Here is a 72,089-nt window from a genome sequence, read left to right as displayed (position 1 = left end):
AAACTCTCATTTAACACAGTGTTAATGATGGGTTCAAATGCTACTAGCGCCATTTGTTCGCAGGCCGCAGCGAGCTTCACTAATACGGCGATGAGACACGCCAAGGCAAAGGATAGGAAGTTGCCAGATATATCTATATGACAGTGGTCGATGCAGGTTTTACCTGGGGGAAGCCTAATGCTGGGTTCACAATTAAAAAAATTAAGCGAGTGCATAGCAAGCCATGCACACGACCTGTGCACACGACCTGTGCGAACTGCGAAATCGGTTCACAGTTTAATTCTTACTGTTAATTTCAGCCAATGAAATTTCGCGAACTATGCGACATCTGTTAGCAGTGTTAGTATATAAACATATTAACTTTCAAAATAACGATAATACTATTATTATCTCGAAATTTTCTTACCACAATATGGTTAATAAATATAAACATATTTCTAGTCCCGCCAAAAAAGCACCCTGCTCTTCTCCCATTGGCTGTTGTGCCATGCGTACGCGACCGAAATAAAATATATTCATTTCACTCCTATGCGCACGACCTCGCTCCCATGCACACGACCAACTTTCTGCTATTGTGAATCGTAAGGTTAGGAAACATGGCGTTCATATCCTATGTACACGACATACTGTTACTGTTACTGTTATTTTTTCAATTGTGAACCCAGCCTAAGATGTACATCAAGTTCTGTCCCTGCCCGAACACGCCATCTCTGTTTATTTTAATGTAGCTATACTAACCTAACTAACCGTAACCTAACCGACCACTTTTAATATTTGAATTAATTTTTCCTGCGGAAAAATAAAACAAATCCCGAGGTTGGCCGAAGGTGAATATTCGGGCAGGGACAGAGCTTGATGTACATCTTAGGTTTCCCTTTACCTGGGCCCAACTAAGCGTAGTATAAGATAGGGGAGCTAGACACGGTGCCAATCGCTGCCATGGCTGGCCTATCTATGTGACCGTGGCATAGACAACCGGAAAACCCTGGGCACAGACATGCTGGTGAAATGGCGCAGGAGTACACAGGATACAGAGGATGGTGTGGAGCAAGAATTGGAAGAAAAGAGTCTGCCATGCGTGGGAGAGTTGGGAGCTCGGACACGTGGTTCGGTTTTATAATTTTATCAATTGCCGTATTATTGACCAGGGGCGCTCGCATCCCTGTTGGTGAGTGGCTACACCGGCCTCTCACTCCGCTGCCAATCAGCACACGTCAATTTTTTTTTTTTTCGTGATGCTCACACGAAGAGTTCCGAAGTCTCCCGACCCGGCGGAGCAGCTAAGCCACCGTGTTGTCACGACAGCACGATAAGGAATGTTATCCCCCTCGAAGCTAACGTGAGTGCTCGGCACACCTAATATAGCGGCGCCCTCCGTCATCGTCGCCGGGAGGTGACTGTTCATCAACACTGTCTCCCCCCAACCGCCCTCCAGCGGGTCCTACCCGGAAATTAATGCTTTGTGTTGTACCAGTACCTCCAATGTTTAAAGTTATTTGTAAACCGTTCCTGAATAGCTTATCAGCATTAACTGCGCACATTATAATATTTTCCATTATTTTTTTATTTATTTATGCTATTTGTATATGAAAGTCGGACCCGCGCCAGGCTTCAGGCTGTGGTGAGTAGTGCCGACCGAGCTCTGATGTCACGTTCATCTCTGACGTCACGGCAGCCATATTGGACTCAAAAATTCGTCAAAATTCCTCAAAAATGATTCAAAATGACTAAAATCCCCGTTTTGAGGGAAAAATCCTCGTTTTCTTCCACAAAAATTAAAAAAATTAGGATTTAAAAACACCTCAAAAGTCTTTTGCCTTAGAAAGAACACATATTCCTAAAAGCGGCTTAAAAGTCCTAAGAGCTAGCCGCTGTAAGCCGCTGACGTAATCTAGAATTATGACGTCACCGTTGCAATTTCCGTTACGAGTCGGCAGTATTTGGTTCTGCGGGATCACGCCCACTGTCTTACTGACGGTCTGAACCGATACAACTCCACTACACAAAACCCTCCATTCGAGAAACACCCTTAATGACACCTTCGGACCTCGACAGGACAGAAAGAGCTTGGTTTAACGGGAGCGGGTGGCATTTTGTGATCATCTGTCCCGGTCTACGTCCGGTGGAAAATTTTGGAAGGGTGGACCTTTGCTAGGTTAACACTGGGAGATAACTGTTCGAGGGGCGGAAAGATAAAACGACTGTGACGCGATTGTTTTCCCGCTGTATCGATAAATAAATACGTGCGTCCTGTTTTACGCAATGGCGGCTTCAGAGTTGATCAAACACGCCGGCCTTTTTATTTTCATTTTCCTTTTTTGTTGTATGTTTTTATGTAAAACATTTGTGGACATTGATGGTAAAAAGAAGAATTTAATTGTTAATAGTATATAATATAGAGTACTGGCCAATACCTTTCGATTTCAATTGAGTATTAATGATTTTCAAATTACAAAAAAATTCAAAATTTATTTTAGTTTATATAGACGTATTTTTGCAGGAATTTAATCGTTTTAATTTATTAAATTAACCCGAGTGTAATTTATCAGGTAAAGAATTCTTAACATAAATTAGAACATATTCTCCGAAAACTAAGTTATTAGGTTGGCTTTAATTTTTTTATATTATTATTATTTTTTTGGATCTTACTTTTCAGATTTTCCTAGGAAGGCCCCCCGAACTTCCACCCCCTTTATCAAGGTTTTTTTTTCATGTATTTCCTCTTCCCAGTAGGGCCTTTCTCTAAAATATTATATTCCCGCGTATATATGCAATGTGGGGCTATAAGGTAATGGGGCTTTTTGGATTAAAATAAAAAGAAAGAATAAAACCTCTTTTATTTAAAGCTAAGACTCGATATCCCGTATGAGAAAGCCAATAGTGATATAAAAAATTTAACTTTTCTGTTGCTTTAAAACCAAATAAATAAAATATTTTAACTAAACACTTTTAATATTTAACAGTTATTTTAAAATAACTTTACCATCGACATTGCAAGCTCTTAAATATTTTTTTACTAGTCTATATTTCTATATAATTATTTTTCAGCGGGACTGTAAGTTTATTTGCAGGAAATTAACTAAACATTTGCCAGATAAGTTAAAACATTTGATTTCACTGTTATGAAATAACATAATTCATGCTGAACGAACAACATAAGAACACATAAATGTGTTCGTTACCGAGGATAGATGTTACCTACTGCACGTGTTAATGACACAGTAAACTACGGTAAACTCGTGGAATAACATCATGTCAGTGTTAAGAATACTGCAAGTATCCGCTCTACCACTCTGGTTCTGGGGTAGAGCGCCTGCCTTGTGACTTGTAGGACCCGGGTTCGCGCCCCGGCTCCTCCAAGGCGGATTGCCCAGACAAAATGGCGGCATTTTCTCTGGTAGGAATACAATCCCTTGTAACAAGTCAGGCTACCAAAGAAACGGTGGGTGGAACAGAAAAAAACCTTCCAGGTGGCTTCCAAATGGGGAGCCCGTTTCTTTTCTTGGGCTCCCCATGCGGTGGCCATTCCGGGGGTTTCTCCGGGGGAACGGAGTTTTGCAAAAACATATTTTGTAGTTTTGTAGCGTTTTAGTTTTTAGTAACTGTAGCATTATCATTCCACCATATTATAAATAAATCTCAAATCAACATATATATTTTTTTGCTTTTGTACATAAAATATCTGAATTAAGTGTGTATCAGTTAGTGAGTGGTTGTATACTGATGTTTTGTGTTATACCATTTATCGGTATATATTTTCTTGAAGTATTATTGACAGTTCAATTTTGGTCAAACTATTGACCAATACCTTTGTTATGTAGTATTTTATAAGTTTTCGGCGAAAAAATATTTATAGGCACATGAATTTAATACCTCAAAATATTATTTTTGACGTGACAACGTTTAATAAATCGATGAACGCCGGCTGCACGCACGAAAAAGTGTCCCGTTACGCTCATTGTACGCTTGCGCCGCATTTATCTCTCTTCCACTCGATTGGAACAACCATCGATTTGACTTTTTCGAGGCACATTAAACTTGAAACACTCCCATTCGTTTCCTACTTTTCCTATCATCGTCCTATCCTTAACAGAATAACACAGATTGGAAGAAATTAAATAGCAAACATGTATAAAAGTAATAAACATATTAGAATTAATGAGTGCAAATAAAAGTAAATTTATCAATTAAATTGTAGATTTCATTTCACTCCTTCTATAAATCCATACAAAATAGTGATAATTCAATAAAAATGATTCAATTTTATTTATAAAAGTATGCAATCATTTCATTAATGTTTTGTTATGATGTTGTCACGTTAAACAATCGTCCGTAAACCGAATTTACAGACAACCAATTGTTTTTCAAGATAATTACGGAAACTGGCGCATAGCTTTATATTTTAATTTATGTTTCATTCAAGCATATTTTTTTATAAACCACGGAAAAGATAATCGAATATTCGATAATTTGACTTATTTTTTGTGTTAGCATGCTTGTTAATGTGTGCGATTAAAACCGGATAGTTATTCAGGGAATGGTTTACAAATAATTTGACTCATGTGAGTAATGGGACAACACAAAGCATAAAAGCTCGGGTGAGAATCCGAACCCAGGAACTATTTTGTTGTTATACATTTGTTTTCGTGTAAGTGTACAAATTTACAAATATATGCAATTTCACATGAATATTTCTGTTCCGTTTACAAAAAAAAAATTTACAGCGTATTGTTTTTTCACTGTTATTAAATGACCCAATCACATGCAAAACCGACCGGAATGTAAAATGCGGCAGCATGCAATGAACAATAGACACCAGACTTATTTCTATAAAAGTGTGTGAATGTCTCCCTGGTACCAGAAAAAAAGGCGAATTTTTCAGGTCCCCAGTTTCAAAACCTTCTCAGGTGTTATTATGGACAGCGCTCAACACAAAGATTCTCACACTACTCATCTACTCATCTGCACGATAAGATAAAGAGCCTAGTGCAATTAAATGACCACAAACGGCAATCGATCTACAGCAACCTTACAAGTGGTCGGCCTTAAGAAGTTAATTGAGATTGATAAATATTGATGATCATACGTAATTAATTGCGTAATTAGTTGCTAACTGAAGTAATGAACTTCCATGAACTGTAACCGAGTTCTGTAATTTTACAAAGAAAGTCCCTGGGAACCAGTTATCTACAAAATGTTTTCTTGTATAGCATATATGTATAAATACATTCCTCTGAAAACATATGTATAAAAATGCATCGTAAAGTTTACACTAGTTTTCGTGTATATTAAAAGACTTTACAGTAGAGATTACAGTTGAGTTTACAGAAAATTTACGGATTTTTCAACGAAGAATTAATCTGAAATAAAAGATGTGTTCTTCGTAATGTCAGATAACTATATCTTCGTAGAAACAACGACTTCGAATTGAGTGTTTCTTTGTAAACAGGGTAGACACAAACTGGAAGGAAAACATAAGGTTTTGCTGTATATTCAACAAGACTGAACTTTTTTTAAAAATATAATAATATTGTTATTGTTAATTAATGTTCAAAATACTTACGTTAACTCAGTTTTCGAAGATAGACAGTAAATTTACGTAGATCTATGGATAATTTGTAATTAGAGTTCTTCGTAAAGTATGTAAGACGCTGAGAACAGCTCGTTTGGCTCTATCTATGACTTTGCAGATGACCTTATTGAATAAACGACTGTTCAGTGATAACTTTTATGTAATGACCATACTTAATGGCAATAAATAAATTATTATATGGCTGCTAACACATCCGATACCTGCAACTCTATAACAAAAACAAGTGCAACAAAATTAAGAGAAATTCCCAGCTAAGAAATTTAAAGGAATGTGAGAGTTTTGTTTTATTCTCTTTCTGTTTCTGCGGAATGATCATGTATTTCAACGACCTTGGCCAAAATCTTAAAAAAAAAAAAAAAACTGCTTTAAGATGTTCACAGTGTTATCAACGGTTTATTGGCATCGTAAACAATAATTATCTGTCCAAATTCACAGCCTATAGCGGCTTCGTTATCGAAGGCGCAATAAAAGATATATATTTCGATAACATAAAATTGCGATAACAGCCGTTAATGGCCTTTTTAGGGCCTTCTTCACTGCACTGGCGCAAGCCTATAGAGATATTTTGTGGACGCAACAAGCCAGTCTATAAAGTAATAATCTACGGTGTAGTGAATTGTGGCTGGCCATATCCACTTGAAATTCACAGGAAATCTTAATAGTTTTTTTTTTAAATTATAATTAACTGATAATGCATGTCTGCTATTTCAAAATCGCTATACTGTTTATATATATAATACGTAAATTAAATTAACCAGTAAACACTGTTGCAAGAGTGATAAACATTTTTTTTCTTCCAATAACTGTAGGTAGAGCTTACTTACCTATACAATAATTTCGAAAAATACATATTACAACCGATAAAAAGTGCGATGGAGAATGATCCTACCAACCACCAAAATATCATAGACTCAGAAACACACGTCCCACCAACACTGCTTTTTGAGACCAACATAAAACAGCTGAGAGTGGTTTGCTGTTGGCTGTTATATGATGTCTCCATACTTGATGGGCCGGTACAGTAATCTCCTCCAATTGGCTGGCACTAGAGACAATAGGAGTAAGCATTTCGTAATCTCTGAAGGAGATATTCAACCTGACCACCTCCCAGCTCTCAGTTATTTTTCAACATTGTAGATGCATACTGCAATGCAAAGCGAAACGTCGGTACAAACTAGCACCGTGACGTGGCTCAACCTTGCCAACCAAATAGTTTATATTTGTTATATCATCACAAGGAAAATATTTAATAGGTTTTGACGACGATGTCCTCATCGCCAAGTGACGTAAACATTGAACAACCGACTATGCGATGTTTTAATTATATGGTTCAGTGTGGTCTTGCGTATTGCAGTAAAGGAATTTAATTTAAAGAAACATCACTGTAATTTCAACAGGAAGATAACTGACCAAATTTATTTCGATAACTTGGTGGGGAAAAACTTGTCTGAACCGAGTAAAGACGCGTTGGTCTCAATTTTTCTGTACCATGCTGTGAAGTAAAATCGTTTGTTGCTCCTGTCTTCAGCGACCATGGGTAGATGCCTCAAACGAACTTTATTGCGTTACGTAATCATTTTGGCATTATATTGTAAGCCATGGCATTATGTTATCTTTATTTTTTTTGGGAACGGCGCCTGACAGATGTCATTTAGATACTTGAAGCCACAGCCAATCGGAGTACATAAACCACGCCCGAACTGCTGTCCCAAGATTAGCTTGAGCTCACCAAATCAGATGGTTTTTTTCTAAGTAGCCCTTTAAAATAATTCCCGCCGTTCAGCATGCATTCATTTTTTTTTAAATAAGGCCATTCATTTTTTAAAAAAAAAATTATTACATGACAAATAATTAGTACAATGAGCTCATATTAAATACAACATGAGCGTTCATCGTGTCAAATGAAGGCTGCCAAACTTGGTTCAAAAATATATATTCAAAAACTCTAAGAAAGCAACTAAGAAGGCTTACAAAATGCCTTAAACAAACGTAATACGTAGGAAGATAAGTTCCCCTACCCCCCCAATGACGCTTTCAAAGTGTATTTTCCGAAATAGCAAACGCTACGGTAGGTGGAAATGGTACGGAAAATTACAGGAACAAGAATCACGCAGAAATCTTCATTATCACACCATGAAACCGATTACTAAGAATCTCTCCGAAAACAAATCTTTCCGTTTCTTTTGACGTGATAACGTCTTATAAATCGATGAGCGCCGGCTGAACGCACGAAAAATTGTCACGTTCCGCCCTTAGCCGAGCGTGCAAGAACCGGCCAAACACCGTGCGAGAAAATCTTCTACAATATCAAACAGGTTAAGGCGGGCTTTTTAACTAATTGTTCGTGATTATATTTAAACAAATTATATAAATTAAATTTGCAAAAAACTGTAAATAATGTTTGAAAATTAAAAAGTATGCAATTTTTCATCAATGTTTTCTTATGACGTTATCGCGTAAAATTATCATCCGTAAACCGATTTTACAGACAAACCTTCCCCCCCCCCCCCCTTTTATATTACCTTACGCATAAAGACGGTGTGGGATATGATGCGTGAGTCAATGTCGCCTTTAGCTCAACCACACCTCAGACAAATTGCGGGCCAAAATTGTTCCAACTGTCAGCTTGCGCGTGAGAAACGCGCGGTGGGGAGGCGGGGTAAAAGGAAATTAAGCGAAGAAAGTACATATCATTGTGGTGCGGCCAAGGAGATTTCTTCGTAATATGTGTACCGTGTAGTGCTTAACGAGCGTTACGCAGATACACGCACCAGCGTCATTGCGATTATCGATGTTCTTAGAACAGTAGCCATTCTTTGAATGATTCTTGTATATCAAACACGCGCCGTTCAAAGTTTGAACTGTTTGAGTAGTATAACATAGCCGGTCCAAAATCTGGGTTCTGGGTGTGGATTGAAGATTGTCGGTCCGCCATAGAGGATTGTGACGTCACGGCGGCAAAAATTCCTCAAAATTCCTAAAAATGACTCAAAATGACTCAAAATTTCCCGTTTTAAGAAAAAAATTCCCGTTTTCGAGGGAAAAATTCCCGTTTCGAGGGAAAATTTCCCGATTTAGTCCTTAAAAATCCCAACGGCTAGAAATGTCCTGATAGAGGCTTAAGCATCCTTAACTCAAGCCTCAGTTAAGCCTCTATCAGGATGTGACCTTGACCTTTGACCTTGACCCCGACGGCCATCTTGGATCCACCATCTTGGATCCACCATCTTGGATGACGTCATTTCGTTTTCTCGAACATTCCGGCATTGTGTTATCGGCCATTTTGAATTATGACGTCATCGTTGCAATTTACGTTACGGCCGCCATCTTTAAATTTATTATCCGATTTTAATGAAAAAAAATTGTAAAATTATAAAAAAATCAAATAAAATTTTTTTTAATAACATATTTAAAAAACAAACATTTACAACACGGAGCTCGGAGTCCTCGGTTCGAACCCGACGAGTGCAAAAAAAAATAAAAATGGCGACCGATCCTTCCCTCGTGGTGGGTGCTGGCAGACTGACTCCCGCCACTTTTTATCATCATCTAGTATGACGTCATGGCCGCCATCTTGTCTTCGATGCTGGAAGCCATCATCATTGTATCGTCGGCTAGAGTGCGCCGATGACATGTTAGTTTAATTCGTATCCGCTAGAGTGCAGTAATCATTTATTACTGTGACACCCGCCATCTTGTCATTTGGTCGCCATCTTGAAAATCCGTAATTATTTAGCTAGAAATTCGGGAAAAGTTCCAAAATTCATTAAATAAATCACTCATTAATTTACATATTGATTCGATCGATTCCCGTCCTCGGTTCTATACCCGATCGATGCAATAATGTTTAATCTTATTTAAAAAATAATAATTTCAATATACCATGTTCAACATTCGTAAAGAGTCTCTAAATCCTCTACGACCACCATCCTATCAGACATCAAGACCACCATATTGGAAATGTGTAATTTTAATGCTAGAGATCCGGGAAAAAAGTTCAGAAATCATTAAATAAATTTCCGATCAATATACTGATTAATTAGATCGACTAAGGTCCTTGGTACGATCTAGGATGATGCAAAAAAATTAAATATAACATCAATTTAACATAATAGTAACAGGTTCGAGGAATTAAACACCGCAAGTTCTTTTACAAACATAATATTTATTACATAAATTCTATTCTACTACAGGATCACTTACGAAAGCCAGCAATCTTATAATCATTTAGTTCCACAGCGGTGTGAAATGACTAATTCTTAGCTACAATCGGTTTATACTAGACAGAGTCCAGCCAGAACCTTTACAGACATAGTCCACCTCTTCTTGACAGAGTTTCTGGATACCGTTTTTAACAGTTTGCTTCACATCGTTAGAACTGTAAATTACTGCAGCCGATGTCTTGAATGCACACTTCTCCACTTTGTCATCGAACGGATATGGCTTTCCATATATACAGTCCAACCACAAGTTATATTTCAAAGGTCCGTTTGTTGCTACATCATCAGTAAGCTGATTGATTATCTTCTGTCTGATATCGTCAAGAAAATTACAAATGTCCTTCGACTCACCGAACGTATTTAGATAATAGTAGTCTTTCAACGTTCCACGAAATGCAGACTGCGCCAAGTAGAAGCCATTATCGTTCACTTGTAATGCTCCGAACACAGTCTTAGGTTTAGTTCCATGTTCAGACGTCATAACAATCGGTTGCCGGGCATCTGTTTTTTTGGTTGTACGCTTTCGTGTCTCCAATCTAAAGCGAGGAGTCTAAATGTCGGCAGGTAGTTCAGCAGTAGGAGCACAGACTCCACCTTTACATTTTTTCGCATGATGTCGCAAACTGTCAATTCGAGTAAACCATTTAAGGCACTCATCACATCGAAACTTCATGCGAGAAGGATTCTTCGTGCATTTGCTCCGCTCATGTCTTCATGCGTCATGGGAAAATGCGAACGACGTATCACAGTAGCTGCAAGGATACCGTGGTGATGAAGACGATCCTTGCATACCCGATCCAGATACAGGAGTTGCAACAGTAGTACCATTTCCAGGCATTCTCTTATGCACATCGATGCATCGTTGTTGCGCCGAAACCTTTACTTTCTGCCGCACAGCAGGACCTTTGCATGCCTTCATGTGCGTTTTCATATTATCTTTTCTGGCAAACTGCTTATGACATTTCTCACAAACAAACATTTTACGATATAGGTTCTTGGCACATTCGCTCCTCTCGTGCCGCCGAGCATTGCTGTTGTTTGAGAAAATCTTGTCGCAGTAACAGCACCGATGTTCGCTAGTTGTCAAATCAGCATCCATTGAAGTCTCCATCGAGGTCGTATCGTCGATCGTCGTGGTTTCCTGCACATCCAGCTCAGTAGTCATTAAGCTATGTTCTGCTGGTGGTATCACATCTGTTGAAATCTCCTCCAATGTTGACGTCGTCGTCGTTGCCAACGGGATCTGCTCCACCATTGTCGTCGCTGACGTCAAGGTTCCCGTAGACGATGGTACAACGTCCATCGAGTTCAGCGTTAAAGTCGGTAAAGATGCCATCGAGTTCTCAAGAACAGGTAATTACGCGACTTATGCACCAGATGAAATAATCTAGGTGATCCTTACACCGTCGACGACAGTAACAAACTGAGCGACATGCTGTCTAGGACTCGCTTATATACATGCACCGGATGGAATAATACGCAAGTCAAATCAAGAACCATTTACTATAATACTAGAGTCAAAACAACATTAAAAATAGAAGGACCATCAACGAAAAGGCAGCACATTTGGAAGCACCGACAACGAAAAGGCAGCACATTTGGAAGCACCGACAACGAAAAGGCAGCACATTTGGAAGCACCGACAACGAAAAGGCAGCACATTTGGAAGCACCGACAACGAAAAGGCAGCACATTTGGAAGCACCGACAACGAAAAGGCAGCACATTTGGAAGCACCGACAACGAAAAGGCAGCACATTTGGAAGCACCGACAACGAAAAGGCAGCACATTTGGAAGCACCGACAACGAAAAGGCAGCACATTTGGAAGCACCGACAACGAAAAGGCAGCACATTTGGAAGCACCGACAACGAAAGGCAGCACATTTGGAAGCACCGACAACGAAAAGGCAGCACATTTGGAAGCACCGACAACGAAAAGGCAGCACATTTGGAAGCACCGACAACGAAAAGGCAGCACATTTGGAAGCACCGACAACGAAAAGGCATAAACAGATTCTGCTAGCTTGTAAACTTATCATTGTTGAGCAAAGATAGAGTTCTAGTACAAGCCAGAATTTTATGTATTTTTTGTTTTTATTTTAAATTTTTTTATTAATTTATTTTTATTTTTAAATATTTTTTTCTGTAATTTTATGATATCAAAGAAACCATGTGTCGTTTTTCTCCGTGTGCTCCTGATTATTCTTGCCAATATTATGATGGTTAATCCGTGTGCTTGCGATCATTCCTGCGGTTTCGGTCAAAGGTCAAAGTCACAGCCATCCAAGATGGCAGCCGTGACGTCGCAATCCAAGATGGCGGACCGTGAGAAATCTGAGAAGCACTAGCAGGAAGGATGAACTTCCTTCTCCTTGAAGACTATCGATGCCATTCTTCTTATGCGATCGATAGTGAACAACCAGCATCCCGCATAAAATAAATATTATTTTACCTGCAAGCAAAACGTGACGTCATCTGATGTTGAAAAGCGGAACTGCTTGCAGCAAGTACCTTTGCATGAAATAAATTAACTCTCACCACTGAATAGTGCTATTGTAGTCAGTTAGAGACATAAAGTTTCGTAGCCATGCGGCTAATTAGTCATGCATTCTCGTAACCATGCGTTCTGGAAGCTTCGTAGTCCTATAGCCTCGCGATGACGTAACCTTGAAGACTTGCAATCGCATAGTCTCGTAACCTCATGGCTCGTAGTCTCGTAGTCATAATGTATTGGAGCCTCGTAGACTTGAAGCTACGTAAGCAAGTAGTTTTGTAATCTTATAACATAATGCTGATGGTGTAGATGTAGCAAAAGAGAAAATTCCATCGAAGACAGATGCGATAACTGGAGTCATGTAGACGAGTACCTTCGTAGTCAAGTACTCTTGCAGACTTGTAGTCCTGTATCCTCGCAGTCATGTAAACCTGTGTACTAGAAACTTCGTAGCTCTGTAGCCTCGCAAGCCATGTATAACTCGTAACCAGCTAGATCATTTTAGACTCGTAGCCATGTGGTCTCATAGTCTCTTAGCCTCGAAGAATTCTAGCCTAATATATTTGGAGCCAAAAGACTTTTGGGACCAAAAGACTGTAGTTGTCAATGACTGATGGAGCAAATGAATATTGGAGTCAATGAATATTGGAGCCATTGAATATTGGAGCCAATGAATATTGGAGCCAATGAATATTGGAACCAATGAATATTGCAGTCAATGATTATTGGAGCCAATGAATATTGTAGCCAATGACTATTGAAGCCAAAGACTATCGGAGCCAAAAGACTGTTGGTGCCAAAAGGCTGGTGGAACCTTTTGGAGCTATTCGAGCCAATTGATATTGGAGCTCATGGATATTTGGAGCCAATGAATATTGGAGCCAATGAATATTGGAGCCAATGAATATTGGAGCCAATGAATATTGGAGCCAATGAATATTGGAGCCAATGAATATTGGAGCCAATGAATATTGGAGTCAATGATAAATTAATGTGCTTCCTTTTCGTCGATGGTGCTGCCTTTTCGTTGTCGGTGCTTCCAAATGTGCTTCCTTTTCGTTGTCGGTGCTGCCTTTTCTTTGTCGGTGCTCTAAATATGCTTCCTTTTCGTTGGCGGTGCGGCCTTTTCGTTGATGGTGCTTCCTTTTCGTTGTCGGTGCTTCCAAATGTAATGCCTTTTCGTTGGCGGTGCTGCCTTTTCGTTGTCGGTGCTTCCAAATGTGCTGTCTTTTCTTTGCCGGTGCTGCCTTTTCGTTGTCGGTGCTTCCAAATGTGCTACCTTTTCGTTGGCGGTGCTGCCTTTTCTTTGTCGGTGCTTCCAAATGTGCTTCCTTTTCGTTGGCGGTGCTGCCTTTTCTTTGTGGGTGCTTCCAAATGTGCTTCCTTTTCGTCGATGGTGCTGCCTTTTCTTTGTCGGTGCTTCCAAATGTGCTTCCTTTTCGTTGTCAACGAAAAGGAAGCACATTTGGAAGCACCGACAAAGAAAAGGCAGCACCGACAACGAAAAAGAAGCACATTTGGAAGCACCGACAAAGAAAAGGCAGCACCGCCAACGAAAAGGAAGCACATTTGGAAGCACCGACAAAGAAAAGGCAGCACCGCCAACGAAAAGGTAGCACATTTGGAAGCACCGACAACGAAAAGGCAGCACCGGCAAAGAAAAGACAGCACATTTGGAAGCACCGACAACGAAAAGGCAGCACCGACAACGAAAAAGAAGCACATTTGGAAGCACCGACAAAGAAAAGGCAGCACCACCAACGAAAAGGAAGCACATTTGGAAGCACCGACAAAGAAAAGGCAGCACCGCCAACGAAAAGGTAGCACATTTGGAAGCACCGACAACGAAAAGGCAGCACCGGCAAAGAAAAGACAGCACATTTGGAAGCACCGACAACGAAAAGGCAGCACCGCCAACGAAAAGGCAGCACATTTGGAAGCACCGACAACGAAAAGGAAGCACCATCAACGAAAAGGCCGCACCGCCAACGAAAAGGAAGCACATTTGGAAGCACCGACAAAGAAAAGGCAGCACTGACAACGAAAAGGAAGCACATTTGGAAGCACCGACAACGAAAAGGCAGCACCATCGACGAAAAGGAAGCACATTAATTTATCATTGACTCCAATATTCATTGGCTCCAATATTCATTGGCTCCAATATTCATTGACTCCAAATATCCATGAGCTCCAATATCAATTGGCTCGAATAGCTCCAAAAGGTTCCACCAGCCTTTTGGCACCAACAGTCTTTTGGCTCCGATAGTCATTGGCTCCAATAGTCATTGGCTACAATATTCATTGGCTCCAATAATCATTGACTGCAATATTCATTGGTTCCAATATTCATTGGCTCCAATATTCATTGGCTCCAATATTCAATGGCTCCAATATTCATTGACTCCAATATTCATTTGCTCCATCAGTCATTGACAACTACAGTCTTTTGGTCCCAAAAGTCTTTTGGCTCCAAATATATTAGGCTAGAATTCTTCGAGGCTAAGAGACTATGAGACCACATGGCTACGAGTCTAAAATGATCTAGCTGGTTACGAGTTATACATGGCTTGCGAGGCTACAGAGCTACGAAGTTTCTAGTACACAGGTTTACATGTCTGCGAGGATACAGGACTACAAGTCTGCAAGAGTACTTGACTACGAAGGTACTCGTCTACATGACTCCAGTTATCGCATCTGTCTTCGATGGAATTTTCTCTTTTGCTACATCTACACCATCAGCATTATGTTATAAGATTACAAAACTACTTGCTTACGTAGCTTCAAGTCTACGAGGCTCCAATACATCATGACTACGAGACTACGAGCCATGAGGTTACGAGACTATGCGATTGCAAGTCTTCAAGGTTACGTCATCGCGAGGCTATAGGACTACGAAGCTTCCAGAACGCATGGTTACGAGAATGCATGACTAATTAGCCGCATGGCTACGAAACTTTATGTCTCTAACTGACTACAATAGCACTATTCAGTGGTGAGAGTTAATTTATTTCATGCAAAGGTACTTGCTGCAAGCAGTTCCACTTTTCAACATCAGATGACGTCACGTTTTGCTTGCAGGTAAAATAATATTTATTTTATGCGGGATGCTGGTTGTTCACTATCGATCGCATAAGAAGAATGGCATCGATAGTCTTCAAGGAGAAGGAAGTTCATCCTTCCTGCTAGTGCTTCTCAGATTTCTCACGGTCCGCCATCTTGGATTGCGACGTCACGGCTGCCATCTTGGATGGCTGTGACTTTGACCTTTGACCGAAACCGCAGGAATGATCGCAAGCACACGGATTAACCATCATAATATTGGCAAGAATAATCAGGAGCACACGGAGAAAAACGACACATGGTTTCTTTGATATCATAAAATTACAGAAAAAAATATTTAAAAATAAAAATAAATTAATAAAAAAATTTAAAATAAAAACAAAAAATACATAAAATTCTGGCTTGTACTAGAACTCTATCTTTGCTCAACAATGATAAGTTAACAAGCTAGCAGAATCTGTTTATGCCTTTTCGTTGTCGGTGCTTCCAAATGTGCTGCCTTTTCGTTGTCGGTGCTTCCAAATGTGCTGCCTTTTCGTTGTCGGTGCTTCCAAATGTGCTGCCTTTTCGTTGTCGGTGCTTCCAAATGTGCTGCCTTTCGTTGTCGGTGCTTCCAAATGTGCTGCCTTTTCGTTGTCGGTGCTTCCAAATGTGCTGCCTTTTCGTTGTCGGTGCTTCCAAATGTGCTGCCTTTTCGTTGTCGGTGCTTCCAAATGTGCTGCCTTTTCGTTGTCGGTGCTTCCAAATGTGCTGCCTTTTCGTTGTCGGTGCTTCCAAATGTGCTGCCTTTTCGTTGATGGTCCTTCTATTTTTAATGTTGTTTTGACTCTAGTATTATAGTAAATGGTTCTTGATTTGACTTGCGTATTATTCCATCCGGTGCATGTATATAAGCGAGTCCTAGACAGCATGTCGCTCAGTTTGTTACTGTCGTCGACGGTGTAAGGATCACCTAGATTATTTCATCTGGTGCATAAGTCGCGTAATTACCTGTTCTTGAGAACTCGATGGCATCTTTACCGACTTTAACGCTGAACTCGATGGACGTTGTACCATCGTCTACGGGAACCTTGACGTCAGCGACGACAATGGTGGAGCAGATCCCGTTGGCAACGACGACGACGTCAACATTGGAGGAGATTTCAACAGATGTGATACCACCAGCAGAACATAGCTTAATGACTACTGAGCTGGATGTGCAGGAAACCACGACGATCGACGATACGACCTCGATGGAGACTTCAATGGATGCTGATTTGACAACTAGCGAACATCGGTGCTGTTACTGCGACAAGATTTTCTCAAACAACAGCAATGCTCGGCGGCACGAGAGGAGCGAATGTGCCAAGAACCTATATCGTAAAATGTTTGTTTGTGAGAAATGTCATAAGCAGTTTGCCAGAAAAGATAATATGAAAACGCACATGAAGGCATGCAAAGGTCCTGCTGTGCGGCAGAAAGTAAAGGTTTCGGCGCAACAACGATGCATCGATGTGCATAAGAGAATGCCTGGAAATGGTACTACTGTTGCAACTCCTGTATCTGGATCGGGTATGCAAGGATCGTCTTCATCACCACGGTATCCTTGCAGCTACTGTGATACGTCGTTCGCATTTTCCCATGACGCAAGAAGACATGAGCGGAGCAAATGCACGAAGAATCCTTCTCGCATGAAGTTTCGATGTGATGAGTGCCTTAAATGGTTTACTCGAATTGACAGTTTGCGACATCATGCGAAAAAATGTAAAGGTGGAGTCTGTGCTCCTACTGCTGAACTACCTGCCGACATTTAGACTCCTCGCTTTAGATTGGAGACACGAAAGCGTACAACCAAAAAAACAGATGCCCGGCAACCGATTGTTATGACGTCTGAACATGGAACTAAACCTAAGACTGTGTTCGGAGCATTACAAGTGAACGATAATGGCTTCTACTTGGCGCAGTCTGCATTTCGTGGAACGTTGAAAGACTACTATTATCTAAATACGTTCGGTGAGTCGAAGGACATTTGTAATTTTCTTGACGATATCAGACAGAAGATAATCAATCAGCTTACTGATGATGTAGCAACAAACGGACCTTTGAAATATAACTTGTGGTTGGACTGTATATATGGAAAGCCATATCCGTTCGATGACAAAGTGGAGAAGTGTGCATTCAAGACATCGGCTGCAGTAATTTACAGTTCTAACGATGTGAAGCAAACTGTTAAAAACGGTATCCAGAAACTCTGTCAAGAAGAGGTGGACTATGTCTGTAAAGGTTCTGGCTGGACTCTGTCTAGTATAAACCGATTGTAGCTAAGAATTAGTCATTTCACACCGCTGTGGAACTAAATGATTATAAGATTGCTGGCTTTCGTAAGTGATCCTGTAGTAGAATAGAATTTATGTAATAAATATTATGTTTGTAAAAGAACTTGCGGTGTTTAATTCCTCGAACCTGTTACTATTATGTTAAATTGATGTTATATTTAATTTTTTTGCATCATCCTAGATCGTACCAAGGACCTTAGTCGATCTAATTAATCAGTATATTGATCGGAAATTTATTTAATGATTTCTGAACTTTTTTCCCGGATCTCTAGCATTAAAATTACACATTTCCAATATGGTGGTCTTGATGTCTGATAGGATGGTGGTCGTAGAGGATTTAGAGACTCTTTACGAATGTTGAACATGGTATATTGAAATTATTATTTTTTAAATAAGATTAAACATTATTGCATCGATCGGGTATAGAACCGAGGACGGGAATCGATCGAATCAATATGTAAATTAATGAGTGATTTATTTAATGAATTTTGGAACTTTTCCCGAATTTCTAGCTAAATAATTACGGATTTTCAAGATGGCGACCAAATGACAAGATGGCGGGTGTCACAGTAATAAATGATTACTGCACTCTAGCGGATACGAATTAAACTAACATGTCATCGGCGCACTCTAGCCGACGATACAATGATGATGGCTTCCAGCATCGAAGACAAGATGGCGGCCATGACGTCATACTAGATGATGATAAAAAGTGGCGGGAGTCAGTCTGCCAGCACCCACCACGAGGGAAGGATCGGTCGCCATTTTTATTTTTTTTGCACTCGTCGGGTTCGAACCGAGGACTCCGAGCTCCGTGTTGTAAATGTTTGTTTTTTAAATATGTTATTAAAAAAAATTTTATTTGATTTTTTATAATTTTACAATTTTTTTCATTAAAATCGGATAATAAATTTAAAGATGGCGGCCGTAACGGAAATTGCAACGATGACGTCATAATTCAAAATGGCCGATAACACAATGCCGGAATGTTCGAGAAAACGAAATGACGTCATCCAAGATGGTGGATCCAAGATGGCCGTCGGGGTCAAGGTCAAAGGTCAAGGTCACATCCTGATAGAGGCTTAACTGAGGCTTGAGTTAAGGATGCTTAAGTCTCTATCAGGACATTTCTAGCCGTTGGGATTTTTAAGGACTAAATCGGGAAATTTTCCCTCGAAACAGGAATTTTTCCCTCGAAAACGGGAAATTTTTTTCTTAAAACGGGAAATTTTGAGTCATTTTGAGTCATTTTTGAGGAATTTTGAGGAATTTTTGCCGCCGTGACGTCACAATCCAAGATGGCGGACCAACAATCTTCAATCCACACCAAGAACCCAGATCTCGGACCGGCTATGTTATACTACTTGTTTGTCATAGAGATAAACCCAAGGAACTAAAAAAAAATAAAATATATATGAATGCACAAAACACATAAGAAACAAGCCAACATCAGCCGAATTCAAATGCTAATTAATTGCAAAGCTAGCTCAAAGAATTCAGAGGAAGACATTGTCAGTCAAAGCAAAATCCCATCTCAGGTGAACACAGAGCAGACAACGATGAGAATAGTTAATCAAAACCAGTAAATGCAGAACAAAAAAGCAGCTTTGTACAGCACAGCGAAAGACAGAGGAGCCCAATGATGATACTAAACAGATAATCAACGTCGCTCATACCGAACCCAGAGATGAAATCTAACTGGTTTTCTGAAAATACAGACGAACGCATTAGCCTTCTCAAGACAAAACAGTTGGTGACGTATCGGGTGCTGAGATATGCTTGCACAAACAATAAAAACTGAATATTCTATTTTCCTGTTGGGTGTTCTTCCTTAATGAGTGGGGTGGCATTGTCCGATTGTATTTTATGACTGCTGTCCAACACTGGTTAAAAAAAAAAAAAAATGTAACAAAAATATTAATCTAAATTTGGATAAATTTTTAGATTTGTACATTTACATGAAAACAACTTCATAACAACAACAAAATAATGTTCGCAGTAATACTTGGTTCCAAATCCTACCCGGGCATTAATGCTTTGTGTTGTCCCAGTGCCTCCAATGTTTAAAGTTATTTGTAAACCGTTCCTGAATATATTATCAGTATGAACTGCGCACATGATACAACAAAATAAAGTCAAATGGTTTTTTAAAAAATATGCTTGAACGAAACCAATTAAAGTATACAGTTATATGCCAATTTTTGTAAGGAATGCTCGGCGTTATCTTAAAAAAAAAAGTACTTAACACATGCCATGTGTTGTACAAATTCACATCTTTCTTCTAGTATTAAGAACTATTTCTTGGTAACTGGTTTTCAAAGGAATTTTTCCTTAAAAGTACGAATATATATTTTTTTTATCTGTGCAGGCATGTTGGGCAGGTAAATATTTTTGAGTTGGTGTGTAACCGGGCCGTGTCGAGTCGGCAGTATTTGGTTCTGCGGGGTCCCGCCGACTGTCGGACTGGCGGTCCGATCCGATCAGACATGGCTCCAGGCTCGCAAGACATTTGCCCGCCACTATACAACATACAACTAGTGATGGGTCGTTCGTTAACGATTCGTTCAAAAAGAACGAATCTTTGAGAGAACGAAATCTTGCGATTCGTTCGCGATGTAAAGAACCGGCTCTTTGAGAGCCGGTACCTTGAAAGATTCGGAAGAACGAAAACGCGGAGAGAACGAGAGAACGAGATGAGAGAACCGGCCACGCGCCCGGTCTGATTCGTTCGTGAAATGATTCATGACGTCAGGAGTCTGAAGAATTAGTAATCACAGCGTGTGCATGTTCACAAGAGCAAACGATAACTGATCAAATAAAATAGGGTAACATGAAAATTATCTATACCTGAAAATGTCAACTGTTAAGTAGTGGTTTAAAATTGCTTTTTCACATTCACATACACAAATTTGGAAATAAAAAACTAAAAAAAAAAAAAAAACGTATGAATTAAAAAATAACAGGGAAAGTAACTACAAATGTTCACATTTACCATTTTTGGGTTAATTAATGTACTTCATTTGTTTCTCTTCATACTGAATCGCAGTAGTAGTATTAAATTTTTGTCTTTTTTCTCTAAATGTGTTGGTCTACATGTAAACACTTTACTGTCACTAGAGTGTAAATAGCCTATATATTAATATTTGTAACTTAAAAAGTAATAAAATATAAATAATCTTGTTTCATACACGCAACTGTGATTCACTGGTTACGGAAAGCAATGTTCAAATTCAAATACAAAAACACGTACGTAATACTCTAAAGGATGAACGAGTTACGACACCTGATAAAAGAGCCAGATCCCATACACAGAAAAGAACGAATTGACCGAGATGAACGAATCGTTCTGAACGAATCATTTCACGGCACTGATCCAAAAGAACCGATTCGGTCAAAAGATCCGTTCTGCCCATCACTACATACAACAACATCCCCCCCCCCCCCCCCCCCCCCCCCCCCCCCGCGGAGGACACCTTCGGCGCGCGACAGGACGGACAGAGCTTTGTTTAACGGGTCGCGTTTTCCGGTTATCTGTCTGGTGGGTCTATGTCCGGTGGAAAATTTTGGAGGGTGGACCATTTGCTAGGTTAGCACTGGGAGATAACTGTTCGAGGGGGCGGTAAGATAAAAACTACTGTGACGCGAACTGTTTTTCCCGCGCCTGTACACAGTTCACTCGAACTATCTTATCGCGGCATCGATAAAAAAATGCGTGCGCGCGCATTTCGCTAGTTCGGTCAAACTTCGGGGCCGGTCAAACTCGTGAAATTTTTAATTTTCATTTTCATTTTTCTAGTATTTTTGTTGTCTATTTTTATGTAAAACATTTGTGGATATTGGTGGGAAAAAAGGAGAATTTAATTGTTACTAGTATATAATTTAGAGTGCTGGCCAATACCATTCGATTTCAATTGAGTAATCATGATCCCTTATACAACCGTAATTTCACCGGAATTTCATTGTTTGAATTTATTAAATTAACCCGAGTGTAATTTATCAGATAAAGAATTCTTAACATAAATTAGAAAATATTCTCCGAAATCTAAGTTAATAGGTTGGCTTTAATTTTTTATTTATTACTATTATTTTTTAGGATCATACTTCTCAGATTTTCCTAGAAAGGCCCTCGAACTTCCACCCCTTTATCAAGTTTTTTCTCACTAAAATATTACATTCCCGCATATATGTATATGTAAGGTGGGGCTATTTGTGCCATGGGCCTTTTTTGGATCAAAATAAGAAGAAAAAAAAATCACCTCTTTTATTCAAAGCTAAGACTCAATTTACCGTATGAGAAAGCCAAAAGAGATAAAAATTTAACTTTTCTGTGGCTTTAAAACCAAATAAATAAAATATTTTAACTAAACACACTCTTTTAATATTTAACATTTATTTCAAAATAACTTTACCATCGACATTGCAAGCTCTTAAATAATTTTTTACTAGTCTATATTTCTATATAATTATTGTACAGCGGGACTGTAAGTTTGTTTGCAGGAACTTAACTAAAAAATTGCTAGACCTGTTTTACAAGTTATCTTTCACTGCTATGAAATTACATAATTCATGCTGAACGAACAACATAAGAATACATAAATTTGTTCGTTACCGAGGATAGATGTTACCTACCACACGTACTGCACGTGTTAATGAGACACTAAACTACAGTAAACTCGTGGAATATCATGTCAGTGTTAAGAAGACTGCAAGTATCCGCTCTACCACTCTGGTTCTGGGGTAGAGCGCCTGCCTTGTGACTTGTAGGACCCGGGTTCGCGCCCCGGCTCCTCCAAGGCGGATTGCCCAGACGAAATGGTGGCATTTTCTCTGGTAGGAATACAATCCCTTGTAACAAGTCAGGCTACCAAAGAAACGGTGGGTGGAACAGAAAAAAAACCTTCCAGGTGGCTTCCAAATGGGGAGCCCGTTTCTTTTCTTGGGCTCCCCATGCGGCGGCCATTCCGGGGGTTTCTCCGGGGGAACGGAGTTTTGCAGAAATATTTTTTGTAGTTTTGTAGCGGTTTAGTTTTTAGTAACTGTAAATAAAGCTCAAACAAACACTTAAATGTTTTGTTTTTGTACATAATATATTTTAATTAAGTGTGTATAAGTTAGTGAGTGGTTGTTTACTGATGGTTTGTGTTCTACCATTTATCGGTATATATTTTCTTGAAAAATTATTGACATTTAAATTTTGGTCAAACTATTGACTAATACCTTTGATATGTGGTATTTTAGAAGTTTTCGACGAAAAAAATATTTATAGGCATATGAATTTTATTCCTAAAAATATTATTTCTGTAAAACCGCTGTGTGTATATATACAGCAGTATAACATCCAGACAAATAAAAAATATTTATTTCAACATGAGCAAATTTAGTGTGTATCAGTTAGTGAGTGGTTGTATACCGATGTTGTGTGTTCAACCATTTATCGGTATGTGTGTGTATATATATATATATATATATATATATATATATATATATTATTTGTGGTTTTTAATTTCTTTTTTTTTAATGATAAAACTTTATTTCTTCTAATTTTGAAGCAAAACTTATGGGTTCGCGGCACCGACAGGCTAATGATATAATACCAAAATCATTTTCTTACGTACATTTGACGTAGAAATGATGTCATATTAAACATTTTAAATATAGTTTTAAGTTTTCACTTCTGTCGACAGTCCCATGGCTGCCGTTTTTAAGGTCAGCACCTTAACATTTTCCTCATTTTCTTGCTTGTAGCCCACCCCTCAAGCTAAATTACCCCCCCCCCCCCCTTCTTCAAAGACTGTGCAATATTGGCTGTAATTAGACAGACCTCCAATTAGTTCCACGTACATACAGTACACATATTCACGAGTTTCACATTCGTGGTCACAGACCATTAAAATAAATAAATAATGAACATAATTTTTCTAAGTTAAATAAGGTCTTGGATACGTATTTAAATAAAAATTTACCTATCAAAGATAAATATTAAACAATGGAGAAGTAATTTAAACCTTCAAGATCGAGACCTTACCTCATGCTTTATAAGTTTTGGAGATGTTTATTATTATGAAACCAAACTACCCTCTTTTTTTTCTCCTTGGTGGTTGAACTTCGAAAAAAAGTAAAACACTTTACTAAATCCTAATCCAAACAGCATTAACACAACCAGAAAATTAATTACAAACAAGAGGAGACTCCATTTAAGTAGAAGCTTCATTTAATTATTTTCAATATACTTAAATGTTCCCGCAACTGCTTCTTAAAAAATTTGTAAAAAAAAACAGTTTAAAAATCACATAATTTTATTTATTCAATTAAAAATGAATTACATAGTGATGCAATACAACGTTTTTAATTTAACATGACCAGAGAAAAATATTTGAAAAGCAGTAACAAATTGAAACCACAATGAAATAAATCGATGTTAAATTTTAAACATTCTGCCTACAAATTATTCCGTAAAAGTAAGCATTATTCACAATTAAAATAATGCTCCCCACATGTCACAGTGATAGTAATGACTGCTTGTATTCAGAAAAACGCACACTTGCGTTAAAAAATACAAATTTAATATTAAGATTTATAACTTAAACAACAAAGAAGGTTGCCTAGGTATTTGTAAATATCAGACATTTCTATTCTTTAAAAAAACTTTATATAATTATAAACTACTGTACTCTAGTCGTCACTATGTAGGTAAATCGACTGTTTCTCAAAGTTTTAGCTACTATATGAGAAACAGTGACTTTGCGTAGTATTGCCAAATTTACGGGGGCAAAAAATATGTTGATTGAGTATTATTTTTTAATCTCCTATATTAAATGTACTTTTTTTTTACAATTTTTTACACATATAGGTACGCTGTGATTTATTTTCATTGAAAGACACGTGAGTAGGATGGCATAAAATATATACTAATTAAAATTATTATGTACTGCTTTGGTAAAAACAAATTTGGGACCACGTGGAGATATGCATTTTCTTTGTCCAAGTAAAACAGTGCATACTGTGTTTGGTTGAGCTGGTCAGAGGATTAGTTATCATAAAAGAGCTTTTTTTCCTTGCATTTAAAGTTTTTTTTTTGTTTCATACAGGTTGCTAAACTCCTGTTTGAACTCCGGGGTTGAACTGTTCGAATCCTTGAACCTTAGAATTCTATCGAATCTCACGTATTTCAAAAAGAAAATTAAATTCGAGGAAAAAGTTTTAAAGAAAAATATTGGAGGAAATCCAGTGAATTTGAAAAATTCAATTCTGACTTCTGCTTGGTCGTTATATTACACCTTTAATATGAAATCATTTAGTAAATTTACGATGTTTATAGATTCTGGAAACATAGTTGTTGGAAAGAAAATTTAAAGGGTTGAAATTTCTAACACAATATTCAATACTTTTATTTCTTGTCTTCAGACTTAGATTCATATTTGAGGGGTATGTAGACTCGAGGTACTTTAGTAATTCAAATTCGAGATTCGGATTTGAGAAACTTGAGATTCGACTCGTCACTACAGTTTGAACCTATTATTTTAAGCGATAACTGCGCAACTTGTGTACACTACCACCGTTTCCCCAAAAACGGGCACTGTGTTGTGATAGAACCCGTACATACATGTAACCTTTAAAAATAAATTATTTAATTTTGTTAAAAAATATTTTTTTTCATAGATCATAACAATTTGAATAAAGTTAACAGTGCATGTATAAATGGGATCATATGTAATATTAAATAGGTATGAATGTTTTCAAAAACGTCATGCCTATTACATCCTTCACAATTGCTTCAAAGTAATTGATAATTTAGAAGTATCATAAATACATGATTTTACTTTCTTGTCAGGTACAAGTTTATCACATGGTGTTTTGCTGACGAACACCATAAATGCAAACAATATAAACTATTTTGCAGTGGCAGCACACAAGATCCTACACATGCAGTATTATTAAGACCGCTTACATTAACAATATTCAATAAAATCAAATCTACAAACCAAATAACTGTACAGTACTTTATACTACGTACTTAAATTTATTGTTTTGATTGTTTTTTTATGCAGAATCACGTGTACGGGGATAAATACTAACTAGTTCCAAATCACTGACTTAAGCGTTGTGACATCAATTATCAATTCATGTCATTCACAAAGGAAAGACAACTTTTTTTTTGTCGCTGACGAACAACACTGGTCAGTACTGCCAGATCACTCGCACTTTGGGCAGCGATGGAAATGCCCAGTTAACTTATCCGCAAGACGCATAAACATAGATAGTATTTTGGCAATATACAAATAACACGAAAACTCAAATGTAGAGACTTGAATTCGATAAAATGGAAAAAAGAACTTCATAAAAAATTAATTCCTTTCACATTCACAGAACGACATACATTCACACAAAAATTACAAATAATTAACTTAGAGAACAACATTCAAACATCACTTAGACATTTAACCTACTACTCAAAACTACCCGTAAGTACTAATAACAAATCACTTCGAACTGCCACTTCTTAAATGTACTAACGATGGCTAAGCAGTTGTTGAATGCTAAGTACACTTTAACTTAAAAAAAATATTAAGTTGCGTTTTCATGTGGGTTAAACGTATTCAACTAAATTCAGAGTCGAAAGACTTGGTGTGAAGTCAGTTCAGTCAAATGTCTATGAACACGACGGCAACGCGGCGAAGCGAAGAGACGCTCAGTACCTGTCGAGGTGCGGCATCTTGAGTTCTTCAGGGTCCCTCTTGCGCTTGTCGCCCCCCAGGTCCGCCTGAATCTCCTCCAGGGTCTTGCCCTTCGTCTCGGGCACCACGAAGTACACGAAGGCCGTGCCGACGGCCAGGACGGCGCCGAAGATCCAGAAGGTCCAGTCGGGCCCGATGGACGCCACCATGTCCACGAAGAACTTGGTGACGACGAAGGACAGCAGCCAGTTGACGAGGCAGGCGACGGAGCTGGCGGCGCCCTTGATGCCGGCCGGGAACAGCTCGCCCACCATCAGCCAGGGGATGGGGCCCACGCCGAACGAGAAGAGCACGATGTAGACGCACAGCGAGGCCAGCGGCAGCCAGCCGATGCCCGCCACGTCCTCCTTCACGTGGAAGTACACGCCGAGCGTGATGGCGCACGCAGACATCACGGCGTGCGAGGCCATGAGCAGCGGCCGGCGGCCGGCGCGGTCCACCACCTGCGTCGAGATGAACGTCGCGATCACCTGGATCACGCCGATCACGATGGACGCCTTGGACGGCGCCAGGGTGCTGCCGGCATCCTGCGGGAACAGCCAGACACCAGCCCCGTCAGACACCAGCCCCGTCAGACACCAAGTCTCGGATTCGCCAGAAATACGAAACTCGGACAAATAATTTAACGTAGAATTCTTAAAAATAATGCAGAGAGTGATAAATGTATGCAAATTGTGTTTTCAACTACATTTATTTAACGTGAATCACGCGTAGTTTCCGCACCCGCCGCTAGATTTCGTTGCTGGAGCAGCCACGTCTACCATCGCATCATTTTACACTATATAATGAAACGGGAAATGAAATGAAATGGGAAATGAGACAGCCCAGCCCGCACTTGTGAGTGTGGTTGAGCGCAATGGCGCCGGTTCCCGGTTCTCACCTTGAAGATGTCGGAGGAGTAGAATATGACGGCGTTGACGCCGCTCAGCTGCTGGAATATCATGAGTCCCAGGGACACCAGCAGGGCCTTCTTGGCGGCGGGGGTCGAGAAGGACTCCCTCCAGGACAGCTGCAGCGCCTTCGTCGTTTCCACGGCCGTCTCTATCTCCTGCGCACGTACAACAACCGACCCCGTGAGGCGGTCGACACACGTCCAAACAACTGACACGAGCACTCGGCTGTTACACGTTTCCAAGTGAAATTTATTGTGGGCACGATGGGAGTAAAATTTCAAGGCCGTATTAAAACGTCTTTTTTTTTTTTTTTTTTTACGTAATAACGTCTTATAAATCGACGAACGCCGGCTGCACGCACGAAAAAATTGTCACGTTCCGGCTGAGCCGAGCGTGCAAGAACCGGCAGACCACCGTGCGAGAAAATCCTCTATATAATATCAAACAGGTTAAGGCGGGCTTTTTAACTTAATTGTTCGTGATTATATTCAAACAAATTAATTTAAATTAAATTTGCAAAAATTGTAAATAATATTTGAAAATTAAAAAAAAAAGTGCAATTTTTCATGAATGTTTTCTTTTGACGTTATCACGTAAAATTATCGTCCGTAAACCGACTTTACAGACAACCCCGTTTTTTTCCTACCCTAACTAATAACTAAGTGTGTATGGGAGGGGCCCGGGTTAGGAAGAGAATCTAAGTGCGTCTCAGGCCGAAGCCTATACGCTCTACTCATGCCATGCATTAGAGGTAGCATTATGTTAAAACTAAAGTCAATCAATCCTTCGCATTCTCTCTAAAAAGAAATAGCTTTATTTTATGTATTTTTCTTTTAACAACAGATGAGCAGCTGCCTAATAAATAATTTTCTGTACTTTTACAAAATATTCTATCGGAAACCAGCTGCAGAGAAATAGTTTGTAATACTACAACAGAGATATTGTAACTTTGTAGGGTTATTTTTTTCATATATGAAATACCTTTTTTTTTAAAGTTAATACTGAGTATTTCTTAAGAAAATTTACGCATAATTTTATATTTCAAATGATGTTTATTCAAGCAGAAATCTTTTTTAAACCATGCAAAAGATAATAGAATATTTAATAATTTGACTTTCTTTATTATGCTTATAAATGTGCGCAGTTAATATTGGAAAGCTATTCGGGGAAATATTTACAAATAACTTTAACTATTGGAGATACTGGGACAACACAAAGCATATGTACCAGGTTAAGAACCCAAACACAGTATTACTGCAACCACCATTTTGTAGTGATAGTTGTTTTCGTTTAAATGTAAAACAAATTTCAAACATTTGTAATTTTACATAAATATTTATTTTTTTCCATCTACAAAACAAATCCTCAATAATTCTGATATACTGCGAACTGGTTTACGTCAACAACGGAGCCTTGAAAATGGAAGGGAAATGTGGAGGGGGGGGGGGGAGGGGGAGGAGGAAAGAGGAGATTACGATATCAAAGAATTTTGACCTGGATTTCTGCATCGATGTTGTACTCCTCCCCTCGAAACCACGTGAGTGACTGACGCGCTTCTTCCATGCGGCCTTTCTGTATGTACTGCCTCGGAGTCTCCGGCATGAAGAAGAAGATGGCGCCGAACACGAGTGGGATGAAGCTGCACGTCAAAGTCAGCGCGAACACACTCACTGGAAAAAAAAATAAAGAAAATACTTTTACCCATCTTGCCATTCATTTAATATATTAGGCTGCAGGATACCCAGTAATTCATGTACAATAAGTAGAGACCGGAAAAAATTCGCAGATTCATTTCACGACAGCCTGAAATTCAACTAGTGCTGCCTCTGCTACTGGCTCACAACTCACCTGGACGACTCTGGGCCAGTGAGAAACACTCAACCGAAGCAGTATCGAATCACAGGCTGCTACGTTGGGACACCTCCACAAGACAGCAGCCAATGAGAGGGTGACATTTGACCCAGTGGCGTAGCGTGCCATCTCGGCGCCTGGGGCGGGAAACCCATTTTGCCGCCCCCATTCTATAGGTGCTTAGTTAAAATTAAATTTCACATGCAATGAGGTACCTTTTATTGAAGTTAAAATAGGATGAGCGGTTTTACAAGCGGATTCTACGGGCCTTATGAGCAGCGAAGTCAGAAATAACTTTGTCAAAATCAATATTAGCAGCCAATTCTTGTTCAATCGACAATATAGTCAAGTTTGATAGTCTAGCGGAGTTATGTTCTTATATATTTTTAACGCCTTTTTGGTAATTATATTTAATTTTCGGAGCTCCGAAGTATATGATCAAATTATAATTTTTCGGGGGAATTGTTAAAGTATTTTTTTAGTATTATTATATAGCTATTTTTTATAAGTAGTAATAGGGTATGTATTATATGATGGATGCACCGATTTGTGATGAAACGATTTTATGATATATATATATATATATATATATTAAATGTTGTCATATAAATTTTGTGTCTTTTTAACTTGCTGCCTCCTCTCACTGTTCGCAACCTTATTAGTATTTTTTAAGCCTGCTATTAGTTTGGGTTTTAATATTTTTTTTTGGGTTTACCTGCGCTCGCGGTACGGGGCAATATATGAGTTTTACTGTGTCCCGGTTTGCGGAAGTTGTTTGGTTTGCCCTGGGTTAAGGTCAAACTTTACAGTACAATGCGTAGTACTAAATTCAATGAGTGCGAAAGAGAGGCATCGACACGGGCCAACGCGTGAAACAAAAGATTTTGTATGAGTAATTAACATAATAAGGAGTGCCGCTCAACTCGGCACGCGCGCGCCGGGCGGCGCGGCGTGATGCGATGTTGCCGTTCCTATGTAAACAAACAAACGTTATAAAGAGCTCTGTCAGTGATTTCGCAGTTTTTCTTTTAAATAAATATTAAAAAATAGTTGGTGCGCAAAATTCTAGATAAAAATGGAACATTATAGTGTGTCTGACACATGTAATGAATGAATCATAGATCAGATCTCAACCCGCTTCACCGGCGACCCGCCCCCGCGGGCTGCCGCCCGGGGCGGGCCGCCCCCTCCGCCCCACCCACGCTACGCCACTGATTTGACCGAGTGTACGTAGAACTATAAAGTTCATCCTAGAGGTCATTGAACCCGTGAATTTTTCCGGTCCCTAACAATAAGAGACCAAAATTTCCCCAACTACTCAAGTCAAAACTCTTTACATGACACCAGGCTCAGTTTTCCCATGTGTACGACATTTATCAACCACTAACACACGTGTCTCTCTTTAGTCTAGTGCATAATTGCAAAATGGCAAGACAACCTACGGTTACATTGTCACTCAACACCAACTCCTGATATCCAGACTGCAGCTGCATTCTCAAAACATAAATTGTTAATAGGATTTCAGTTTCAGCTGTGTTGAGGCCAAATGAAAAGCGTATTATGAAGTCTGTTTTTAATAAAACAGACCAAATACCTTTACGTTGTAGACTTTTAAGTACATAAAAAAGAACACCAGAAAGTAATTAAAAATAAACACAGGATAGACACCCGAACTGAGCAAAACATAGATTTTCTTTATTTGAATTTAAAGCTCATACGCTATGTGATATAATTTTTTCATTTCATCGTTCATACTATTATTTAAGGACTTTCTGAAAATGTAAAACGTTGCATTTGTTGTTCTGTCAGCTATATTATTAACAGATATTCACCAAGTGTAATAAATGGTTGTAAAAAGTCGCGCAAGTGGTGATAATAATAACGAACGCTCGTGCGACGTTGCATACACACATCATATTACCATTAACGGAACATCTTTTGAAAATAAAGGTGATATACGTGTAACAACAGTGCAAGGAAGGTAACGCGTTACAATTTCAGAACTGGCCCTTTTATATAATAGCAACGACAAGAAAATTATTTAAAAAAAAAAAAGTCTACATAAAGTTCGAGACAGAGTCCCGGTGACAGCGGGTCATTGGAGGCGGTTAACATACAACTACAACAATTCACAGATATTGGGACGAAGGCGTGGCCTACAACAGGGGGGGTAGGGGTGCGGAAATTAAAGAGACACAATTCATCTCTGGATAAGGTGCTTGTATGTTAATATACTGCCCATACGTTGGCCTATGTGCATGCATTAAGTGAAATGGAGAATTTTATAATGTACAGAAATATTTCCATGAAACACAGTTTGACTGTTTTAAAAGTGACGATTCGGCAAGCGCAGGCGAGGTCCCTCAGTGAAGTTTCTTTGGGGGGAAGAGGAGGAGGAGGAGGAAGAAAGGTTCTGCCTCCTTCCCCACGGGATCTACGCCCAAGTCCTGACTGGCGGTCCACACAAACCCCCCCCCCCCCCCCCCAGTGGCGGATCCAGGATATTGGTTTGGGAGGGGCTTGACCCAGCTGAGGCTAGGCTTTATCAAGGCAAACACTAAAACAATAGTGGATCCAGATGCTTTTGGAGGGGGCTTGAGCCCATTAGCCCCCCAACCCTTCTGGATCCGCTACTGCCCCCCCCCCCCCCCTTCACGGCACGAGCACGCACCACCGTCGATGCCGCCGACGACGTAGACGAACAGGATGCCGACGGTGAGCATGAGCTGGTAGCAGACGCCCAGCATGCCCCTGATCTCCTTCTGGGCGATCTCGCTGATGTAGACGGGCGCGGACAGGCTGAAGGCGCCGCCCATCATGCCGCACACGATCCTCCCCACGTAGTACAGCGGCACGTCCTGCAACCGGGGCGAGAAAAACCCGTGTCACGGACACGTTCCCGGGCGCGCCTTTCGCCGCGTGGGCCGGACAAGCACGTCTTCATGACGTGAGTGCAAGTCCCGCGTGCGTGTTGCCCGCGCTCAGTTTCTCACCGCTTGGAGACATCATTTTATGCCCATAAAACCAAACCTAACCCCTTAGGGGTCGTCCATTAATCACGTGATGTTTTTTTTAGCAAATTTTTAACCCCCCCCCCCCTTCCCCCCTAGTGATTTGTGGTGAGGTTTCAGACTACCCCTCCCCCCCCCCCCCCCAATAAATCACGTGTATTTTTTTGGTACAAAATATTTTTAAAAATTTCAGAATATTATGTTTAAATATAGGTATAATCTAATTTAATTCTGGTAAATTAAGCAGTGATAAAAATGTCCAGACACACATTAAGGTTGCAGGTTTATTCTCACTGGCATAGAAATAATAAAGGGCAGGCTTATATGTGATTTACGCATCTATTCGGCACCAAAATCACAGTCTTACTGGCGACTGGCAAGCCGAGCCGGGTGGTTCATGTTGCGGCGGGCGGGGATATTGTTGCCTGGCTACGGCGAGTCAAGGTCACGCGTCCCTTTTCGGTTTAGTAGAAATCGCGCGAAAAAATAAATACACGTGATATCTCTCTACACCCCCCCTCCCCCCTTGTGATATTTCGAGATTTTTCCCGACCCCCCCCCCCCCCCCCTTTTCGAGCCTCACGTGATTAATGGACGATCCCTTACCAAAATAGTAAAATAATTTTGTTTGTTTTGATAAAAAGGGGGTTGTCTGTAAAGTCGGTTTACGGACGCTTGTTTGACGTGATAACGTCATAAGAAAACATTGATGAAAAATTGCATACTTTTTAATTTTCAAAAATTATTTACAGTTTTTGCACGTTTAATTTAAATAATTTGTTTAAATATAGTCACGAATAATTAGTTAAAAAGCCCGCCTTAACTTGTTTGATGTTATAGAAGATTTTCTCGCACGGTGGTTGGCCGGATCTTGCAACCTCGGCTCAGGCGGAACGTGATAATTTTTCGTGCGTGCTGCCGGCGTTCATAAATTTATAAGACGTTATCACGTCAAAAACTGACTGACTAACCGTTCACTCTTTTAAAAGTATTTGAAATGCAGGTAATAATAACCGTCAACAATATTAAAAGTATTATTTAATGTAGCTTAAGTAACCTAACCAACCATTTTCATATCACAATTTTTTTTTTTCATATTTAAACCTAACCTAACCACTCGTTAAAATAGTAGACGACCAACTGTTTGTATATATTTTTTTTAAATTTTATTTTAAGAAGAAGTGGCATCCTTCATAATTGCTAATGTTTTAACATATCAACAAGAAACTTCTTACTAAATACAGTACATTCATGATAAATGGAATTTTAAACACAAATATTTGATGTGTTAAGTTTAGCTAAACAAAGAAAGAAAAAAACTCGAGAAAAAAAACAGAACATGCACGAATCATAGGTTTCCCTTTGGTGAGTGTCGTGGATACGATCTAACTTCCGACATGGCTCTTCTACACACCACTCAAAATAAGTTTTTAACCTCCTGGATTTCTGCGCAACCATATGACCATTGAACATAAATATTATTTATATTCAAATATATGACGAACATTTTACTGCGAACAATGAATGACAATTTACATTTTATGATAGAAAAACAAACTTTACTCTAAAAACCAGAACAAACCCCGAAATATAAAAAAAATATTACATTGTCAGGCTTATTAGACCTCACTGTGTGTTAACTCTACTCGGTAACGAACCGAAAGAGAATTTGGGATACACCACAAATATCCCTGTATAAACTCTACATATTAAACTTTTCAAACTGCAGCAAATAAGTTGAATTCCACTGAGGAACTGTCCAAACTACCTCAAACAGATTTTAAAATGTAAGAGTTTCAACATTCAACTACATTAAATTTGCTTGCCTTCTGGGTTGTAGCCGCGTTCGAGGGCGAATATATCACCGTGGTTTCGGTTCACCCTGATGATGGCGACTGCAACGTCGACCCAAACGTCGGTGTAACATTCGCCTTGGACGCGGATACAAACCGGGAACCAAACACAAAACTTCAGACAACGGCCGCGAAAGCCTGCGGTCTTTATTCATCTTCAACTTCACGAAGAAAGCTGGTTTTCCAAATTACCCAGGGACCTTCGGAAATTCACGGCTACCTTCGCAGATGCACGGACACCGAGCTGAACGTGAATACCGAAAGAATATTCTTAAGTGTATCAACAAAAATTCAAAACCTGGTTAAAGTCTACAGCAAGAGCGCGCTTCTTTTGTCCGCGTGTTAAGAACGAAACATACAACTTGTAAGTCGAAATACGGCGTGGCTTCTACGAATATTTGGTTACTTTTATGGGGGAGAAACTCTAATTACCGAGACTGAGACCTAGTTTTTTGAAGTAGTTATGGGCCCGTCCGCTAGATAGTAGTTTTCATAATATATTGCTCACATAACTACATTAATTTATTAGGAGAAGTAATGTACAAGCTATTATCAGGCAAACAAACCAGTGAAAATTCACTCTATTTAGGTAGCCACTAGTTTTGTGGTGTGTAATACAATGAGTTTTTGCACCTCCTACTCCTTTATTTATTACATGACGGTTTATTATAAAACTGCATTAAGTATTTTCGCATCGATTTAATCAGTTTTTTTTCAGGATATAACTTAATATAGCAAAAAAAAACATTTGCTGGTAGTTATGGGCCCGCCCAACAGATAGCGACACATGTCGCGTGCAACATGGTTTCAGTTTTCACTGTAGGAGTCGCACTTCTTTATTTCCCTCCTTGTTCTGTGGTTACTTTAAATTACGAAGAACTCTTAGTTTATTGTAGCTCAATTCTTCGTTGAAAAGCCCATATTTCCTGCGATTTCTGACAGTGTAGTGAAGGGACACCTGGTCAGCGACACCGTCAGTGCGGCCCAGGCGGACGCGAGGAGCTCACCTGGTCCGCCCAGGCGATCATGAACCAGCCCGCCACGAAGGGCAGCACCAGCGCCAGCATGGTGTACTTGCGGCCGATGCGGTCGATGGCGGCGCCCACCAGCACCACGGACAAGGTCGCGCCGACGTTCATCAGCGAGCTGACCCACGACCACTGCGCCTGGGTCATCAGCCGCGGGTCGTGGTTGGTGTCGGACTGCGCGAGCTGCGAGCTCGTCGGCGACGTCCACGCCAGCACCGTGCCCAGCGAGAAGGCGCCCAGCGTCGCTGCGACAAGCGCCGCCGGCCCGTCAGTGAGGAGGCGCGTGAACCCCGTGAACCCAGTGGACATGCCAAGAGCCCGTGGATGGAGATGTAAAACCAGATAAGAACCCATAAATGGAGACACGATACAGGCCAGGTACCCGTAAGTGGTGGTGCGAAACATGCCATAATCTCGTGAACGGAGAAATATAACATGCCAGAAGCTCGTGGACAAAGACACGTTACATGCCAACATCATGTGGATGGAGATGTAAAACCTGATATTAACCCATAAATGGAGACACAATACAGGTCAGGTACCCATAAGTGGTGGTGCGAAACATGTCATAATCTAGTGAACGGAGAAATATAACATACCAGAAGCTCGTGGACAATGACACGTAACATGCCAAGAGCATGTGGATGGAGATGTAAAACCTGATAATAACCCATAAATTGAGACACGATACAAGCCAGGTACCCGTAAGTGGTGGTGCGAAACATGTCATAATCTAGTGAACGGAGAAATATAACATTACAGAAGCTCGTGAACAAAGACGCACGATATGCCAAAAGAATGTGGACGGAGATGGAAAAACCTGCTGACAGCCCATAAACGGAGATTCACTACATAAGGCGCGCAAGTGAGAACAATTTCAGACACTTGCACGCCTCTTACGCCCATTATATATACGCTTAGGAAACATCTGTAAAAAATATTTGGTACATAACAACAAATGCAAACTTGGTTTAGTGTTAAACTAGCCCTTAAGTGGCCCGCCTCGTCAGGGGTTGTATGTGTGTTAGTGAGGCGGGATGATAAGCGTGACGCTCGCTGGTATTTCTAGCGCGGTGTCGCCTCTAAGCGCAAGGCTCTGAACTGGCGCGCAGTCTTCCCGTCGTCACAGGATAACTGTGAAAAAGGCCGAGAAATGAAGATAAAGGTGTAATGCAAGTCTCTTGAGTGTTTCAAGAATCTGTACCGGTTGTTTTACGCCTAAAAACTGCTCTGAAAACACGCCTTTTTTGCTATTTTAACTCTTCTACAAATACAGTTTAAAAACTTAATCTGAAATCAAAAGTACTTTTTCAGGCCTCAGCGAACTCTTAAATGCTTTTCGTAAACAGATCCGACTCTGATATCTTGAGTATTTTGGAAGTCGCGTTGTTTTTCCTGAAGCTCTGCGCACCGTGTGTGTGTGCCCGGGCAGGCGGAGCCCTTTAACTAGTAAATGAGGAGAGAGAAAAAAATGGGTGCGTGTACTTAGGTACGCACGTAATAAGTTATACTTCTTTGGCATCATTAAAAAATAGTTTTTAATTGCATGCAAAAATAGTGCGCGGAGTAATGTGGAAATGAAAATAGGAAGGGGTATAAATTGATTTTTAGTGAAATCATACTGTATCAAATCAAACTAAAAAAATAAATCATGAAATCATTTAACGATAAAAATGGTTTATTTAATTAAGCGGACGGGTTCGCCCCAAGGAGAAAATTGACGCGGCGAGACCTCGTGGACATAGAGAAATGACACACACTCACTATTTATGTGTCTATGAAACATGGATTTGTTTCTGCAATTTAAATTGTAATATACAAAAAGGGTATTGAAAATTGAAACAAATATGGCGACACTACAAACTGTCAGGATCTTTATTTTTTTCTTGCTCTCTACTTAGTTCCTTACAATAGCAAAACGCATTCACTCTCGCTCTGTCTCTCTTTCTATTCCCCCTCCCCAGGAGCGTCAAAAGTTTAACGCAACCTGGTTGGAAGTCTCATTAGAAGTATAACTTCAATAAAAATGGCGTGTGAGACCCCCACCTTAACGGTAAGGCGGTGGCGGGCGAGACTCACCCGACAGTGCAGCAATATACTGCCGGAGTCTCCTGGCAGGCTTGTCATCGCTGGGCACGAGTACGTTGGTGCTCGTCAGAATCTTGGGGTCGTCCATCTTGCTGCGCGTCGTCCGGCCGCCCTGAGCAGCCGAGCAGACCTGGAACACGCGCGCGCGGCTGGTGACGAGTCAGCTCACAGGCAAGATTAAAAAATAATTGGTTGTCTGTAAAGTCGGTTTACGGACGATAGTTTAACGTGACAACGTCATAACAAAACATTGATGAAATTATTGCATACTTTTATGAATAAAATTGAATCATTTTTTATTGAATTATCACTATTTTGTATGGATACAAAGAAGGAGTGAAATGAAATCTACAATTTAATTGATAAATTAATTTTATTTGCACTCATTAATTCAAATATGTTTATTACTTTAACGGAGAGATTATTTTAACTATAACTTTTATACATGTTTGCTATTTAACTTCTTCCAATCTGTGTTATTCTGTTAAGAATAGGACGATAATAGGAAAAGTAGGAAACGAATGGGAGTGTTTCAAGTTTAATGTGCCTCGAAAATGTCAAATCGATGGTTGTTCCAATCGAGTGGAAGAGAGATAGTTTCGGCGCAAGCGTACAATGAGCGTAACGGGACACAGCGTAACGGGAAATGTGCGTAACGGGACAACGTGCGTAACGGGACACTTTTTCATGCGTGCGGCCGGCGTTAATTTATTAGACGTTGTCACGTCAAAACATGGATTAAGGTATTCTTCAGCTCGTTGTACCGAATGAAGCCGAATGGCCAAGGCCTCTAAAGAGCTAATAAGTTGAAAACACATTTCAGGAAAACTTCTACGATGATTTGAGCTAACCATTTTTCAATCAGGAACTCTGCGTAAATTTACACCCACTTGCTAAAAAGCATTCGACGTTTCTCTTAACAAAAAAGGTAAACATATCATGTAATATATGAGAGCGTCTTGAGTGTTAGATTTCAGGGACCAAAAATTTTTTTTTTAAAAATACATCCTTAAATGACTCTTGAGCCCACACAAAATAAAATTATCTGTACTTTTATACGAAAGATTTATTTGGAAAACAGTTGCCAAGAAATAGTTTGTAATACTACAAGAAATAAATTGCAACTTTGTACAACAAATGACTATGGTTATTTTCGCCTTTATGAACAGCTGGTTCATTGAAAAAAATAGAGAAATTATAATTAAATAAATAATACTAATCGTTTTGATAATATTTAAGCGAACAAAGTTCTACGTTCTAAAGCCACAGTAAAGATATGGCTGTCATAATATGATTTCTCTAAAATGATTAAGAGAAACAACACATCACAAAAATGTATGGAAAGTATGGGTATCAACTATTCCCTACCCCCCATTTTTTTAAAATTAAAGCGACAAGTTTTACGGTGTTTTTAGAATTTTGTTCGAATAAATTTAACCTGACGGTTGGTGTTCACTCCGACTTCGAAAGCTTATAGGTACCGACCTTGGGAAGCACTTAAAATCGTATGTCGTTAATATGTTATCTGGTTAAGTAGAGTGTAGAAGGATAAACAAGGGAAGAGGGTGTCTACCTTGCCACATTCAGTACAGTGCTTGCCAAGAGAAACACAGTCAAATGAACCCGTGGCCTACGTGTTTTTTTTTTTTTTTTTTTTTTAAAACCAGATTCGACCTGCATAGACGGAGCCACAAGTATTTCGAGGATTCATTTGGTAGCCAAGTAGATGAAGCACACATACATTTAAGTATGATTATTGATAGCAAAAAATTTACCTTCAACATGGCTGATTAATTTTGATATTAGTATAGTTGTTGCGCTATTTTAACGACAATACCTGCCTATATTTCAACCAAAAATTTTATTTGCAGCAACTTTGCAACGATTTGCAGCAACTTTGCAGCTATTTGCAGCAACATAACTTTGCAGTGGTTCATGTTTAGAGACCTGAAAAGTTCGCGGATTCATTTCGTGTTATGCTAAAATTCAAATAATTATACCTTAGTGCTGCTTCTGCCATTGGTTCACTGTTATTCTGGAGGACTGAGAGCCAATTAGAGACCCTCACTCATAGAAGTGTCGAATCACAGGCCACCCAGTCGAGACGACTCACAAGTCAGTAGCCAATGAACAGTTGGCATTTTCCTGAGTGTGTAGAGGATATTGGAGTCTATCCTGAAGGTCATTGAAACCGCGAATTTTCCCAGTCTCTATTCATGTTATTCATATTATGCAGAAAAACATTCTTACGCCAAATAAATCGTTTTCACTGTGTAATGACCAACGCTGGGTTTTAAAAAATAATTTTAGACACTAATAAAGAAAGAAAAATCCCATTAAATAGGAAACGGAATGTATGAAAAACCATAGTTTTAGTTACGAAATCTTTATTGGCCTGCAGCGAGTACATACAGCTGCAAATATTTCATAGTAGGCGCTCACAAAAGAGCGATGTGCCAACTTGCAGCGTTGTTGACAGCTATCTAGCCTTGACGCATGATATCACTTGAAAGCTGCAACAGTGAACATTCCCTGTGCCGTGTCAACAACTAGCTATTGTGAGGACACACCTACAAAATCCAATCGGCTTTTTCGCAATCATTCTGCAACCGGCAGCATGCAATTTTCCTGGTCGGCTATCGACGACAGCGTTGTTCTTGGACTTTGGCCGCGACTTGATTCGACTCCGTTACAAATAACCAGTTGCGAGATATTTTTTTTAATTTACAACGCAATAAACCTTCCAATCACGAAGATATGAACTGATTGTAGCGACAGGCCTGCTTTTATTTCGTCACTGATTCTGACTTCGGAAAATGCGCTGTTCAGTTGAGCATGCTTTAATCATGGGGCCCCAGCTTGATTGTTTTCAGAGAGGCCATCTGTTAATTATACTATTAACTAATAATATACAATTTATAACAGTTCATCCTTATAATGTATACCTAATACTGTATATAAAATTAGGCATTCACAGCCATGTCAAGTTAATTAATGTCGTATTAAAATCACGCGGATATTTGGAAGCCAACATACCCTACGGCACTTATTTCACTAAAACTAAACATAGCGTTGCAAGTGAGTGGTTGTGCGTGCGGGTGTTTGTTTGAATTATGAACGACGTAAAACATTTTTTTTTGTGAAAAATGCGCAAGATTGATGTAATCAGTCTGACGATGATACAGCTCATATTAAAATCACTCCAGGTATGTTATCTTTAAAAGATTTGTGCAATGGGAGTGCATGACTTGATGTAAGTTTTTGGACATACGCCATTGCTAAGAACTTTTTCTGTTGAAGAAAAACTAATAAATAAAATAAATAAATAAAAATAAAAATAAAAAATAAAAATACTCAAAAAAAGATACAAAAAACACACAAAATTAAGCAAACAATTGCTGTTGTCAACAAGGATATGAACACCACAAAATATTCCGAAACAGGAATATGGTCAGCAAACAAAGAAAAAACAAAGAAAAATGTACTAAGAGAACGAAAAAATCCCCACAAATGACAACACAAAAATATTGAAACCCAAAATAATTCAGCACAACAGTTGAAGCGAGACAAAAAACATGACAAAACGAAAAACAAACAAATACAATAGTTTTACCTAAACAGAAACAAGCGACGTTTCGGGAACTGCTATCTGCTCCCGTCCTCAGGCAGAGACGCACATGGTACGGAAACACAGCACCTGTGTTTCCGTACCATGTGCGTCTCTGCCTGAGGACGGGAGCAGATAGCAGTTCCCGAAACGTCGCTTGTTTCTGTTTAGGTAAAACTATTGTATTTGTTTGTTTTTCGTTTTGTCATGTTTTTTGTCTCGCTTCAACTGTTGTGCTGAATTATTTTGGGTTTCAATATTTTTGTGTTGTCATCATTTGTGGGGATTTTTTCGTTCTCTTAGTACATTTTTCTTTGTTTTTTCTTTGTTTGCTGACCATATTCCTGTTTCGGAATATTTTGTGGTGTTCATATCCTTGTTGACAACAGCAATTGTTTGCTTAATTTTGTGTGTTTTTTGTATCTTTTTTTGAGTATTTTTATTTTTATTTTTATTTATTTATTTTATTTATTAGTTTTTCTTCAACAGAAAAAGTTCTTAGCAATGGCGTATGTCCAAAAACTTACATCAAGTCACTCCAGGTATGTTATATTTGTGTTTGTACCAAATTATTTACTGCGTTGCTTGTTGTCTCTAGACTTCTTAATCTTTTTATCGTTATGTTATCAGCTTTTCAAGACTGCAAAACAACTGCAGCATACATTCACTGTATATTTTTTTTGTAAAAAGAACTGGAATATCATGTAACTTACATATATTTGTAAATTTGTACATTTACATGAAAAAAACTATATGTTGGTATGTATAACGTTGATAAACTCCCACTAACTCGCCGCTAGAGCTAGATGGCGCTGCAGCGCATCAACTTCTGAACCGTTCAACCGATCGCCAAGGGTAAACAGAAAATCATAGTTCATAGACACAGAAACAGCAAATGTTTGTCACTTCCATGTCACTGCCATGTAGTGCTATCCATTTTGCTTTAACTCGCGGACAATATATCACCCTGTGTTCAGCCTGGGCAACGTCGTAGTATTCTGTAACAGTGCAGAAAATGGTAGTATTATTTATTCTTCTTACTCAAGTCTTTTTAAGTATGATACAGTAGAACAATTTCAAAATCCCTAAAAAAAAAGTTACATTTTTTTGTGATATAAAATTGTGTGCAAGTTTTAACGTTATTTGAATTTTATTTAGAAATTATTCTCGACTTTTCTCGATCCCTCCTTCCCGCACAGACAGCCAACAAGACTAGTGACGCCTGAAAATAAAAGTCGACTTTCGGAATTTTTCCATGACAAAAATTACTAGATTGCAATGGCGTATGTCCAAAAATCTGCATTAAATCAAAATTATCCAGTGCATGACTCATTTAAAGAACGTAGGGACGCCTGCCGAGTAGGAAACGGAAGCGGTGTTTCGAATGAACGGTCCTTTCTCGCAAGTCCAGAGTGAACAAACCGTAGTGCAGAAGAAGTAGGGGGGAGTAGACTTCTCAGATTTCTCCTTGCGCAGGAACGAGCCGTGATAAAGGCAGGCGGTTGCCGTGGTATTTTTTTTTCCTACTGGTCAGAACAACTGGTCAGCGAGAATGGTTCTCCTATCCACAAAACAAGCTGGTACAGTATATCGCAGAGCTACATGTGGGGGGAAAAAAGAAAACTTACAACTAATACAATCAGGTATTACAAATATTTTTCTGTCAGTAACGAGACAAAATTGTACTCAAGAATTTTTTTTTAATGCCTGGAACATATATAAATAAAAGACATGATGTCCGTTAAAGAATGTTCTAGTTTCAATGGTCAATTTTAACAGTTCAAATTTAGACTATTTACAACTTCAATTTTTAAGGTAACTAACCTAGTTTTTTCTTACAAATGTTCAATATGTAAACCTGTAGTTAAACGGCACACATCCAACCTTAAGTCCAATTCATTCCCATACTTAAAAAAAAAAAAAGAGCTGACTTTCGGAAATTCTTGAATTTCTTGAAATTCTCATTAGGTAGTGGCGGAACGTAGACACTATCTTTTATAAAGCCCATAAGGGAAAAGAAAATCGCATGGTGTTTTGCCAGGTGTACGTGGAAGCCAGTGTAAAAGAACTATGTCGTCTCGAGCATTACGACCAAACAAACGGTCAGGGACTTCGAAGTTCAACCACTCTCGTACAAAGAGATTCCAATTTGAGAAGGGGGGGGGGGGAACTCCATCCTGTTGCCAAATAAAGTTTACAAGTTCACCCTCTACTTATTAGGGAAATAACCATTCTTCCGCACTGCAAGCGGTAAAACAACAAAATGTATTCGCGCATGTGCTTATCTAAAACTGTTTGCGTTACTACTCTTTAATTGTTACCTTGAACCAACAGTATCAAATCGTATAACTGGGGCATTATTTTATGGACATACTGTTTTATTTGCACTTCCTAGACTTATTTTGGACACATTAACTATTCACGTTTCGCCTTGGTTGTTACAATCAGGCGGTGGCCACTTCTGCATGAGTACGTTGTAGCCGGGTGAAGCCGTATTTTGTCCAGTTCGTGGTTTTCGCACGTTGGTTGGGCACCCAAAACATAAGCTGCAATGTAGCTTGTGTGCGCAGTGTGGAAACAGTTTTAAATTACTGTATTTCATGGAAATAATTGTGTTTTAACGACGGAGATTCCGATTCATATTTACTAACCATCATCACGCGTGGTCTTGCACCATCTACACAATATTTTGGGCGTGACAACATAACGTTAACGAGGTTAAAAAAAGCGACCAACTCTACATCACAGCATGCCGTCACCTGACTCCGTGATTAAAATACACCAGATTTCAGGAACTAGACATTCTAACAACTGTTTTTCCCCCCTCAGTATCACCAGGAAAAGTGTTTTCTGTCACCTGACTACAACTCATAGCACGTTTCGAAGATACTATACTTCGGCTGAAACCTACGGGAACAAGTTTAGTGAGTACTTCATATGGCTTTTACAGTATTGCAGTATCGGTCTTCAGTTCACTAGTGATGGCGCCTCTCAGTATTTAAGCCCGCACCTGAGTGAATACTCACACATGTCGCGAAACGCTAGCAACATATCCAATCCACAGGCTCGCGTTAATTCCCACTAACACGAGGGATTTTCCACTTTGCGAATTAGCGAGTGACAGACGCGCGGTAAGACCAGCTTAGTCCAGAATATCATGCACGAAATTCGTGAAAACAGTCGGTTACAGGTTGCTGAAATAATAATTGCTCCTACCGAGACGTTATTGATTCGAGCTTCCAACAACGCAGTGAAATCGGCAAAGCCCACGAGTAAATTTACATTAAACATGTCATCCCTAGAGACCGGAAACATTCTCGAATTCATTTCACGGTAGACTGGAAATTCCAATTTCCATTCCTTTTGCGCCGCTTCTGCCATTGGCTCGCAGTTTTGTCTGGAGAACACAACGCCAATCAGAAACGCTCGATAAAAGAAGTGTCGAATCACAGGCTACCCTAGTTGATATGTCTCACAAGCCAGCAGCCAATCAGCAGGAGAGATCTGTCCGAGCGTGTACAGGACTGTGGAGTCTGTCACCCAGTTCGTTAACACCGCAAATTTTTTTTTCTAGCCCCTAGTCATCATTTAGGACTCGCGAAATTCGCTTCATCATTTGGCGACAGTCTACATTGTAACATTTTTTATTCAATTGACGGGTCTTTGTTATTGGATCACGGGTTGTTTGAAAGCCTGCAAGCCGATGACTAGAGACTGGAAGCCGGCTTACTTAAGCCTCTTCGTGAGCTGCTCAATTTGGCAACGCTGCAGACTTTCTCCAAGCACTGGGGAGAGTCTACACCACCGTCGGGAAGTCGTGCCGCTCAAACACAGAGCCGAGCGCACCTTGCACAACGCGTTGCGCCCCGATAAGCAGCTCGCTGATAGCCGCCGATACGCCACTTACAGGGCTCGGGGTCTACTGCTTGAAGCGCAGACCTCGCACCAAGGAATAATGAAGTTACGTCAGGGTAGCGTTTGTTGCTAATATCTAAGTCACCGGGAAAACTTGCGGATTCATTTCGCGACAAGCTGTGATTCAAGCGCATGTAGCTTTGTGCTGCATCTTCGAATATAATAAGATCTTAATATAATATACATAATTAAATCTATATATTACATTAATATACAATTAATAATAACACATTTAATAATAACATAATAATTTATATAATAAGATCTTAATATATTGAATAATAAATACAAAAAAAAATGGTCTGTCCTCTTTGTACTAATAAGTATTTATTGTATTATTTAATATTAATACATTAAATTAAAATTTTACTATATTTTTATTTTTTGGGCCAATCAGAATCCTTCAACCATAGATTGACGAAGCTACCCAGCCGATGACCGTGTGCTATCTGCGTTAGTGTGCAGAGGATTGTGTAGTCTATCCAAGAGGTCATTGAACCCGCAAATTTTTTTTTCAGTTTCTAATACTATTCTTCCGCAGATTCCCCTTCCTTCCCATGTTTTAAATTTTCATTGCATGGCTTAATTTTTTGTAGTCGCCTTATTGCAAAAAACCGTTTATCTGGTGCCGTCAACCCAGTTCATTGCTGTCCCTACACAAAAATAACTGGTGTCTACGTTCGAGGATGTGGTAGGTGAAAGCCGAGAGGTGGAGAGAGGTGAAAGCCGAGAGACAGAAGTAGATGACAAACAAAATAAACTAAAGTAGATTAAATCCTAGAGGAACAGAAGTAGATGAAAGCCTGGAGGGGCAGAAGAAGATGAAATCCCAGTGGGACGGAAGTAGAAAGCCTAGAGGGACCAGAAGCAGATGACAGACGAAAGAGACGGCAGTAGATGAAAGCCTAGAGAGACAGCATTAGAAGACATGACTTAATGTAAGTTTTTGGACATACGCCATTGCTAAGCACATGTATGTCTGTAGAAGAAAACTAAAACTTAAGTTTTCTTCTACAGACATAACATGTGCTTAGCAATGGCGTATGTCCAAAAGCTTACATCAAGTCGTGCACTCCCAATGCACAAATCTTTCAAAGATAAATAGTAGAAGACAAACGAAAGACACGGAAGTAGATTGCAGCCCAAATAGACGGAAGTATGTGACAGACGAAAGAGACGGAAGTAGAAAGTCTAGAGGGACAGAAGTAGATGACAGCCGAGAGACAGGAGTAGTGGAAGCCGAGAGATGGAAGTAGATGAAAGCCTAGAGAGACAGCAGTAGAAGACATACAAAAGAGACGGAAGTAGAACGTCTAGAGGGACATAAGAAGATGACATCCGAGAGACAGGAGCAGTGGAAGCCGAGAGACAGGAGCAGTGGAAGCGGAGAGACAGGAGCAGTGGAAGCGGAGAGACAGGAGCAGTGGAAGCGGAGAGACAGGAGCAGTGGAAGCGGAGAGACAGGAGCAGTGGAAGCCGAGAGACAGGAGCAGTGGAAGCCGAGAGACAGGAGCAGTGGAAGCCGAGAGACATGAGCAGTGGAAGCCGAGAGACAGGAGCAGTGGAAGCCGAGAGACAGGAGCAGTGGAAGCCTAGAGACATGAGCAGTGGAAGCCGAGAGACAGGAGCAGTGGAAGCCGAGAGACAGGAGCAGTGGAAGCGGAGAGACAGGAGCAGTGGAAGCCGAGAGACAGGAGCAGTGGAAGCCGAGACAGGAGCAGTGGAAGCCGAGAGACAGGAGCAGTGGAAGCCGAGAGACATGAGCAGTGGAAGCCGAGAGACAGGAGCAGTGGAAGCCGAGAGACATGAGCAGTGGAAGCCGAGAAACAGGAGCAGTGGAAGCCGAGAGACAGGAGCAGTGGAAGCCGAGAGACAGGAGCAGTGGAAGCCGAGAGACATGAGCAGTGGAAGCCGAGAGACAGGAGCAGTGGAAGCCGAGAGACATGAGCAGTGGAAGCCGAGAGACAGGAGCAGTGGAAGCCGAGAGACATGAGCAGTGGAAGCCGAGAGACAGGAGCAGTGGAAGCCGAGAGACATGAGCAGTGGAAGCCGAGAGACAGGAGCAGTGGAAGCCGAGAGACAGGAGCAGTGGAAGCCGAGAGACAGGAGCAGTGGAAGCGGAGAGACAGGAGCAGTGGAAGCCGAGAGACAGGAGCAGTGGAAGTGGAGAGACAGGAGCAGTGGAAGCCGAGATACAGGAGCAGTGGAAGCCGAGAGACAGGAGCAGTGGAAGCCGAGAGACATGAGCAGTGGAAGCCGAGAGACAGGAGCAGTGGAAGCCGAGAGACATGAGCAGTGGAAGCCGAGAGACAGGAGCAGTGGAAGCCGAGAGACAGGAGCAGTGGAAGCCAAAAGACATGAGCAGTGGAAGCCGAGAGACAGGAGCAGTGGAAGCCGAGAGACAGGAGCAGTGGAAGCCGAGAGACAGGAGCAGTGGAAGCGGAGAGACAGGAGCAGTGGAAGCCGAGAGACAGGAGCAGTGGTTGCCGAGAGACAGGAGCAGTGGAAGCCGAGAGACAGGAGCAGTGGAAGCCGAGAGACAGGAGCAGTGGAAGCCGAGAGACAGGAGCAGTGGAAGCCGAGAGACATGAGCAGTGGAAGCCGAGAGACAGGAGCAGTGGAAGCCGAGAGACAGGAGCAGTGGAAGCCGAGAGACAGGAGCAGTGGAAGCCGAGAGACAGGAGCAGTGGAAGCCTAGAGACATGAGCAGTGGAAGCGGAGAGACAGGAGCAGTGGAAGCGGAGAGACAGGAGCAGTGGAAGCGGAGAGACATGAGCAGTGGAAGCCAAGAGACAGGAGCAGTGGAAGCCGAGAGACATGAGCAGTGGAAGCCGAGAGACAGGAGCAGTGGAAGCCGAGAGACAGGAGCAATGGAAGCCGAGAGACAGGAGCAATGGAAGCCGAGAGACAGGAGCAGTGGAAGCTTAGAGACAGGAGCAGTGGAAGCCGAGAGACAGGAGCAGTGGAAGCCGAGAGACAGGAGCAGTGGAAGCGGAGAGACAGGAGCAGTGGAAGCCGAGAGACAGGAGCAGTGGAAGCCGAGAGACAGGAGCAGTGGAAGCCGAGAGACAGGAGCAGTGGAAGCCTAGAGACATGAGCAGTGGAAGCGGAGAGACAGGAGCAGTGGAAGCCGAGAGACAGGAGCAGTGGAAGCCGAGAGACAGGAGCAGTGGAAGCCTAGACATGAGCAGTGGAAGCGGAGAGACAGGAGCAGTGGAAGCCTAGAGACATGAGCAGTGGAAGCGGAGAGACAGGAGCAGTGGAAGCCTAGAGACATGAGCAGTGGAAGCCGAGAGACAGGAGCAGTGGAAGCCGAGAGACAGGAGCAGTGGAAGCCTAGAGACATGAGCAGTGGAAGCGGAGAGACAGGAGCAGTGGAAGCCTAGAGACATGAGCAGTGGAAGCCGAGAGACAGGAGCAGTGGAAGCCGAGAGACAGGAGCAGTGGAAGCCGAGAGACAGGAGCAGTGGAAGCCGAGAGACATGAGCAGTGGAAGCGGAGAGACATGAGCAGTGGAAGCCGAGAGACAGGAGCAGTGGAAGCGGAGAGACATGAGCAGTGGAAGCCGAGAGACAGGAGCAGTGGAAGCCGAGAGACAGGAGCAGTGGAAGCCTAGAGACAGGAGCAGTGGAAGCCGAGAGACAGGAGCAGTGGAAGCCGAGAGACAGGAGCAGTGGAAGCGGAGAGACAGGAGCAGTGGAAGCGGAGAGACATGAGCAGTGGAAGCCGAGAGACAGGAGCAGTGGAAGCCGAGAGACAGGAGCAGTGGAAGCCTAGAGACAGGAGCAGTGGAAGCCGAGAGACAGGAGCAGTGGAAGCCGAGAGACAGGAGCAGTGGAAGCGGAGAGACAGGAGCAGTGGAAGCGGAGAGACATGAGCAGTGGAAGCCGAGAGACAGGAGCAGTGGAAGCGGAGAGACACAGCAGCAGATGGGTGCCGAGGGACAAGTGCAGGCGGTTCAACGCACGGCGCGAGAGGGGTCGACGACTCGTGCAGTGATGGTCGACGACTGGGCTGCCGAGGAGCGGCGCGGCGTGTCGGCGCCCTCGTGTCTCGGGGTCGCCGAGGTGCTTATCCCCTCCACCCCCCCCCCCCCCCCAGGGTCCAGGGCCCATCTCCGCCGCGGCGCACGCGTGTGTCCCAGATCTGGGAGATCTACAGCCGCGGCGGCGAGGCTGAAGTCCCCCCCCCCCCCTCCACCTCCTCCAGCACCGTCCGCCAGCCGCGTCCACCAACTTTCTAGCAGCCTTCACTGGAGTGAGAAGCGTGAAGGATGGAGTGTGGGTGTGCTCGTGTTATGCGGCGACGTCATAGCTCGCGGTCAACTCCCGGCAGGGACCCGCCTATCACATAGAGCAGAACTTCATAGGCCATTAGAAACACTGCTCGGGATATCCGAGTGGCGTCTGTTTTCGAGAAGCTTTTTAAAAAAATGCGCCGAGGGTGAATGGATGGTTCGACTGTATTTTTAGAAGATTTAAAATAAAAAAAAGCTAAATCGCGTATTTTCAGAAAAAAAAATTAAACCCATAGTACAGGTTCTTGAAATCACCCAAGGGCCTTGCATTGCACATTCATGTTAATTTATCCGCCGTATAATTTTTGTGGTTACCGCTCAAATTTCATACCGGCCCTATGCACGACGAGAAACGCTCTGGTAACACCAGCGAGCATTGCGCTTATCCTCCCTGACAGATACATCCCTGACTAGGCATCGTGTTTTTGTTATTTCATATTCTCATCCTGTGTATCAGCCGAGGGCTTCGCATCAAATTTTTCGTCATACCACTCTTGCATTTCATGTTCCGATCCTAAAATTCATCTTCACCAGCCATTTCCCGATATTGTATTGCCATAACATCATTATTTTTTTTACCTTAGGCCGTTTCTGCGCATGTTTCACCCCCATTTAAGCACCGTATTTCGTGTCTTTTTTAGCAAATTTTCTCGCTAGATGTATAATAAATGGTGTCCTCTATTTGGTTGGGAAAAAAAACTTAAAAATACTAATACATATTAAGTCCCATTTTATAAATATCTTGAACCAGCAATAAATACATAAATAAATATCCATTATGCCTAGCGACCGAGCCTTAATAATAAACTGTGAAAAATACGGAAAATAATCGGAATTCGAATGAAAATCTATTAAAACTATACCCTGGTATGAGATTTGTGTGAAGTACCACTGATTGCAGTAGTTTTGACATGGAATAATTAGAGTGAATGGCAAGATGAAGGGTTTGATGGTTCAGATCCCCCTGGGTAAATGAATTACCTATAAGCCAAAGCAGTGGCGTAGCCAGGATTTGTATATGGGGGGGGGGGGGTTAAGATGCATGGTCCCCCCCTCCTATTAAAACGGGTGAGTCCAGGGGTCCACCCCCGAAAATATTTGGATTTTAGGTGTAAAATAGTGCTATTATAGCAGTTTTCGGTACTTAACTTTAAATATTGCAATGGTAAAAATATTATTAATTTTTTAATAAAAAAATTGTTTGAGTAATGAAGTAATAAATTAATTAAAGATATTTTTATCAATCCAAGTGCCTTGTTTACGTCCACTCTAAATCATAAATCACGCTCGAAGCTCGACAGTACAAAAAAAATAATAAAAAGGGTTGGGTTTCGGCAGAACTGATCTATCTATTCCTGGAAACAATTAGTTTTAGCTTGAAGAGTTACATGACAACATGTCGTCGTCTCAATTCTATACACACACAGCGATCCTTACACTTTTGGAAGCCCAGTCAACACCTGCTTATAATTACCGCGCTGGTTAAATACAATAGGTGTAAGATATTTGAAAGCTTGGGACCCGTCGCGGCGTCACAACCTTATAGCTTCTGCTCGCGACAGGGGTAGGGGAAGGGAAGGAGAATCGGTAGGGCTCGCTTACTCTTCCCCTCCAGTACAGTGACCGGTGATAGCAGTAAGACACCCAGGCTTTTAGCTAACCTGCTTTCAGATAAGAAAAAATAATTGGGGCTAAGGGAGGGGGGGTTAGAAACCCTAACACCCCCCCCCCCCCCCCCCTGGTTTCGCCCCTGATCCAAAGCCTTTATCTTTTCAACGGGCGTGGGTACTAAAGCCCACTTTTGCGACGAAAATTTTTTTCTGTACATTTACAAAAAAAATCCTTTGGAAACCATTTCCCAAGAAATAGTTTGTAATACTACATGAAAGATATCGTAACAACAAATGGCTATGGTTATTTTTACGTGTATGGAATACGTTTTTCCAGATAATACTGAGTATTCCTTACGTAAATTGGCACATAATTTTATATTTTAATTGGTGTTTCATTCAAACATAATTTAAACATTGTAAAATAGATTTGAATATTCAACAATTTGACTTTATTTTGTCTTATCATGCTTATTATGTGCGCAGTTAATACTGATGAGCTATTCAAGAACGTTTTACAAATAACTTTAACTACTGAAGGTAATGGGAATAACACAAAAATAAATTACCCGGGTAGTAATCTGAACCCAGTATTACTGCGAACACTATTGTTTTCACGTCAATGTATAAATTTACAAATATCTGTACTTTTCAATTCAATTTACAGAAGAAAAAAAAATTTTACAGTGTGCGGGATAACTACATGTATTGACAGCGCTACCGTGCCAAACGAGTTCGCGTCAATCTTCGTTTCTGTCGCGTTGCGGCTTTAAGTCGATTAGTTCCAAACGAAGAAGAAACAATCTAATCTGATCGCCGAGTTTGCCCGGCTCTCGGCGACAATGAGAGGCATTGTCACACGAGCTTACGAGTTGATAACGAGGTCGCTTAGACGCCCAAGGAGGTTTACGATTGCGTTCATGCGCCGCGCACTTTACCTTGACTATCTTGGCTTTCAAGATAGAGCCACATCGAAGTGGCAGGTCGGTTGGTTTCTCAACCCTGAAGATGCCCACTGCAATGCAGAGCGAAACTTCGGTGTAATCCACCACTTCGATTTCCGATGGCAAAGAAATTCACTCTAGGCTAGTAGCTGAGGAAGTAAATGGTTGTACGTCGGTTGTTAGACTACTAATGAAGGTGTACTCTTCCAAGAGTCCATGCCCTTAACCTCTCTACCATATGAGCTGCATTTTTTTTGTAAATGGGACTGAAAATTCCTGTAAAATTACAGATGTTTATAAATTTGTACATTTACATGGAAACAACTGTATCGCTCCAAAAAATGTTTTCGCAGTTATAGGGCCTACTGCATAAATGTTGACCACTGTTGCCATACTTATACTATCCTGCTTGTTAACACTAAAATTTTTATTTTGTATATAATTTTTAACTGTCCTAGGTTTTACTATTTCGAAAATTTACTGTTTATTGGATTTTTAAGACATAAAAATGTGGCTATTGACAGTATCATCACAGTTGTAGTCATTCTGGCGAAAAAATAAATAATTCAGTGCTAAACAAACAATGATTATTTTTCAGGAGAAACTATTTGCAGCAGTCCATCGCTATTAATAAAAGCATTCCACAAAATAATGTGCTATAGGTACTCGAAAGAGCAAAAACAAGTTAATTTTGAATGATAAAAAATATTGCAAATAGCCGTTGAAAACAATATGGCGTCTTTCAATTTCGAATCCTTAGATATAAATAATTAATATTATCAGATGACGTTCTTGATAAAAAAAAACCATGAGAAACGTATTTTCAAAATTCTCATTCCAAATTTGAATTTACAATATGCAATGTTTCAGATACATTTAAAACAAATCTCATTAGATTACAGAGTTATGACCTGAATATTTCGGGTCGTTAGCCACAACGCCGAAATACCATAACGCCGAATGTCAAAATTGACCACAACGCCGACAGCTAGAAAACTGCTGTGTACCACAACGCCGAAATAACAATTGAATGAATTTGTGTGTGTTTCTTAAATGTACTGTACCGTTACGGTGCATAGTTATCTTACAAATTGTGCATGTAATTCATTTAATTATTTTTGTTACTCCATGGTTGCGGTCAAAGACAACCATGTCTATGTGTACATTATTCTTTGGAAAGGCTTGTTTATGAAAAATAAGGTGGTTGCTAAGGACGCTAAAAAGGAAAATGTATGTAATTAATGCCGAGAAGATTGAAAATAATATTACTAATCCTATCTGTTGGGAAATACCAAAGGAATTGTCGAAGAGTTCATTCAAGAAACAATGTTCGTATTGTAAGTTCATCCTGCTGATGTGGTATGTGTACTTTATTAGGTACATGTCTTTTCGGGTTCTACAAGATTCAATAATTATATACATATAAGTAACAGTCTAAAGTGAAATCGGTGATATTTTTAACAAGAAAAGCTGACAATTAAATATAATTTAAAATGAATCAAATATTTTCTGGATAATATGTTTTTCTGTTGAAAGAAATCAAGTCATTTTCGGCCCCCAGCAGTCTCGTTAGACAGAACTCAAGAAATGCTACCCTGAGATTAAACTATAGCCGAGGAATTAAAATAAATTTTAACCTTAAAGGAAATAATAATTAAAAATTGTTTGGTGTCATAATTAAACATAGACATCTTAACTAAACATTCATTATATTTAAGAACACTTGAGTGTTATATGTCCGACCTAATCCGTGTACTTGATCAAAACTCAGTCTGGTACAGGGTAGATCCTATAAATTATATATTGTAGTGATACAATAATGGTAATTCAAATATTAGCTTTCATACCTAGTGTAAACATAAGGTACCTGTACCGAATATGGCCCACTTAAGGTTAAAAAATCAGTTATGCCCATAGCAGTAATAAAAGTACTAAAACAACACATGGATGGTGTAAAATAGATGTTTGCGCAACAAAAAAAAATATATGCAGTTTTATACCACCTCAATGGAACGAATAAAAATTCTGAAAAAATATGTGCAAATGGGACATATTAATAACATGGTGCTCCTAATATGGCCCACATTCAAATTTGTCAAACGAAAGTTGAAATAGTCTGAAACAAGCATAATATACCATATTTTTTATTATCATTATTACTTGTACATTGTAATAAGTATTATTGACATACAATACAAACGAAAAATTTATGCCAATGAATGCAATTTCAAGTGTCACAGTTAGGGCACAGGAATGACTCTCTGTCTTGTTTCGTCAGCCCGACACACTCTTCGTGAACGTATTTTTCACACCTGATGCACTTTCGCATATCAAGAACACGATCATCCTGACAAACACCGCAAAACCATGACTCATGTTTGTGTTGATCGCCAACATTCTTCGCTGTGGCTATCCGTTTAGTCTTGCCTCGAACAGCAGTATGGGATATGGGTTTTCTTTTTGGCATAGCACTATTTTTGCTGGTCTTCTTGGAGCCAGATGACCTCACAGATGCCGACTGTGATGATGTTCCAGGAATGGGATCTGCACGAAGTGCAGGGAATAGCTCTTTTCTTAAAACTACCGCCTTGCTGTTGATGGCCAGTTTTCTATTGATGTGGCGAGTTGTCTTCCTTTTAGGTGTTGGGAGTAGCTCATGAAAAGAATTATTGACATTCTGTTGCGGCTCCTCGTGTCTATCATCATCACTTGAGTCCTGGGCAAGAATTCTATGAATTATGACATCATCCTCCTCATCACTGAGAATTGCGACAGATGTGGCACCTACGGGTTCTTCCATCACTGTAGTTTGTGGAGCACTGAGAGACTTGGAAGTGATCGCTGTGCACGTACGACTAGACGTACTCGGTTCTGCTGTGTCAGGCACACAAGTGATACACTTTGATGGTCTTTCCTCCATTTGTGGTTGCAGCTCTTCAATCGGAAAATCAGTCACGGAGCTTGGAGAAAAGGCTGCATATGGAATTGAATCTGGATTGTAGGGGTATATACCGGTGGCACGGAAACCTGCTTTCACATTAGCTGGGTTTGTCGCCTTGTCCCACACAGGAGAAAAGAGAACTCCAAATCTTTGTTTGGTGATGCTACGATCACCATAATTGCTCCAATATTTAATAACTTAATCGTCCCAATATTATTCGAAGGCTCTGAATACTGCTTTGTCGAATGGTTGCAGTTCGTGTGTGTTGTTAGATGGGAGGCAATACAGTGTGACATTGTGCTGTGATGTTACCTCGACAATTTCATAGTCAAGGTGACATTTTGCACCATCAAAGGTTAATAAACAAGGACCTGGAGTTTTATGATTGGCAAAATGGTGAAGCCAGTTCACAAATGATTTTGTCGTCATCGAGCCTTTTGGTGTCATTTGACATACTGCTGATGGTGGCAGATTGTCGACAAACTCTGGTTTCATCCGCTGCCCTTTGTACAAAATCATGGGCGGAATAGTTGTGCCTGTTGCATTTCCGCAAGCAACCACTATTACACTTTCACCATGTTCATTTGCAACAATATGAACTCGTTTTACACCTTTGGTAGCTAAAACATAAGGTGGTTTGTGTACACTTAGACGACAGCCTTTCTCATCCATATTATAGATATGTTCTGGCCGGTTTGATATGTTGAGTTGAGCTAACTCGTTATGCAGCTTCTCAAAATGCTCGAGCAGGATTGAGGTTCTGTGCCTTTCTCGTGGATATTTGTGGATTCCGAGCAAGAAATACACGTAACCACTTTCTCCCAGCTGAGGTCTGGATATCTGAAAATTGGTGCTGGATTGCATTCGTACAACAATATTTGTACACACAGAGACAGATCACTTTCGATGTCATTGGGTAACCCACTGCTGCCAATCGTCCTATCCGTGCACACAAGTCCTGTTCTTGGTCCTTTGTTAGGGTTGCCTTACGACCTAATGTACACTTTACCTGTTCATTGGATTGCACATATCTTCTCAGTGTCCTCCGGGGAATTTTGTATTCAGTAGCTGCTTTCCTAACTGACATTCCACCTTGCTGAATTGCAGTCAGGGATTTCCGGAGATTCTCTCCTTCCCATTTGCCTCTCCTGCTTTTTGTCGTGGTTACTGGCACCATCTGAAACATATCGCAACCATACAGTCATAATTTGCATTTTACTTCAATTGTTTCCTAATTTACGAACATTCTGTGGATTGTTCTCAATATGGCCCGCCCGGGCCATATTGCGTACATACACTTATACTTCGATTTACAATGACACATTCCTGACATGTAAATATTGCTAAATAACAGAAATATTATGTGAAAATAGAGTAACACAGCTATGCGATACAATATTACAATTCATTACAACTTTCATTTCCTATTGAATATAATTATATACTTACCGCAACAGTATTATACTAGCAGTATTTAATAAACACGAACAAACATCACAGCTGATTGCATCCGCAGCCGAACATTTGTGCGACTATAACATCTATGGATGGTGTATATGCATACCCGAGACTAGTGTGTGGCGTTCCCACATCGATCCCTGCATTACCTACAAAATGGCGACTATTGGGCCATATTGAGAACCGGGCCATATTCGGCACAGATACCTTACTAATAATTCTTAAATTTGTATTTATCATTTTATTATAAAATTTGTCTACGGATCTGGATTCATAACAGTGTGATGTATATACGCAAGGAACATATACGCACAGTACCTTAACGCCAAAATACCACAATCAAACCTAACCTTACCCAACCTAACCTAGTATAACCTAAACTAACTTAACCTAGCCTATCATAGCCTAGCATAACCTAACCTAGTCTAACCTAATCTAGTCTAACCTAACCTAACCTTTGTGGCAGTCCTGCAATGACATTTTTCGGCGTTAGTGTATTTCGGCGTTGTGGTTAATTTCTCATTTCGGCGTTGTGGTATTTCGGCGTTGTGGTGCGTCCCCGAATTTTTCTTTGCTCAATGGCGTCGATCTGGCAACATAGCACGCCGAAACAAGGATAGCGCTGATGTCAGTATTTGTGCATTGGGAATGCGCACTGCAATCCAAGGATGAGACAAGCTGTATAGTGTTTTCTCCGCCTGTGAAGGCCGACGAACCCGGATAAAAGCCCGATGTGATGTAACTTCTGGATACGCGCGCAGAGCCGCGACTGGTCCGCCATCTGTCCACGGCACTCTGAAGCTTGTGGTCACCACAGAGAATACAACTGGGCAGAGAGAGAGAGAGAGAGAGAGAAAGAGAGAGAGAGAGAGAGAGAGAGAGAGAGAGAGAAAGAGTGCAGCTTAGTATGCTCACGTTTCAATCATGGAGGAAAGAAGCTATGAATGGGTGTGCGTAATCGTAGCCATGATAACAATAGAATTCAAAATGAGAACGACACTCACTTCATAATGGCATTACGTATCTTCCTAGTGGATTACTTTCAAGCTGTAAAATATCTAGCATTAGCATTTATTCAACTACGGTTTGTCATATCACTAACCAGAGTGGCTTCAACTTTACAACAGACACCTTCTCCTTAGCCTAATACCACAATGGTTTCAATGTCGCGATTGTTTTACATTTTTGAAGTTACACTTCTTTAGGCTCATTGTGAAAAAAAAAATGGCGTGAGTGAATTTTTACGATGCGCGCGCCCCATGAAACGAAATTTTCACAGGATGGAAAAAGGCTACATAGGTGCAAATAAAAATTATATATGTGCTTTTAAATTATATATTTTAGTGATTGTTATTGGATACTGGTCCATATAATAAAAAAATTATTTATTGTGTATATAAGTGATAGAAAAAGTGTTTATATATATATACATACATATAAAAGTGATTTTATGTTCCCGTATGTATAATTTATTTACATTAGGAATTATTATATTATTTAATTAATATGTAACAAATAAATTACAATAAACATTCAGAATCTTTATTTTTAACTATATATATATATATATATATATATATATATATATATATTCACTGCAACTATTTTACACTAATTTTTATATTTGCAATTGATAGATTTTGACGAGAGCTGACAATTGAAACACAAACGAATGTCGCAGCTTTTCCGAGTCAAAAGTTATACCAAATGGAAATCTCGAAACGCAGCAAAATGACCTCAAAATGGCGGCGCTTCCCCCTCCACCGCACGCGATGCGTCACAGTCCTCCCTTAGCGTAACGAATTCTTTGATTCTTTAGCTATCAAGTGGTGTAATTGAATTTTTGTATGGAGATGATAGATATATAGCTGCAACACCAAACTGTGTCCCCGATTTTGTTATAATTCGTTTTTTTTAATTGCCTCCCACTATGGAAGCAATTTTAAAGACGTATTCACGTAAAAAATTGGTTATCTGTAAAGTCGGTTTACGGACGAAAGTTTAACGTGACAACGTCATAACAACACATTGATGAAATTATTGCATACTTTTATGAATAAAATTGAATCAATTTTATTGAATTATCACTATTTTGTATGGATACAAAGAAGGAGTGAAATGAAATCTACAATTTAATTGATAAATTTACTTTTATTTGCACTCATTAATTCAAATATGTCTATTACTTTAACGAAGAAATTATTTTAACCATAACTTTTATACATGTTTGCTATTTAACTTCTTCCAATCTGTGTTATTCTGTTAAGGATAGGACGATGATAGGAAAAGTTGGAAACGAATGGGAGTGTTTCAAGTTTAATGTGCCTCGGAAAAGTCAAATCGATTGTTGTTCCAATCGAGAGGAAGAGACATAGATGCGGCGCAAGCGTACAATGAGCGTAACGGGACAATGAGGGTAACGGGACCCTTTTTCGTGCGTGCAGCCGGCGTTCATCGATTTATTAGACGTTGTCGCGTCAAAAAAAAAAAAATTCTGCGTGGCCACCTTTGATGGTTCCCGAGCCTTCCCGCAGTTACCCACGCGAGCCAGCAGTCCGCGGTGACCACGCCCCTGCCGCCGGACGTGCCGGAGGTCACGTGCTGGTATTCACGTGCCGCCATTGGCTGGCTTCGCGCGCGTGCCGAGACGCGGCGCTGACGCCAAGGCGACCGTTTGGAGGCCGCGCGTCTCGCGTCTTGACGCTTGCTTGCGACACGAATAAACAATGAAGTGTGGGTAGGATTCGCTGTGGTTATGTGCAGAGGAGCTCTTTTTGGCCCGGTCCACCTTCAAAGATGCCCTTTTGGACCAACGAAGGAAACACATGCAAACCTTCGAAGATTCACCCCGGCCATGGAAAGGTACACGCCTCACTCACGTATCACTCGATGGAAGGTTTCACACCGGTTCCGCTAGAAGCTTCCCACGACAACTGCTATCCAAGCCTCCAAGTCAGCGGGTATGGACGTTTCTAAAGCCACCCCCACACGACACCCATTTCCTTAGCAGTTCTCGTCATTTCTACTGATAGCTAAAGAATAATTTTGTTAATTTAACTCTCTACATCTCTTGCATTTGATGCGTTCTTTTACAAATATTTACAACACATATTTACTTAAGTGTCGTAGGTTTAATGGGTGTAAAAAAAATCGTGAAAGTCACTTGCGTGACTTTTCACAGCTATTACATCATAATTTGTAAATATCTGTTGAAAAATATTTATGATAGAACATCAAATTCAAGAGAGGTATAGTGTTAAATTTACAGAAATAGTCTTTAACTAATAGGAGTGACGATAAAATGAAAAAAAATTTTGTATTGGAGACCTCACCATAACTGTTAAATTTTTTTGTCAATTTACGTGATGTGTGCCGATAATTCATGCAGTTACGACAACATGTCACATGGCTGAACAATAACCACAGAAGAAAATCTAAAGAGGTAAAACGGTATGAAATAACTTTCTATAACTTTTCCCAGAGCTTTGTAAGTTTTATGAACACTTAACTAACTAATGCAATAAAAAATAAACACTTTATTATTTCTTTCTTGGATGGACAAGTCGTGTTACAAACTAACATTAAGTACCTATTTATTGTAAGCTGAGAAAAATGTGTGTGAACTCTTTGTGCGAACTGTATCCGAGAGATCGTAAATCTATCAAACGAAACACTAACGAACATTGGTATGACCATGGAGGTTAAATTTAATGGAGTGGGTGTATCCGATATTAATTTTTTTGTTAGTACATGAGACTCCCTCTTTTTCCATCTGAATTTTGAAAAAATATTTTTTTTCTTCTTAGAATGAAGTTTGATACGTTGTTGATATGTTGCTAACATTTTGTTTAACAACAATCACTTCATAATGGCATTTTTATCAAACATTTAAAATCATTTTTTGGCCACTAGCCTCTACACAGCTACGGTTTGTGTGCTAACAAACTGCTTACCAGAGTGACTTCAACTTAAGGGCCTTCTGCAACAAATAGCAACTCCATTGGTATGTGGTGTTCACCTTCAAAGACACACGAAAAATCATTGGTCACGAAGGTATCAAATGAGTAATGCACAAAGATAGGCTACGTTGGAACAAGTGGAAAATTCCGTGGATTCTGTGACCTTTAAGACGGACCTCAAAGTCGACGGCTCGCGCGGTAGTAACAGCGACTAGTATATATAGTGCGTTTCAGTCAACCTGAACAGTTGAAATAAATTTACGGGAGTCGTATCTGTCTACAACCCCACAAAACTTCGCCTTAACCTATTCCGCGATGCACCCACTGCAGTTGGCAAAACAAAGCACGAGTGATTTTTTTTTTGTATTTGAACTGAGGAAGGGCCAATAAAACCCTCAAATACCATAAAATCCTTAGTATTCAAAGTATTCGATATTAGAGGAAACAGATTTTAAAAAATAAATAAAAGGAAAGAAAGAAAATATAAAAAAATTCTCAACATTTATAACCTGGGAAGTTTACAAGGTCGATATTTTTCTTCATACCAATCATGTTACCATTCCCCAAGCTATTTTTTTTTAAACTTTTGAACATGTAATTTTATAAATAATTCTGGAAACCTAGCTCACGAATAAAACTTTTAAAGGGTTAAAATTTACAACACCATAGTTAATTTTTTTTCCCCTTTCTTGTACATTATTTCATTTTGGACCCTTGATACCTAGATTCGGATTCGAGGCGTATATTCGAAGCACTCTTTTGGATCGGAATTCCGAGATTCGGTTTCGAGAGAGTTGGGATTCGACCCATTACTAGAGACCGGAAAAATTCGCGGTTTCAATTATCTCTAGGATAGACTCTACAGTCCTCTACATGCTTGAGCAAATTTCCCCTGCTCATTGGCTGCTGACTCGAGAGTTGTCTAGACTGAGTTACCCGTGATCAGACACTCCTTTGGCTTAGAGCCTCTCTCGTTGGCCCAGAGTCCTCCAGGTGAACCGTGCGCCAACAGTAGAAGGATCGCAAACGTATAAGTATTTGAATTTTAACCCTATCGCGAAATGAACTTGCGAATTTTTCCGGTCTCTACCCAGGGGCGTAGCCAGGGGGGGTTTTAGGGGTTCAACCCCCCCCCCCCCTTAGCCCTAAATATTTAATTAAATTTCTTATTCATAACTCAAACAAATTTCATATTAAAAATTAATAAAAAATTTACCATTACAATATTTAAATTTAAGTACCGAAAACAGCTAAAATACCACTATTTTACACCTTAAAATCCAAATTTTCCCGAATACGGGGGGGGGGGGGGGGGGCGGCATGCTTCTTAACACCCCCCATACACAAATCCTGGCTACGCCACTGTCTCTACCCATTACCAATTTCAACACTTCGCCAATTCAAGTGAAACACTAACTGGGCTCGGCTCGTCTGTAATGCCCTGTGCGCGTGCTTATCTCGGGACACGCCCCCCTGGGACACACATCGGGCGCCGGTCAGAGGTCAGTCACGAGACTATCAGCACGAGCCGTCTGGTGCGCAGGCCACCAGCTCGCCGTCCTGTGCCCACGGAAACATTGCCCTCCACTCCAAACAGCTCTCTAGACCTTCGACACGTGAAAATTCACCTTATAATAGTCAAATTCCCCTACAGACCAGCGAAAACCTCTACACCGGGATTCATCATCAAACACTTCTTATATCCTCTTCAGTTAGCTACACGTCCATAAATGCTTGAGAATTAATTGGCTGCTGTTATTGCAAAGCGGTTGAAAACGTAATGTTACATATTAAAAAAAAAAAAATAAAAGCTTGGTGTAGCTCACATGATGTGCATGACGTAAATACGTTATAAAAATGTCGAGCAGGGCCGTTCGTTAAGGGATAATTCAAGGGAGGTTGGGGGAAGAGAGAAATCTCAGGGGACCGGGTTGAGTTTCGTGTTATTTTTTCTTGCAGGACGAAAATTACAAGTCTATTGATAAATAAAACATATTGTAAATCTTACCAGTTGTGTGATATGCGCAGATCACGTTTGCAGTTATGGACACGGTAATGTTAACAGTGAAAAAGAAAACTTGGTTTTTGAAATGTGGTGTTTTAAAAGTAATCTATTAGGAAATGTGATGTTTCTGGAGGGGGCGGGGCGACAAAATTATTTGCTCTCAACGGTCCTGCTAGACAGGCGGATGTAGAAATGTTCGAAAAGTTGCACGCTGCTCATCGACATTCAACACGAACCTGCAGGCGTATTACGTATAGGATTACTGAACTTCTACGAACAATGCGTCCTGATAGGCCCAAAATATGCTCGAACGAGACCCCAATGCACTGAAGAAAGAAATCGACACTACGTACAATGCTGGCAACTGAACCGGCGAGCTTAATATGCCGGACACCATGGTTTAGTAAAAAAAAATCGGCAATGCTTTAATATTTATGGATGCATAACTAACTGGAATAGTAATAAGTATTGATGGATTCCAATGTAGACGTTTTCATTGGTATAAATGTATGTAACTTATTTAACAACAAATATTACCTGCAACTTGTAAGGTGCATTTTGGATTCAAGGGTAATATATTATGTAATACGTTCGCCGTAGAAAAACTTTTTTTTTTGTTGTTGTAAGGCATTTACTCAGAAGGAGAACTGAACTGGCCTTATATATTGTGACGTACTTTTCACGCAATCTGAGTTTGATGAATTTGTCAGGGCTTCCTGGGTGGTGTGTTAAAGAGACGGGTTCGATTCCGGATCATATGACGATATTGTCCTGGCTGATCGATCCATCACCACACACGGCCTGTAAGCCTTCTCCCTCCTTTAAGGGGTTCGCCTAGTCAGGGGCGTATCTGTGTCGGCGAGGCCAAACGCTCGCTGGTGCTTCTAGCGCGATGTCTCCTCTGGACTGGCGCGCGGTCTTCTCGTCGTGCACAGGACAGCTGCGAGATTTTAGAGGTAACCGTAACATTAGATGGCGAAGAAATGAAGATAAAGGTGCGATTCAAGTCTCTTCAGTGCGTTCAAGAATCTGTACCGGGGGTTTCATGCCTAAAAACTATTCTGATAACACTTGTTTTAGCCATTTTCACTCTCCTAAAAATAAAAGTTTTTAAACGGAATACGAAAGCAGAACTATTCGTCCGTCCTCAGTGTATTCTTAAATGCTTTTCGTTAACGTTCGCCACTCGGATATCTCGAGCAGTTTTCAAATCGCGTTGTTTTTTTCTGACACCGTATTTGTGCCCATGTAGGCCGGGCACTAAACAAGAAGCCTGTTTTAGTGTGTGTTTTTTTTTTTTGTTTTTGGTTTGCTATTACATAGCATATACACATATGTTTGTTTACAGCTCGTACCACACAATGTTAATTTTTGAGTAACCAATTTATTGGCTACGATTTCTACTTTCAAAATTTTGAAATCCATAACTTCCTGAGATTTTTGCAGTTAGCTGCAGTTTGATTTTAATGCAAGTTGTTGACGTAAAAAAATACGAGCGAGAGAAAACTTACGCGAACTGTTTGAAGTCACGTATATTCCACGCCACGAAACGCAACGCCAAATTCACGTTGCGAGTTGTTAGATATATATTTTTTTTAATAAACCAATACTGGGGGAAATCAACATTGCCAACGTCCCTTCAAAAGGCAACGCCGAGGAACGCAGCACTTTCATCCGTGGTGTGTTAAGAGAACCGCTTTCAACAGTGTTCACGCCGTAAGAATGTTTCGACGTTTCATAATATGGCATAGATCACACATCAAGAGAGTTTCAGCGAGTCTGTTGACTGTATTATTACAGTTGTAGTCATTCCCAAGAATTAACTCAGTATTCAACGTCAATGACTTCACAGAGGAAACTATCTGTACCAGCCAGTCCCTGTTAACTTCAGGTACTCCACTTAATTGTACACCTACGATGCTTTGAAATGGCCAAAATTTTTTTTTGGGGGGGGGGGGGGGGGGGAATTGTTACGGCACAAGATTAACAGTTGAAAACCAAGATGGCGTCTCACAGTTGGTATCCCTCGCCCCTGACCCGCACCTCGGCCGCAGGAAGCGATACGGCAGACCGCAGTGATTGGTGCGTTTCCTCGCCGCAAGATATGGAACACGTATAAGAGCGCTGCTTCCGCGAGGAATACCAACTGTTCATTGATCCTCATTCAACATACGAAAAATCTGCGTCGGTGCAACTTTTTTTTTGGTGCTGTTGTAAACGTGAAAAGTTGGTTAGGTGAGGTCACTTACTTAAAATATACTTTAAATCGTTGTTAAAACACACTTTTTTTTAATTTAACGCACAAAAATGTATAAAGGTTTATATTATAACTTTGCTAAGAAAATTCGAGTAAGAATATGCAGTTATCATTGATTGATATTCATGAAACTATTTAAAAATAGTAATCACGTATTGGCTTTTTTCTAACCTCCAAAGGCATATTGACTTCAGGGCGCTTTCCAGTTGTATAGGCACTTGGCAGTTACGAATACAAGATTTTTTTTTTCCGGGAGGGGATAAAGAGAAAAAACATTGGATTTGGATTGTTACATCATTTTTCTCAACGTGTGTTATTTCCTGTGTGATTTGTAGTTACAGGTGTTTAAAACAGTTCCACCTAGCGTCACCCAGAATAAATCACTGCCTTAACCGAGATCTCGCATACTTTTTTTTCATAACTTCAGGGGAAAGGGGGATATATCTCCCTCCCTATACCTCCCCCTTGCGTCCGCTACTGGCACTTGCATATTTGTGTTTTTGATTTTGTGAGATATCGGTCACTTGCGCCTTGCTCTCACGGTCAGAGATCAGGACAAGAGTTACATGTACGCTGAATATGAAACAATAAATTAGAAACATGAACACTTTCTTTTTTATATAGCCTAAACTAATCGATATACATAAAAAACGTTTGGAAATGATATTTGATAAATTATGAAATAAAATTGTTACAAATTGTAAATTTTCTTTTCATAAACGGAACTGAATTATTCATGTAAAATTACAGATATTTGTAAATTTTTACATTTATATGAAATCAACAGTATCGCTACAAAAAATATTCGCAGTAATACTAGGTTCGGATTCTTGCCCTGGAATTTATACATTGTGTTATGTTATATGCCAGTACCTACACGAGTTTAAGTTAGGTAGGTATTTGTAAACCGTTTCCTGAGTACCTTTCCAGTAATAACTGCGTACATTAATAAGCACGGTAAAAGAAAATAAAGTCAAAATTTAAATAATCGATTATATTTACAGTTGTTTTAAAATTTTATGTTTGTTTAGAACACCGTTCAAAATTTAAAATTGTGGCTATTTTCGTAAGCATACCAAGAAATATTCTGTCTTTTTTTTTTCGAAAGCGTACTAAAATAGAAGTTTGTTGTACAGATTTACGATATGTTTCTTGCAGTATTAGTACAAAAAAAATTTTCTGTGCGTGAGATTTTTTACCTTAACAAAATATCTCTTCTAATAAATTTGTTTATTCGTTTAGCACTCGCAAAGGTTAAGCAAACGCTGCGGATGAGTAGACAATTTGTAAGTTTCGGAAGTCGACGGATAAAAAAAGTCACTTTTTCTTTTTGTCGACGAAACGGGATTACTCGGCCATGCGGCACACGGTCACAGTTCGGCTGGAGCCCGCAGGTTCGGGTCATCTCGGTGGTCTTCGGGAGCCACGGGAGAGAAACTTCATCTGCCGACTTGAGACACAGATTTTGTAGCAGTTTTGGGTCCGCCGGCTAGATGGCAGCTTATGATCAGGCAAACAAACTAGTGAAACTTATTTAACTTTATTTTGGTAGCCACATATTTGGAGGCGAGGCATACCAGAAATACTGCATCTCCTACTCATTTATATATAAAATGATTGTTTTTCTATTACAAAACTGTATTAAGTGTTTTTTTGCATTGATTAAATCTCTTCTACTAAGCAGTTAGCTGTCGTGTAATTAAATTATCAATTCAAAACCAGTTTCTGCTCAACCGAGATTAAAGATTAACTTGGTGGCTGGCAGCCTGGCTGGAAACGACAAAAAGTCGCCCCCAAAACAAAACCAGCGCCACCCAATGTAATGCGGACAGCAATGTCCAAGTTTCCGCCCTTTGCTTAGTAGTTCATTTCTACTCTGTCCAACTCTTCTTCCGGAACCATCCTTCAGTTTCATGTAACCAACCTGCTTGTTATTAATGCATGACATTTTTGCATCCAGGCATGCAAGTCCCTAGGGTTTTTTCTCCTGTGTCTATGCAGGTTTTGCCTGGACCCAACTTATCTAGTTTTTAGTCTAGGATAATCAGTGAGGGGAGTTAGTCATGGCTAAAACGTTGCCATGGCTGGCCAATCCCCCTCCTAGCACATGATGCATGCTACCTCTCCTGCATGGTTCATAACCTGCATGATTAGAGCGTATAGGCTTCGGCCTGAGACGCACTTAGAGTCTCTCCCTAACCCAGAACCCTCCCGAATACACTTAGTTTTAGTTAGGTTATGAAAAAAAAATTCATTAAATATCTTCTACTAAGCAGTTAGCTGTCATGTAGTTAAATAATCATTACCAAACCTGTATCTGGTCCCAACCGAGATTTTTGCAGATAGTTGCGGGCTCACCGAACAGATAGCGCCGCAGGTCGGGCGAGACAAGACGTGGTTTGAGATTCCACTGCAACGGTTGCACTAGTGTGGTGGTGTGTTCTATGGTTGCAGCCACTGGCCCACTAACCTGGAGGAGAAGAGGATTTAGCCGGCGTCTCTCTCCGCGCGCCGACCGCTGCCACTGTTCGCCCCGCTGACGGGCGTTCGGCTTACTACTGCCTCGTCGCAGCGCCTCTTTCCCCTTCCCCTCCTGCCGCTACCCCCTCCACCGGGCAACACCCCTCGTGGAACTTCCTTGTGCGTAACCGCCGCGCCGGGCGGACAGGACAGCAACGGGAAGCCTACAACTCACGTAGTTTCGGTTCCCTACCACGTTCGTGCAACTTCGGATTTCTCTCAAAAATTGAAATTTAAAAAAAAAATCGAAGGGTTAGGTTAGGTTATGTTAGGTCAGTCACAACATGCTTGTTTTCGTTGGAAACTTCTGATTTAGCGGCTGAAGTGGCGTTAGTACCAAAAAGGCAAAACTTCGGAAATGTTCGGAAATTTTTGCAGGGAACCGAAACTACGTGAGTTGTAGGCTTTTCCCGACAGCAACACCTGCCTTGTTTACAAGCGCGGGCGGCCGACGCTCGTGACGTCACGACGACGCGCAGTTCGGGCGAGGCGGAGAAGAAGAAAAAATATATTCATACACATCTGTGCGACGGAGGCATAAGACACCATGTCACATAAACCATGTGTTTTTTTCCCCCCATGAGAGTAGTTCAAAGAATCTATATAAGTAAAAAATGTAAACGTTCGTTCGTTCGTTCAAAATCTTAAAAATCTCCGAAAGTTCTTCATCGTTTGCTTTGAAATTTTGGCACAACGTTACATTCGAATACGCGCGTGTCTTACATACTCATGTGACACCTGTGGTAGGTAAAAATATAGATAATTAAAAGCACAGATTTTTTAATATTTTCATTGCTATAGTGATATATATATATAGGTATATAGAGGGATATATAGCTATAGAGAGAGATAGAGTGAGGTAGATATATGTGTACCCCGAGATAGAGAGAAATATAGAGGTATACATAGAGAGATAAAGATTTAGAGAATTAGATAGAGATAAAGAAATAATTTTAATATGTGTACCTTCTTCAAACACATTACAAAAAGTAATTCTGTTTTCATGCGCTTACAGTGTAACATTTTCATTGCTCTTTGCTAACCTGTTTCTCCTGGCATTGCTGCAGAGTCATTGGCGCAAATATATAACATGCATGGGGGAATAGCGTAATATTTTGACGAGGCCGATAGTTTAGCTTTTTTTTTCCTGTGATAAAGTAGAAGGCTGCCAATACGGTTGCGATCCTGGTGTGTATTAAATCGAATCCACAGCAAGGGGTAATATTGAATGACCAGAGACATTTAACACACAATGTAGTTTCCCAAGGGGTTCTTTATTAAAAACATTATTTTTTAATTTTTTATATCCATCATATGTATCAGAATAATTTTTTATTTGCACAATATAAAAAAAATCGATTTTTTGATAAGAATTTCGTGTATATTAAATTTAAGTGTTTGTTATATTCATCATTAGGCGCCTTACAACTAACTAGTTTTAAATAATGCCTCCTTATATACACAAATGCGTATTTTCTTCTAAAAAATATGTTAATTTTTGACATCTCGTAGATTTTTAGTGATATGCCACTGGAAAGCACGTCAAAAGGTGGTCACGTTTACGGTTAAAAGTGCATTTTTTCCCCCCGAAAGTGGACTTAGTGTGTTATGCCTTCGAGGTACAGATGAATTGTTTTCAGTCAGTCTGCGTTGCTGCTGAGAGGATGACTTGAGCAATTTACACGGCTAGAGAAAAAAATCCTAGGAAGTAAGCGGTCTCGTTCCCCTGCCATTGCTGTCAACTAAGCGATTATCCTGTAAAATTATTCCCTTCAGCTCTCCTCCATGTACTTTCTCACCAGTTGTTTATCGAGCTGTTACAAGGTCACGCAAGTGACCATAAGCTAGAACACTTGCATTACTTTTTACTGCTAAAAGTTACGTTCGAGTAAAATATTTTGAGAGATAATATCAGACGAGACATAAAATGCAAGAGTAAAGGAAAAAGCCTGCAAATGATATCAATGGCAATAAAACTGAAATAAATGACATGGTGTGTGAGACCGAGTCTTAAAATTGGTATTAAGTAAGTAACCGTGGCTTACTTTTTTTTTGACGTGACAACTTCTAATAAATCGATGAACGCCGGCTGCACGCACGAAAAAATGTCCCGTTGCGCACATTGTCCCGTTTCGCTGTGTCCCGTTACGCTCATTTTATATTGCTCTTTGCTAACCTGAACCTCCTAGCATTGCGACCGAGTCCGTGGCGTAATTCTGTTTTCATGCATTTCAATGTAACATTTTCATTGCTCTTTGCTAACCCGTTCCTCCTAGCATTGCTGCAGAGTCCGTGGCGCAAATATATTATTTTTGACTGCATCTTGGTGTTGGGTAAGCCATTTTCCTCCACATCATCCTTGAAACACTCCCATTCGTTTCCTACTTTTCCTATCACCGTTCTAACACAGATTGGAAGAAGTTAAATAGCAAACATATATAAAAGTTATAGTTAAAATAATCTCTTCGTTAAAGTAATAAACATATTTTAATTAATGAGTGAAATTAAAAGTAAATTTATCAATTAAATTGTAGATTTTATTTCACACCTTCTTTGTATCCATACAAAAAAGTGATAATTCAATAAAAATGATTCAATTTTATTCATAAAAGTATGCAATCATTTCATCAATGTTTTGTTATGACGTCACGTTTAACTATCGTCCGTAAACCGACTTTACAGACAACCAATTTTTTTTTCTGCAAACGTTTAACACAGCAAACAAAGCCATAAAAAAATTATATTACAGTGGGCTCCGAATCCGAATAACTTCTGTTTCGCGGTTACTGCCACCTAAAAGAGGACCCTCAACAAGACACATTGAAAATAGAAATATTTATCACTATAACTTACGAGGGTGTACATGGCTACATCTGTTGGCAAGCCACGGACGCCATTACGGAAACATTCGACAATGTTTACGTATACGAGTAATTAAAATGCATCCGCCCTACTGAGAATCCCGTTCAGAGTCGACACCTCGTTAGAAGCACCAGCGAGCATCACACTTATCTCGCCCCGCTAGCACAAACAGGCTGATCACTTAACAGATTACATGTTTATATTTTATAATCCTGCATTGTATTCTTTAACCAAACTATGTCTTCACTTTTACATCTAGATAAGATTTAGCTGCCTAAAGTGTTCGTTTTTTATAATGATCTTTAGTAACTCTGGGTCGCTCAGAGATGCCGTTGATCAATTATCCACCACAGATTAACACAATTATTAAACATTACATACATCACGGTTCTCTCAGATCTGACTATTTAATATTATTTTTTACAACCTTTTCGCAACCTACAACTTATGTTGGAAATAGTTACAAAACGATGATATAATAAGTACATACTGTCATCTTTGCTGTGTGTCATTGAATTGCACTTCGCAAGAACTGATTTACTTTCATTTCCATTGAAACGCTGGTTAGAGCACACGAATTAACTGGATATTTACTTACTTAATGTTGATCTTTCAAATAAGGTAATCAGCTTATTTTTTAATAGTAGGACCTACGTACCAATGAGTGTAAAGAATACGGATATTATGAAGCGGATGCGGCGATGACTCGTGTGTGACTTCTGTGCGCATCCCGTACCACGTCTGAGGAAAATGTGACCTGGGAAATGATGAATTCGGGAGGGAACTTCCTGGAGATGAGTTCCCTGCAAATGCGTCACTCCTTGTGCACATAAATAAACAAGTTTCAGTCTGTCTTTTTTTTTTTTAAGTACTCCAAAGAAAATCGAGACTTTTGACGGCTGAATTTATGTTAATTGAAGAATGTACGTCTGTAGCTTGTGTGGCGAGAAGGCGGAGACACCCAGGGCCGTGAAGTTTGGTACATGGTTTTGAGTCGGTTAAACATTTTGTGACCGCGGTTCCTCTCGAATTCCAATAGCAAGCTTGTGATTATAAAAATTACTCGCCCAACGTGGGGCTCGAACCCACGACCCTGAGATTAAGAGTCTCATGTTCTACCGACTTTTTTTATTTTTTTTTATTTAAAGATTGATGGCACACTGGCAAGTCTGGACAGTCACCAGTGTGCAACAATCTCCCCCCCTTAATGTTGTAGTTGGAAGTCACCCCGAGTCATGGAGGAATGGTAGTGTTCGTTGAAGGTTGTTATTAAGACAATACAAATTACAGCCATGTCTTACCCGGGATTCGAACCCGGAGCCCCCGCACCGTAGCCCGGTGTGCCGTCGACTGCGCTACGGAGGCCGACTTCCGACTGAGCTAGCCGGGCTTGTTGTAGAATAACTTTCTAAATTATTTTAGTTGGTTATGACGCTGGTAGGTTGCGGACGGTGCAGAGAACTGGTTTCCTTGAGTGGGCTCCACGTGGCGGCGTGCGGCCGACATGTTTTCATTGTTCATTCATTCGACGGCAGAACATTATCAATGCCTATGAATACATTGTGGTATGTCCATGTAGCCTTTTGGCAGAATCTACTGCACTTTAACACAATGATTAAGGGTATATTTGCAGAACAACAAAACCAATCTAGAAATGTGTGTGTGTATGCATGCATGTGTGTATGGAGTTAGGAATTGTCAGGAAAGGTAGTTGATGTCACTTTTTTTTTACCTCGTCTCACGTCCAAAACATTGCGGAAATGTTGCTTGACCACGTCTGATGATGGTTGGTAGTTAACGGTCGTTTAAAACTGTTTCCGTTTCCACAATGAGAAATGCTACACTTCGGGAAATGTTTTGGGGCGTCCAACCAACATGGCGCAGACCATGAGCAGGTGGTAAAAAGAAGAATGATAATAAACGGCTTCACCCGGTCGCCGTGTAAGGTAATCGTGGCCACCCCCTGCATCAGCAGGTCCACGACTCGCGCACCTCGGGCGAGAGAATGGCCCGGCGCGCGCTCTCTCCTCTTGGGGAGATGTGGGACGGGAGCGGCCATTGACGGGGGTCTCCCGCCTTCAAGGTCCGGTCAACGATCGGCCTCCGGGGGCTTTAGAGAGGCGGCGCCCGTGGGCGGTGGGGGGAGTTGCATAACCCCGCCCACACCCCCTCCCTCCTTCCCCGAAACTTGCCGACGGGGCTCCCGATACCCGAGCGTCACAACCTAGAAGAATGCTCCTGTTCCTTTCTCTTGTTTTTTTGACGTGACAACGTCTAATAAATTGATGAACGCCGGCTGCACGCACGAAAAAGTGTCCCGTTACGCTGTGTCCCGTTACGCTGTGTCTCGTTACGCTTATTGTACGCTTGCGCCGCATCTATCTCTCTTCCACTCGATTGGAACAACCATCGATTTGACTTTTTCGAGGCACATTAAACTTGAGATACACTCCCATTCGTTTCCTACTTTTCCTATCATCGTCCTATCCTTAACAGAATAACACAGATTGGAAGAAGTTAAATAGCAAACATGTATAAAAGTTATATTTAATATAATCTCTTCGTTAAAGTA

The 72,089-nt window shown here is 40.4% G+C and overlaps 1 protein-coding gene and 1 long non-coding RNA gene across 3 annotated transcripts; one reads left to right on the top strand and one right to left on the bottom strand.

The window, feature by feature from the left end:
- Nucleotides 1–23,961: 23,961 nt before the first annotated feature.
- LOC134534161 (facilitated trehalose transporter Tret1-like) lies at nt 23,962–66,770 on the bottom strand. 2 transcript variants are annotated; one of them, XM_063372299.1, is made up of 7 exons: nt 66,606–66,770; nt 37,134–37,272; nt 35,034–35,299; nt 31,834–32,020; nt 28,806–28,981; nt 27,299–27,466; nt 23,962–26,945 (listed from the first exon to the last, which is right to left on the bottom strand). In XM_063372299.1, the coding sequence occupies exons 2-7, from the start codon at nt 37,228–37,230 to the stop codon at nt 26,373–26,375; spliced, it is 1,467 nt and encodes a 488-aa protein (XP_063228369.1). In that variant the 5' UTR covers nt 37,231–37,272; nt 66,606–66,770; the 3' UTR covers nt 23,962–26,372. The 2 variants fall into 2 exon arrangements, with proteins under 2 accessions (XP_063228369.1, XP_063228368.1); XM_063372298.1 differs by having other exon boundaries at nt 37,134–37,291; nt 66,606–66,695.
- On the top strand, nt 64,010–69,183 carry LOC134534163 (uncharacterized). The gene is made up of 2 exons (XR_010075447.1): nt 64,010–64,113; nt 66,590–69,183. It is a non-coding gene; the product is annotated as an uncharacterized LOC134534163 (long non-coding RNA).
- Nucleotides 69,184–72,089: the final 2,906 nt, after the last annotated feature.

This window comes from Bacillus rossius, chromosome 7, assembly GCF_032445375.1.
Source record: "Bacillus rossius redtenbacheri isolate Brsri chromosome 7, Brsri_v3, whole genome shotgun sequence".
Lineage (NCBI taxonomy): Eukaryota > Metazoa > Arthropoda > Insecta > Phasmatodea > Bacillidae > Bacillus > Bacillus rossius.
Note: the sequence above shows the minus strand (reverse complement) of the source record. Positions and strands in the feature narration are given on the sequence as shown.

Excerpts from the sequence above, each read along its gene's own strand:
- LOC134534161 (XM_063372299.1), bottom strand. The coding sequence starts at position 37,230 with ATGGACGACCCCAAGATTCTGACGAGCACCAACGTACTCGTGCCCAGC. Across the intron at positions 32,021-35,033 it reads TGATCGCCTGGGCGGACCAG|GACGTGCCGCTGTACTACGT; the intron begins GTGAGCTCCTCG and ends CCCCGGTTGCAG. Across the intron at positions 27,467-28,805 it reads ACATCGATGCAGAAATCCAG|GAGATAGAGACGGCCGTGGA; the intron begins GTCAAAATTCTT and ends GTACGTGCGCAG.